We start from the raw sequence: 72,089 nt of genomic DNA, 5'->3' as shown, positions 1-72,089 counted from the left end.
ACTCTGCCCAATACGCCTCAATTGAATGGTTTGGTAGAGAGGATGAATAGAAATCTATTTGAGAGAGTTAGATGCTTGCTTTCAGAGGCTAAACCTCCAAATATATTTTGGGCGGAAGCACTTAACACTATTGCCTATGTTATTAATTCGTCTCCTATTGTTTCTTTGAATGCTGATGTCCCAGATAGAGTTTGGTTTGCCAAAGATGTTTCTTAAGATCACCTAAGAGTTTTTGGGTGTAATCTTGTGTGCATGTTCCTAAAGATGAGAGATCGAAACTGGACGTCAATACTAAGCAATGCATCTTTATCGGTTATGCTCAAGATGAGTTTGGGTATCGTTTTTATGATCCAGTCGACAATAAACTTATTAGAAGTCGTGATGAAATATTCTTTGAAGACCAAACTATTGAAGATATTGACAAAGCTGAGAAGATAGATTCTCATAGTAATGAGAGATGAGTTGATATTGATCCAGTTTCTATTGCTAAGGAACCTATTGCACATGAAAGAACCCAAGACAATAATGAAGATAGTGATCAAGACCAAAATGATCATCATGGTGTAAATATTATGAATGCTTCAGTTGATGAAGTTGTGGTTGATCAGCAACCAGTTCCTGCTCAGGTAACTACTTCGAATGCTCATGAAACCTCTCTTAGAAGATCAATAAGGTAGAAGCAAAAATTCATGCCCTATCCTCCTGATGAGTATGTATTTTTGACTGACATGGGAGAACCTGAGAATTATGATGAAGCCATGCAAGATACTCACAAAAATTAGTGGATCGAAGCCATGGAAGATGCGATGAAGTCACTCCATGAGAATGGCACATATGAGTTAGTGAAATTGCCGAAAGGTAAGAGAGATTTATCTAACAAATGGATATTCAGAATAAATTAAGATAATCATACCTTTGCACCTAGGTACAAGGCGAGGTTAGTTGTTAAAGGTTTTGGCCAGAAGAAGGGAGTTTACTTTGATAAAATTTTCTCTAATGTTGTGAAGTTATCTTCTATTCATATGGTTCTAGGCTTAGCCGCAAGTCTAGATTTAGAGGTTGAGCAGATAGAGGTCAAGACTGTTTTTCTTCATGGTGATTTAGATGAGGAAATTTATATGGAGCAGCCTGATGACTTCATAGTTAAGCTTGCAGATAAGCTTGTGTTTTGCAGAAAATTGGCAGGTATGAAGCATGTCCATAGTGCCTCTACTTGAAGACACATTTGGCCCTTTGGCTAGAGGGGGGTTTGTTGGGCACATGTCCATGTTGTCCAGCCAAAGGCCCAATGTCCTAATCCTATTCTCTTTTGGTTTCTATTCCTATTCGGAATTGGATTCGATTTGTGTTCCTATTTAGAGTTGGTTTTGGCTTTAAGAGAAAGCACCACTCAAGATCTATAAATAGGACAACCTTGGAGAATCATTCCATGCTCATTGATACAAGTATTTGAAAGACTTAATCACGTAAGAGTGGTTTTTGAGAGAGCTTTCATCAAGAGAGAAAAGAGAAGAAAAGTATTTGTTTTGCTGCACATTTTTATTCCGACCAGCCAACTTCAAATCATATTTTCCGATTCGTTAACCATTGGATCGGGCTGAACTTTTGACTGGTTGTTCGTAATATTTTGGTCTTAGATTTTAGTGGTGGAGATCGGATTTAGAGTCCCGTAGCATCTGATTTAGAGCCTCGAGTAGCAGCTTCATTTTTGTGGATTCTGCTCTTTCTTCAATTGATTTATTATTGCTATTGTTGCTCCGTGTTTGGCACTTATTGTGTAGCCAATTTGGAAAACTTTTGTAACCATCTTATTGTTATAGTAGAATTTTTTGGATCTTTGTGACCCCGTGATTTTACCTTTGATTTGAAGGATTTTCCACGTTAAAATTTTGTGTCCTTTATCTTTTTTATTTTCGGGTTTGTCTCTTCCTCGATATAACACTAGTTTCTCATTTTCTTCTGTAAATCCGGTCATGAATTTTATTCTTAAAAAGAAAGGACTGCATATAACTAATTCAACAAATATCCTTTACTAACTCTGGTTATTGTCTGCTTCTTCGCTCTTCTTCCACCGATGTTGTGTATTGCATGTGGAATCTAAGGTACTGTTTCTGGAAATTTTGATAGTATATGAAATTGTATGTGAGAAAGAAGACAATGAAAGAAGCATAATTAAGAATTAAAATATTAATTAATGGGAAGAAGAGGAAGTCAAGGTTTTTTTTGGCTTTCATAGGGAAAGTAAATGGATAATTGAAATAGGTAGATAGAGTCTTTTTACTCAATTAAATGGCTAAAATATGAGAAAAATCCAAAAAAATATGGGAAAAGATAAATGCATTTTCTAGCTTTTGAGATGTGCCACATTAGCACTATATGTCCCTCAATTATATATATATATATATATATATATATATATATATATATATATATATATATATATATATATATTTGTTGGTGTACTAGTATCTTTCTCGATCTATAGCTGCAACAATACAGTTTCTTCGTAACAATTATGTTTACCCTCAAATTCGGATAAGAATATAATTTGTAATGTGGTTTTAAGAATATGTGATTTCACCCAATATCAATTGATAAATAAGAAAATAAGAGGTAGAATTGAACTGTAAATAATCCAAACCAGTATGCAAATAGAGCTTCATCCTTGAATTAAGGTACCCTCGAGGTGATAACAGTATGGGAACAGCAAAAATTGAATAAATTGATGAACAAGAATACGGATCAGAAAACAAGGGCTATATTACTTTTGTTTCAGTGAATCATGATGCCTACAAGTGGTTGGAACTCCTCTTTATATAGTAGAGAAAACCTAATTATGGTATGTCTCTAATTACAGAAGGAAATCGTATAAACAACTAATTAACCACTTCTGATTTGGTCGGTTCCGAGATTCACTCCACGATCCTCGACCAACCACGGATATCTCGCCCTTTCTGTTACCTAGCTATCCCCGATGTTACTCGAAGTCTATATTCCCTAACTTTGATTGATACCGACCTCGATCTCGAACTCATTGCCTTAGCTCTTCAATGCATGGTTCTTGTTTCGATCAAATAGTGAAATCGGGTAGCCCCGATTTCTACCTTATACAGATAGTCCCCTTATTTTTTGGAGTATAACGACAAGAAATGAATTGAGTTTTTGATCTTTATACCGATTTTCCATGACATCATCATCGTGACGTAAGTACAGAGGAAATAAAAGCTTGGAAGTTGGCCTTTCCCGAGGAAAACTCCGAGAACTCTAGTGAGTCTGGCGGTGGAGAAGATTCTGTGCGGGTCAAAGTGCTTTAGCATAAAATTCCTTTTGAAGGTCCAGAGTTTGAGATGGTAATGACCGACAATAAGTACTATCCTCAAACATTTCTGATCAATGGACCCTGAATGACCATTTGAACTTGACTTTTAGTAGCTCTTAGTGAGTGCATGCTCGGACTCGAAATGAAAATAGCCCTTAGGCCTTATGGTCGAGTGAGAACATGATCGAACACGAGATAAGGTGGACCTTGGGCTCAAAAGATAGTCCCCGAGTGAGAATTTTCTCGAACTCAGGTAGCCCTTGGGCTTAGTAGTTGAGTGAGTACTTGCTCGAACACGAAGTGGAGTTAGCCCTTAGGCTTTATAGATAGTCCCCGAGTGAGAGTTTGCTCGAACTCGGGTTAAGATAGTCGTTGGACTGTTATGATCGAGTGAGGACTAGCTCGAGCTCTAAATAAAGTTAGCTGATATTCTTTATAGATAATACCCGAGTGAGAGTTTGCTCGAACTCGGGTTAAGACAGCCCTTCGGCTTTTATGATCGAGTGAGAACTTACTCGAACTGGAAGTGAAGTTAGCCCTTAGGCTTTCTAGTCGAGTAAGGATTTGGTCGAACTCTAAGTAAAGTTAGCCCTTAAGCTTTATAGTAGAATAAGGATTTGCTCGAACTCAAAGTAAAGTTAGACCTTAGGCTTTATAGATAGTTCCCAAGTGAGAGTCTGCTCGAACTCGGGTTAAGATAGCCCTTGGGCTTTTAAGATCGAGTGAGGACTTGCTCAAACTCAAAGTAAGTTAGCCTTTAGGCTTTATAGTCGAGTGTGGATTTTCTTGAACTCGAAGTAAAGTTAGCCCTTAAGCTTTATAGATAGTCCCCGAGTGAGAATTTGCTCGAATTTGGTTAAGATAGCCCTTGGGCTTTTATATTTGTTACAGATTTGAACGTCTCCGATCCGTGTTAATTTGGTCGTAACCTCTTTAGTTCCGAACTTGCCCTTTGGGCTAATTTTTTGTTTCACTTTGAGCTTGCCCGAAGTGTTAGTACCCGAGTGGGGTGGTCGTGGCCTGTAAAATCGAGGGTCGCCTTTAAGGTCTTATGGTCTCCAAACTTTAGTAGTTTGATTTCATCTGTTTTCGGATGGCAGTCCTCAAACGTGGGGTTAGTTGTTCGAACTTCCATCATGGTCGGCCCTTAAGCTTGTTTACACAATAGATCAAGAGGATAAAATAGGGAATTTTTTTAAAGGCAGGAGATATCGGAAAGGAAACATACTTCTCTCAATAGATGGTTATACATGCACACATGTTTGATGTTAGGGCCCGAGTAACATATACGTGCACGGTTCATCTGCCCATTTGAACCTTACAATATTTTCCTATCGAGACCCCGCTGTCATGAAGTGATTTCCTTGCAACAAAGTAGACATTTGAGGGTAATGCTCTCCAGTACTCTAGGCTTATTGTAGGGAACCTCATATACTGTTGAATTTCTCTAAGTTAGCACGAACAATGGTTGCCTTGTTAAAAACCTCACCGGAAAAATCCATTTTGGACAAAACCGGTCTAAGGGAAAAAGAGTGTAATGCGTGCTTTAAGATCCAAAGCTTTGTGTTGATCCTTATCGATAGCCTGCAAGTGTTAGTCAAAAAATAGAAAGGATTAGAATGGGGTCATGCCTTTATTCGGATTTTGGGTATTTAATTTGATCTTCCTCGGTATCCAGTCCCCATGAATTTTGACCTCGATTATTTCTCCTCTCATTTCAAGCGAAGCTTTGCCCAGACCCGCTGCCTCTATTGTCTCCGTTGTAAGGTTAATATCAATCTCTATTCGTCCTCGACTCTCGATCGATATCCCTTTTGATCATATCTATGGGCTTGCTAGGATAAACGGACCCCGAAGGAGTCCCCAGTTGATCATCCTTGATCCTAATCTTTGACTGATACCAATTATGTACGTCGGCCCAAGTGACGGCCGGGTACTCGATTAAACTTTGCTTCAAATGCTATGAAGCTATGGAACTTCGAGTGTTGAGACCTTGAGTGAAAGCTTGAACATCTCAATCATCAGTGACCAGAGGCAAATACATTCTCTCCGCTTGGAACCGAGATATGAATTCCCTGAGCATCTCGTTATTTTTCTGCCTTAACTTGAAAAGGTCTGACTTCCTGCAAGTTATGATAGCAAACGAATCAATAGAATAGCAAACGAATCAATAGAATTAGGGAGTAAGTTATGATACCATATTAAGGGTCTCTTCGACACAATCTCCCCGAATTTCTTCAGCAGTACAGACTCGATTTCGTCATCTTCCAAGTAATTTCCCTTTATGGCGCACGTGTAAGAAGTAACGTGCTCATTTGGGTCCGAGGTTCTGTTGTATTTAGGTTCCGTTGTATTTGGGTTGGAGGTTCCATTGTACGGAAGTTCTTTGGGATGAGCTTCGGAGTCACACTCGAAGGGAACAGTTTTTGTACGAACGTTTTGGAACCCATTCCTTTTAAGATTGGTGGTGCCCCCGGTATTTGATCGACTCGGCAGTGGTAAGTTTCCTCTTTCTTGTTGTTGGCCTCGATTTGCTTTTCTCCCGATTCTATTATCTTAGTAAGCTCCTCGATCATCCTCATTATAGCAGGATCGGTTGTCGAAGTATTATCACCCGATCTTTCAGGCAGTGGCTCGGTACGGCGAGTAACCTCTTGTTCGACCCTATTTGGTGCCCCGTGCTGATTTTGCAACTTGGCAATGGCATTTTGTTGGGCTTGTAGCATTTCAAATATTACTTAGAAACTGACTCCTTTGTCTCCTCTACCCTGTGTACCTCGACCACTAGTTCGACCCTCTCTGCGTATGCTTCCTTCGGGGTCTGCGCTTAAATCCGTATTCAAAGAAACATGAGAATTCACATCAACCGGGTTGATGGGCGATGCTCCTTCGAGGTTAGCCTATGGCACCTCCATTCCTGTGTGTAGATGCGTTTTGTGAGTTTGACATGATTCAACCTTAAAATAAAATTCTTGACAAGAAACAAGTATAAAATAGTGTGTTATACCAGAATTAGCACTGAACAATCACTATTATCCTTAGCCCTACGGTGGTCGCCAAACTGTTTGCCCTTAAATTCGGATAACAATTAAATTTGTAGTTGTGGTTTTAAGGATATGTGATTTCACCCAATACCAATTGATAAATAAGAAAATAAGAGGTAGAATTTAACTGTAAATAATCCAAACCAGTTTACAAACAGAGCTTCAGCCTTGAATTAAGGTACCCTCAAGGTGATAATAGTATGAGAACAGCAAAGATTGAATAAATTGATGAACAAGAATATAGGTCAGAAAAGAAGGGCTATATTGTTTTTGTTTCAGTGAATCATGATGCCTACAAGTGATTGGAACTCCTCTTTATATAGTAGAGGAAACATAATTATGGTATGTTTCTAATTACAAAAGGAAATCGAATAAACAACTAATTAATCGCTTCTGATTTGGTCTATTCCGAGATTCACGCCACGATCCTCGACCAACCACGGATATCTCACCCTTTCCATTACCTAGCCATCCCGATGTTACTCGAAGTCTATCTTCCCTAACTTCGATTAATACCGACCTCGATCTCGAAAGAGCCTTCGATCTCGAACTCAGTGCCTTAGCTCTTCAATGCAACGTTCTTGTTTCGATCAAATAGTGAAATCGGTTAGCCCCGATTTCTACCGTAATCAAATAGTGAAATCGGGTAGCCTCGATTTCTACCGTATACAAATTGCAACTTCTGTTTCATTTTTACAATTTACAATAATCTTTGGATCTAAAAACATAGCAAGATGATCATACTCGTCATATTCCTCTTGATCTTTTTCACTTTCGAACATTACGTCATGCGTTGGCTAACCAACCTTCCATATGAACAAGGACTTCGTGCATTTTTTTTTTTATTTTTTTTTTTTTTTGAGCGTTTAGCCCTAAATCATGTTACTTCTCCATAAGCCTTTCAAAGCATTTTTTTATACCATGAGTTCCATAAATCATCGTATTGTAGATAATAGATATTCTTTAACTATAGAATAGTAGTTTTGAAAATATCTTTTATTACATGAGTTTATGTTCCTAGACGTTTTAGCGATAATCATACCTTTTATATAATCAGCCACAATGGCTAACGTTTTAGATATCTTGCCCTTTGAGGGCCCTTTCTTTCTCATATCATTGTCATGATGTTCCTTTCAATACCCAAAACAATATGCGATACAGTACTAATATGTAGACAATACATAATCTGCATACACTCATGTGCTACCATTCATGAACCCAAATGTGTACACATACGATTATTCACATGATCACTTTCTGTATTACAACCTTTCAGAGTGATATTTCATTCTAAACATAAGAGTTCTCATATAAATTGTCACTTAACTGTTCGTTAATTAATTAATGTTTGAATGTGATTGAATATTACTATATCATTTGGTATTTTCTCTTGCTCCCAAACGCAAATTCTTATGTATAATATTACTCTCGACTAATCACAACCACACTTCATGAGTCTGGATGTGAGATATATTCAATAGCAAAATAGAACAGAGGAGGAGGACCAAACGTTACCTCCATAAAACATTTTGGATTGGGTATCCTCAAGAAAGCTTATAATCTGTTTACCTCGAAAATACGAGTAACAATTAAATTTAATTTGTGGTTTTAAAGATACGTAATTCAGTTCAATACCAATTAATAATCAAGAAGTATAAAGTATAAACGAAAGAAATAAGTGAATCAAACTAGTGTTACTTAAGCAGTGTCGACCTCGAGATGAACCAAGAACAATAAAGTAAGAAACAATAAAGATAAAGGACAAGTCTTGAACAATGAGCGAGAAAGTAGGATAGTATATTCTTTGCCAATCATTAGATGTTGCTCACAAATAATTGGGGTCTCCTTTATATAATAGGGAACCCTAAATAAGGTACATTTCTATTTATAGTAAGGAATCTTATAGGGACAGTTGTGTACCTGCCTAGTACGGATTTGTACAAATCTATTTCGGAATTTACGCCATGATCTTGGGGACGTGGCGGGAATCTTGTCCTTCTGTAACAAACTCATAACAGCACTGTCTCGGAGTTGGTCGTGCTTTTCCTCGCGTACTTCGAACCTCGGGCACTGCATTCTGTCTTCGAGCTCGAGTCTGGTCCATCAAGCTCAAATTCGACCTTCCTTGAACTCGGTCTTAAAGCGATCCCTCGAGCCTGGAAAATCGGGCATACCTGATTTCGACTGTATACAAATAGTCCCCGCGTTTATTAGAATAAGATGATAAGAAATGATTTGAACCTCGGTTCTCCGGAAGCTCTTATGATGATGTCATTCCCATGATGTAGGCGTTTGAAGTGACCGAAACATCCCATCGGTTTCGCTTTTCCAAAATATTAAATGCACGCTAGTAATGGTCAGCCACTAGCGCCGCCGAACCGTCGCCCCTCATCTATAAATATGGGGTTCCTTCTTTGAACTAAAAACTTTACCTCTTCATTGTATTTACTCTGCTCACTTTTTACCCTTCATCTCCTTCTCCTCTAATTACTTTTGACTCCGGTCACCGGAAAAGTTCAAGCTCCCTTGGAACACCACGCTCTGCTACCGCCTATGTTCCTTAGTTTAGACCTATGGCTAAAACTTCAAAAATAGTCCCTAAGACAGAGAAGGCATCGTCTTCTTCCACTTCCCGGCCGGCCAATCCTGTGGCGCCACCGGCTCTTCATGAAACCACCCCTGGTCCTTGCGTGATAAAGAAGGATTTTAATGTCGAAAATCGTCCCAATATACCAGGCCGATGCGAACATGTATCTCAATACATCAATTCGATATCGATGAAATACCTCAAAGACATGAAGAAGGACTGCGGCTGGGGAGACGAGGTCGTGGTGCAGATCCCAGGCCCCGAGGAGAGCATCACTGCCCACGTGGAGGGGTTTTTAAGTGTTTACACTTACCCCGTCACACTGGGTCCCCTCGATTCGGTAGTGATCAACTTTTGTAAAAGGTACGTGGCTACCCTCGGCCAAATCCATCCCTCCTTTTGGCGCATCGTGATCATGCTGCGCTATTTTTCTAGTAAAGCCGAGGGATTGGAATTTACTCTCAACCATCTCATTCAGTTGTATTGGCCCCAGTTGTTTCGAGGGCTCATCAAGCTGCAACGTCGAACAAAGAAGAACTTCTTTGCTAGTAACGATGAAGACAACGATCGAGGCTGGATGAGCTGGTTCATCAGAGTAAGGACTTCGGATGTCATCCCTAGGGATAAAATTCCGTTCTCGGAGAAATGGAACTTTAATCATAAGTGGAGTTCTTTTCCGAATACCTACTCATATTCTAATTCCATGTTCCTTAATGGTTTTACCCTTTATACAGTTGTTTCTTGGACGCCTCATGCTATCCCTAACCTCGAGGACTGGGTTCGACAGCTAGCTACGACCTCCTCGTATGATGAGCGCAAATGGAGCGATTTATCAAGGGACAAATGGGAGGCCAAACATCATGGTAAGTTCTCTTCCCAAGCTTTGGTACCTTTCTTTTATTGGTAATGTCATCCCATTCATGTTTATTTGTGTAGGCATCGGAGATGTCTCCGAAATGAGGCCAGCCCCACCTGGGGAAGGGACTGATTCCCCGAATTTGAAATCAAGGAAAGACAACAAAAGAAAGAGGGCTTTGAAACCCGAAGATACCCAGGATGAGGCGGCCCCTACTTAGAAGCCGAGGAGGAAGCGTATCCATGTGGACTTGGATTCAGCCATTCAACATCTGGAAGGTGAAGAGAACGAAGGTGAAGAATTGGCACTAGTGCCCCGAACTAGAAAACTAGTCAAGGCCGCCAAGTCCTCTGAACCTGATACCTTGCCTCTCGGTGAAGGAACTCTAAAGAAAGACTGGGGTAAAGCCCTCGAGTCCCCCGAGATTGAAATCGTTCCTCCTCCTTCAACAGATATGCCAGAGGGGATAAGAGCTGAGAGGGCCGAAACTAATCAGAGCGCCCCGAGTGAGGAGCTAAGGGCCATGACAATGGGCCACTCACCTTCTCTACCATCTTACTCTGAGAAGGCAATAAAGGATGCTCGGTCTCTGCGAACACCCGAACCGAGAAAGGTTCTCGAAGAAGACCCTTTTTGGGACTATTTTGCCGGGGTCGACAATGCTTTTGACCTTAACGATGCATCCACCCTCTTCGAAAAGGCTCAACGTCTCCTCTCCTGAGTAAATACTAACTTTTATTGTTGTAATTTTTTCTTTTCTTCCCTTCCTTCGGCTGACATATCTTCATTACATGTGTAGGCCATTATCAAGTTTAGAGCTGAGCTGAGCTAATGTGAGGACAAGCTCAGGAAGGTTTCGGGTGAAGAGAAGCCCCTGAGGCTCATTTGTAGCCAAAAGGATGAGGAGCTCAAGGTCCTTCGGACTGAATTGGCCAAAGCTCGAAAAAATGAGGCCGAGCTAGATGAGTAGGTAACTATAATTTTAACAGAGTATGGTCTTATTGGCCTTACTTTGGAGGCTAACACTTTGATGTCTCAGCTACAGCAAAATTTGGAGATGATTGGACAGCTCCGGGGAGAGGTTGATCAAGTTAAGACTGACTGCCACCGATGGAAAGAGATCATGGATTGGCTCGCTACCGACAAAAAATCTGCTATAGCCCAACTAGACTTTGCTGAGTCTTAGCTCCGAGGTATTAAAGTGAAGAATCTGGCCCAGACCATGAAAATTGAGGAGTTAGAGACAAAACTCGCTAAAGCCGGGGCTGAGGTCGCAGAGGCCAAGGCCGAAGTTAAGAAGACAAAGGCTACGGCTGATAAGACTATCGATGTATACTTGAGGGATACCGAGGGTGTTCAAGCAAAGTTGAGGGAGGGCTCCGACCGGGAAAAATGGAGTAATGATTTGGCCAAGTTCCAAGCCCGGAGGGAGACTCTCGAAGAGATCCACGCCCGAGGATTTGACCTTATTGAAGAAATAGCCCAAGTAAAGGTGCTGGAAACCGATGCCAGGTTTCTTGTTTCTTTTGATGACAAATATGCTGCGAGTGATTCCGATGGCGGGGAAGGTGAAGAAGTTGCTCTCGAGGAGGAGGAGGTTCCTGAAGATAGAGCTCCCGAGGATGCAGTTCCCAAGGATGTTGCTTCCGAAGATGTAGACCCGGAATAGATTAGGTTCTTCTTTTTTGTTTTTGTGTAAAGACCCCTCATTGTCGTTGTAAATATCTTTTGTAAACACCTCTTATGAATATAAAAGGATCTCTTTGCTTCATCTTTGATTATCGAATTTCGTCTCGTCTTTATTTGTGAAAGAAATTTGATGTTATAACTTTAATGATTAGTCTTAGTATTAGCCTAAACTCTAAACATAATAAACCCTTAGGTTTTTTATTGATCAATACAATACCTCTTAAGGTTTTTTGTTAATCCTCGAGCTGAGCTTAAATTGATGTGATGCGAGCTCGAGATGTCAGGACTCCTGAGTCCGAGTTAAGCGAGAGCAAGGTCTTGAACCCTATATATTTTGGCCCTTAGGCTCTCTTTATATCGACCCTTAGGCTCTTTTAGGTCTGGCCAATTCGGCCTCTGAAGCGGCTATAATTTTTCTCTTTTTTTTAGCTAAAAGACTTGGTGAAAATTTATCTATGCCTTAGTATGTGTTTTTTGTACTTGTTAGGTTTTTTGGAGGTTCGATGGATTGGAATCTTATTTGTAATTTGTTTATGTAAACATAATCGAATACCTCTTGAGGTTTTTTTTGAAGGCTGATATTATAGAAGCCTTTAAATTATTCGAGGTCTGATTTTATCGAAGCCCTTTTATCATTTGCTTTTGTCGAGGGTAGCCTGATTTAACCGATTTTTTCAAATTATTTGAAGGCCTTTGATTTATGGTGTAAGTCAGACGTCTCTGAGCTACATTATTTCGGCTGTGGCCTTTTTATATGACTGTAATCTTTAATATGGTTGTAACCTTCGAGTATGTCTCTTGGACTTGTTTCCCGATAACCTTTCGAACTTGTTCGAAATGTTAGTCCCCGGGTATGATGGCCTTGGCCTTGATATCGAGGGGATGCCTCTTTGAGGTCTTATGAGTTCGAGTTTTAGATGACTCAGATGTGTTGACTGTTGATGACAGTCCCCGAGTATTCACAGTGTATTTACGTTCTGGCCCTTATTCCGTTTCTTGTAGAATTATAAGTGTAGAGCTCGTATGATAATAAACTTCTTTAAGACACAAAGTGTTTTGATATAGAAAGAATGCTTCTTTGAATAATTGATACATGCGTACATGTTTTGCCGTCGGGGCTCGACTATTCTATATGGACACGGTTCATCTGACCGTTTGGCCCATTACAAAGTTCTCCTATCAAGGCCCTCTTTGGCATGAAGTATTTTCTTCGAAAATATAACCTCTGAGGGTGATGCCCCCCCAATATTCGAGGTTGATTGAAAAGAAGCCTCGGATATTGTTAAGTTCTCCATAGGTAGCACATAGTTGTTGCCTCGTTAAAAACCTTGCCGGTAAAATCCATTTAGGACAAAATCCGATCTAAGGGAAATAGAGTGCAACACATTCTTTAAAATCTAAGGCCTTCGTGTAAAAAGGTGCCTTCGATAGCTTCGACCGAACACCTGCAATGGGTTAGTTTCAAATTCAAAAGGACAAAAAGAGAAAGTCAAACCTCAGGAATAGAATCATTTGAGTAATGATACGTTCTAACTGTTTGGCAGTTGTACACCTTCCATTGTGCTAAGTTTATAAGATCCTTTACTGACAGCTCCGAGGACTCGGTACAGTCCTTTCCAATTCGGGCCCATATTCCCTTCATTCGTGTCTCGAGTATTGAGAGTGACTTTCTGTATAACTAAGTCCCCGATTCCGAAGTGTCGAAGGTTGGTCCTTCTATTATAGTATCTCTTGATTCTCTGCTTCTACGCGGCCATCCAAATAAGTGTTGCCTCTCGTTTTTCATCGAACAGCTCGAGGCTAGTATTCATAGGCTTGTGATTTGACTCTTCCGATGCATGTCAAAACCTGTCACTGGGTTCTCCGACCTCGACAGGGATAAGGGCCTTGGATCCATATACTAAAGAGAACGAAGTATCCCCTGTGCTAGATTTTGATGTTGTTCGATATGCCTAAAGGACCTCGGGTAGAACTTCGCTCCATTTTCCCTTTGCATTGTCCAACCTTTTCTTTAGGCTTTGAATGATGGTTTTGTTTGTTGACTCGGCCTGTCCATTTCCAGTTGGGTGGTATGGTGTTGATAAAATCCTCTTTATTTTGTGTGCGTCGAGGAACCCTGTTACTTTGCTGCCGATGAATTGCTTTCCATTGTCACAAACAATCTTGACAGGTATCCCGAACTGGCACATGATGTGGTCCCAGATGAAGTCAATAACTTCTTTTTCTCTGACCTTCTCGAAGGCCTGCACTTCCACCCATTTGGAAAAATAATCAGTCATAAACAAAATAAATTTGGCTTTACCTGGGGCCGTTGGTAGAGGCCAACTATGTCTATTCCCCATTTCATGAAAGGCCACAGGGATAGGACCGAGTGGAGTTGTTCTCCGGGCTGATGGATCATCGGTGCAAACCATAGGCACTTATCACATTTTTTGACAAATTCCTTAGTATCGTTTTCCATGATGTCCCAGTAATACCCTGCTCTAATAATTTTGCAAATCAAAGACTCGGCGCCGGAGTGATTTCCACAAGTACCTTTGTGGATTTCTCGAAGAACATAATCGGTGTCCCCCGGCCCTAATATACCACCAATAGCCCATCGAATGTTCTCCTGTACAATGTTCTGTCTTCATCTAATGCAAACCTAGCAGCTTTGGTTCGTAGGTCCCTTGATTCTTTATAGTATGATGGGTGTTTTCCATTTTTCAAATAATCGATATACTTATTCCTCCAGTCCCAAGTCAAACTTGTTGAATTTATCTCAGCATGACCCTCTTCAACCATAGACCTCGATAACTGGACGAAAGTCCCCGGAACCATATCGTCTTCTTCGACCAAGGATCCTAGATTAGCAAGTGCATCGGCCTCGCTATTTTGTTCTCGAGGCACATGATCCAGAGTCCACTCCTTGAAGCGGTGCAATGTTACCTATAGTTTATCCAAGTATCATTGCATCCTATCCTCTTGAAGTTCAAAACTTTTGTTTACTTGGTTTACCACCAACAATGAATCGCACTTGCCTTCAATGACTTCTGCTCCCAAGCTCTTGGCTAGATCGAGACCTGCAATCATGGCCTCATACTCGGCCTTATTATTAGTCAACCTAGAAGTTTTGATAGATTGTCTAATGGTACTACCCGTAGGTGGCTTTAATACAATGCCAAGCCCGGACCCTTTCACATTCGAGGCACCGTCCGTGAAAAGGGTCCACACCCCCGATGATGTATACGATCTTAATAGGAGTTATTTCTCCACTTTGGGTACGAGGGACGGTGTAAAATTGGCCAAGAAGTAAGCTAGTATTTTAAACTTGATGACTGTTCGGGGTTAATATTCGATATCGTACCCGCTAAGTTCGACGGCCATTTGGCCAATCGGCCCGATAGTTCGGGCGTATGCAAAACATTTCATAGGGGGTAAGTGGTTAATTCACATATGGGATGACATTGAAAATATGGCTTTAGCTTCCTAGATGTGGTTATTAATGCGAGTGCTAATTTTTCTAAATGAGGGTACCTAGTTTCAGCATCTACTAGAGTTCTGCTTATATAATAAACAGGGAATTGCGTACCTTGCTCTTCTCGAACTAGAACCCCACTTACTACTATCTCAGACACTGCCAAATATAAGTAAAGTTTTTCATCTACCTTCGGAGTGTGAAGCAAAGTCAGGCTCAATAAATGTCGTTTCAATTCTTCCAAGGCTTGCTGGCATTCCGGGGTCCATGCGAAATCCTTTATCTTTTTGAGCAAGGAAAAGAACCTATGACTTCGATTTGATGACCTTGAAATGAATCGACCCAAAGTAGCTATCCATCCTGTTAGCCTTTGCACAACATTCACACTATCCACGATCGTGATATCCTCGATGGCCTTGATCTTATCGGGGTTAATTTTGATACCTCGATCCGACACCATGAAGCTGACGAACTTTCCCGAGCTAAGTCCAAAGGCACATTTTTTCGGGTTAAGCTTCATGTTGTATTTTCTCAAAATTTTGAATATTTCTTGCAAATGAGTCAAATGGTCCTCTGTGCGTAGGGACTTAACCAACATATCATCAATGTAAACTTCCATTGTTTTACCTATTTGTTCTTCGAACATTTTGTTAACTAGGCATTGGTATGTAGCTCCTGCATTTTTTAGCTCGAAAGGCATTATGTTGTAACAATAAGTTTCGAATTTAGTAATAAACAAAGTCTTTTCCTGGTCCTTCGGGTTCATCTGAATTTGATTGTACCTAGAGTAGGCATCGATAAATGTTAGGATCTTGTGACCGGCCGTGGCATCGATTATGTGATCGATGTTAGGTAGTGGAAAAGAGTCTTTAGGGCATGCTTTGTTCAAATTCTTGTAATCTACGCACATTCTGAGTTTGTTTCTTTTTATAGGAACTACAACTACGTTGGCTAACCATTCGGGGTATTTTACCTCCCAAATAGATCCTATTTTAAGAAGTTTGGTTACCTCGTCCTTTATGAATGCATGTTTTACCTCGGGCTGAGGCCTCTTTCGTTGCTTTACTGGTTTGAACCTAGGGTCAAGCCTTAGCCGGTGTGTAGTTATTTTCGGTGAAATCTCTGTCATATCTAAATGGGACCAAGCAAAGCAATCCATATTATCAATAAGAAATTGAATGAGTTTTTTCTTGAGTTCGGGGTTTAATCTCGTTCCCAGGTATACCTTTCTCTCGGGCATGTATTCAATCAGTATGACCTGCTCCAGTTCTTCGATCATTGATTTAGCTGCATCGGACTCTTCGAGAACGATGAAAGTTCGAGGAGTAAGGAAATCCTCATTTTTGTCTTCGATTACCTGTTGATTCGATTCTGTCGAGAATGGAAGCGGTGATTGCTATTTGGCTGCTTGCTTACATTTGGTATTTGACTTTTCCGAGGTCGAGGGCTCTGGTATCGGCATCACTTCATCGACTGCGAACATCTCATTTGCAGCGTGTTGCTCTCCGTAAACTGTTTTCACTCCATCCTCTATCGGGAACTTCATCATCTGATGAAAAGTTGAAGGTACTGCCCTTATGTTGTGTATCCATGGTCTCCCGAGGAGTGTATTATACCTCATGTCACCTTCGATGACATGGAATTTTATGTCCTGTATGGTCCTGGATACGTTTACTGGTAGGATTATCTCCCCCTTTGTTGTTTCTCTTGCCATGTTGAAGCCATTTAGGACCCGGGATGCAGGTATATTCTGATCCTGTAGGCCGAGCTATTCTATGACCCTTGATATGATTATGTTTGCTGAGCTACCTGGATCTACTAGAACACATTTAACTTGAATTTTATTTAAAATAATAGAAATTACCAGGGCGTCATTGTGTGGCTAAGATATTCCTTTTGCTTCCTCGTCATAGAATGATAGGACGTCCTCGAGCACATAGTTTCGAGTCCGTTTTTCTCTAGTGATCGACACCTTGGTGCGTTTGAATATAGGTCTTTGTAGGATATCGACACCACCAACGATCATGTGGATTACATGTTGTGATTCTTCCTACTTGTTTTTTCTGCTTGCATCTCTCTCCTTGAAGTGATTCTTAGCTAGATCACTAAGAAATTCTCGAAGGTGACCCTCGTTGAACAACCGAGTACCTCCTCCCTTAGTTTCCTGCAATCTTCGGTTCTATTGTCATGTGTGCCATGATACTTACACATTACGTTTGGATTCTTTTGAGAAAGATCGGTTTGTATAGGCCTGGGCCACCTGGTGTCTTTGATTCTTCCAATAGCTGACACAATCCCCTATGCATCTATGCTAAAATTATACTCCGATAATCGAGGTGCCTCTGTGGGGTTGGTATGCTTATCAAACTTATTCTTACTCATGAGTCCCCGAGAGCTTTGTCCTCGAGTGTTTCTCCGATTGTTCCGAGGAGCGTTACGACCCAAACCATTGCTTCTCCGATCGATATATGGCTGATACCGTTCCTTGTTCGATCTTGATTCCCTGTCTATATCCCTCAGAGGCTTGGCTACCAATCTATTAGGATGAACTGAGCCCGATGGGGCTCCCAACTAGTCGTCATTGACCCTGTTCTTCGATAGATAATGATTATGCACATCTAACCATATCACAGCTGGATACTCGATCAAGTTCTACTTTAATTGTCAAGATACAATCGAACTTCATTCGTTCAAACCCTGCATAAAGGCCTGTACTGTCCAGTCATCGGAAACCAGTGGTAGTTCCATTTTTTCCATCTATAACCTGGACACGAACTCCCTTAACATCTCGCCATTCTTCTGCTTTATCTTGAAAACATCTGATTTCCTTGTTGCCATCTTTATGACCCCGGCATGCGCTTTCACGAAGGCGTCTGCTAATATAGCAAATGAATTGATAGAGTTAGGGGGCAAGTTGTGGTACCAAATCATGGCTCCTTTCGACAATATTTCCCCAAACCTTTTCAATAATACTGATTCGACCCCGTCATCATTCAAGTCATTTCTTTTGATCCCGCAAGTGTATGAAGTAATATGCTTGTTAGGGTCAGTTGTCCCGCTATATTTGGGTATATCGGGCATGCGAAACTTTTCGGAATGGGCATCAAAGCCGCGCTTTGAGGGAATGGTTTTTGTATGAACTTTTTGGCATTTAAACCCTTCAAGACCGGGGGTTCCCCCGGTATTTGATCAATACGGGAGTTATAATTCTCCACCTTTTCATCATTTTCTTCAATCTTATTTTCCATGGACTTGATCCTCTTGGTGAGCTCTTTGAGCTTCCTCATAATGGTGGGGTCAGTCCCCGAGTCATTTCCGTTTGACCTCTTTGGCACTGATTTAGCACGCCGAGTGTTTTCTGGTTCAGCTATACTCGGAGTCTTAGTCTGACTTTGAAATTGAGCGATGGCGATCTGTTGAGCTTGCAGAATCTCGAATATCACTTGGAGGCTGACTCCCCCATCTCCTATTCCTTGTGTTCCTTGGCCTCCAGATCGGGCTTCCCTACGTACACTCCCCCTGGGGTCTGTGCCTAAATCCGCGTTTTAGAGCAATATGTGAACTAACATCAACTGGGTCTATATTTGGCACTTCCCCAGGTTTTATATGTTGTTTTCTCCATGAAATTCATGACCCTCATCGTCATGAACAGGTGTTTTTTGCTAGTTTGACATGTTTAATCCTAAGAATCAAAATTTCTTGACAAGAAAAAGTGTAAAAATAGTATGTGTTATGAGAATTAGTAATGAAATAATCACTATTATCTTTAGCCCCACGGTGGGCGCCAAACTGTTTACCTCGAAAATACGAGCAACAATTAAATTTGATTTGTGATTTTAAAGATATGTGATTCAGTTCAATACCATTTAATAATCAAGAAGTATAAAGTATAAACGAAAGAAATAAGTGAATCAAACCAGTGTTACTTAAGTAGTGTCGACCTCGAGCTTAGTGACCTCGAGATGAACCAAGAACAATAAAGATAAAGGACAAGTCTGATGAACAATGAGCAAGAAAAGTAGGATAGTATATTCTTTGCCAATCATTAGATGTTGCTCACAAATGATTGGGGGTCTCATTTATATAATAGGGAAACCCTAAATAAGGTACATTTCTATTTACAGTAAGGAATCTTATTGGGACAGCTGTATACCTAGCTAGTACGGATTTGTACTGATTCGTACAAATCTATTTTGGAATTTACGCCATGATCTTGGGGACGTGGCGGGAATCTTGTCCTTCTGTAATAAACTCATAACGGCAATGTCTCGGAGTTGGTCGTGCTTGGCTCCGATGTTCCTTGCACACTTCGAACCTCGGGCACTGCATTCTGTCTTCGAGCTTGAGTCTGGTCCATCGAGCTCGAATTCGACCTTCCCTGAACTCGGTCTTAAAGCGACCCCTCGAGCCCGGGAAATGGGCATGCCTAATTTCGACCGTATACATAATCTAAAAAAATAAATTTCAAAATGACTTTTTCTTATTAAAGTCCATTGAAAATAAAGTGACATCTAATCATGGGGTTTTTGCATCTTTCAACGTAATAAGATCAGTGAATAGTTCTAGGTATCAATCGGTCGATTAGCCATTAATGTGGAGTACAGCAAACGAATAGCAACCAATATGATCAAACTGTTAAACTATCATTTACTTTAACAAATCTCATAATTTTTCTGCAAAATATACTTTTCAAAGCTAGATAAGTTGTATGGTTCATCAAGATCAAACGCGTGCGAACCAATATGGCATCGATATTCGACCATGGGCAGTGGTCCTTATTCCCAAAGATAAGATAATACTTCATCCGTTTCAATTTAGATGATATAGTTTGACTTGGCATAAAGTTTAAGAAAAAAAGAAAATTTTTGAAATATGTGGTCCTTAAAGCTTAAGCGGCGAAAACTTTGCAGAGCCATAACAATTATGTGACTATAAAAGCTTCTTATTAAAGATAAAGTGGGTAAAATGAAAAGTTTAAAGTTGAAATATTTCAAATATAAAAATATGTCATTCGTTTTGGAACGGACTAATAAAGAAAGTATGTTATTTAAATTGAAACAAACGGAGTATAACTTATGTCTTCAAACTCCAATATGATATCGACTGCAACAGTACTAGCCAGCTAGTATAAAAGTTTGTCTTTTGTCCCTACTTGCGCACAAATACATTTGTATTTATTTGTTTGGTTATTTGAATGTATGTGTATACCACATGTGTAAATTGTGAGAAAGCTATTTTAATTGGTGAATGGAGGAAGTCTCCAGTGTGCCTCACAGGTTAAATAGATGATGCCAAAAAGGCCGCGTGAAGAAAGAAAGTGACGGCCATTTTTCAGATCCCATTCACCTACTTTGCCTTGTGACTATCGGCTGTCTTATTTGAAAGGAATCCTATAAAATTTTAAACTTTATTCTGAGAGCTTGGTTGCTTTTCTTTATAATATCATCAGAACACCGTCGCATCATTCTGGGAATCACAAGCTTTATCTTATACTTGTAGTCTATTTTGCCAAATTTTTTAAAGGTCAAAAACACTTTATATATAGCAAGAATTGTATAGACGGCTCTCCGAAATCAAAGAACATTTGATTTAAAAAAATTACTTTTCAGAAAAAGTTAACTTCGACAGCTTGGCCACTAATCTTCTTTTCTTTTTTCTGAATTCTAACATGTCTCGTTGCTCGGCATAGCAAAGTATAGCTATCTCATTAACAACAACAACAACAACCCAGTAAAATCCCACTAATGGGGTCTGGGGAGGGTAGTGTGTACGCAGACCTTACTCCTACCCCGAAGGAGTAGAGAGGCTGTTTCCGAAAGACCCTCGGCTCAATAAGACAAAAGGACAAAAGAAAACAATATTAGTAACACCACAGAAACAATATGAAAGAAATATATATATATATATGAAAAATAAGAACAACATGAAATCAAGAGGAATGATACCAAGCAGGAATGATACCAAGCAAAAGCAAAATAGTTATCTCATTAAATATGATAGAAATCTTTACTTTATTAGGTTACACGTGGATATGATATGGCTTACAAATATTTTGGCTTATTAGAGCCAAGGGGGAGAATCGTAATAGATAAGAAAAATCATAAGGAACATCAACGGAATTCAGAGTAAACCTTGTAGGCTGAAAGATAGTAAATCAATCTACATATAATGGGATCCCTCACATGCATCTTTCTAGAGTATTAGATTAATAACGTACTAGTGAATTTGTATGATCGTATAGCCCATATCCAAACTCAGTAAATTTATCCCATCGTAATTTACTCCACTAGAAATAGAGGACATTAATTTCATGTATACATAGATAGACACACACATACACACATGGGCATATGCACACTTACCGAAGCGGTGTCACGCGGCACCGTTTCGTCAGAAAATTTACTAAATATATGTATTAATACTGTACGAAAATGAATAAGTAAGAAAAAATGACATTACTTGACATATATTGTTGTTGGTTTATTGGTTATGTTCTTGATTTTACTTCGAGAGGTCAAAGGTTCAAACCTCAACTAGCACATATTAACTTAATAGATTGATAATTAAATACGAATACTTTCTTCGGTTAACTCCATCACTATCGATGCCACGAAATAGAGATCTGTTGATAATAAAAATAATAATAATAATAATAATAATAATAATAATAATAATCTTCAATGACACGGTTCAAAATCCGAAAAATACTTCCGGTCCAGCATAATACTTTGCTGTAAATCCAGTATAATATACCAATGATTGTTGCTATTTTTTAATGACTTGGCAAATGATGGCTATTTTTGAATGACTAGTCCGAAAACTGGCTAGCCTGTGCTATTTTGACTGTATTTTGAGACTTTTGGGCTTTTAAAAATAAGATAAATTGAGAATGAGAGATAAAAGAGAAAAAAGAAAAAAAAAATAGGTATTATAGTCTAAGAGAGGTGTCACACCTCCTCCCCTAAAAATTATGGGCGAAAGTTTGAAACCAGAGAAGATAGCACATTAATGGATGCCAATAGACCAATAAATAAACAATTATAGGAGAATAAAAATAGTTGATTAATTTTATTAAAAAATTTTGAGTTTTTCTAAAATAGAATGAAAAATGAGGAAGAAAAAGATAAAATATATAATGGGATAAATAGGTATTCCCGTCTTAGAAGTCTATCTCTCTTGTGGAGAGAGCGATTGAGAAATATTCTATAAAAGCATATATAGCTTGACCAAGAAGAAAATACATCAATTTAAAAGTAAAAGAATCTCCAACTAGCAGGCTTAAAAATGATGTTTGCATTATTTATGGGGGCGTCATTTCCACAAATATACAACCGTAAAATAATCACCGCTCTAATCATTGTCCTAAAATAGTTGAAGTTGTGGTTATTATTTAAATTCTCAAAATTATTAAATTACTATCCTCTATGTTCTAATTTATGTGTTAATATTAATTACTATTTTTGGATAGTTACGAGATTGTTCCTTGATCACATTTTTAAAAATATTTTACAAATATTTTGAATTATAAATTATTGTGAGTTATAATATATTTTATATGGTTTTCAAATATTAAATTTTATTTTCAAAAAATTTAAAAATCTCTATCTAATTTCGCGATCAAAATTAAGAGCCCGTTTGGACATACAAAAATTTTCTTTTTTTCCAATTTTTTTTTTTTGAAAACAATGTATGGTTATCAAAATCTTCCCAATTTTTCCAATTTCACTTGAAAATGAGAATTTGCTAGTTTTTAATTTTACAAATTTACCCTATACTTTTAAAATTTATAAAATAACTCCATCAATTATTAACCTACATGTTTGATAATAGTGGTAATAGCAGTGGGAAGCGGACTATATTAGAAAATGTGATATTGATTTTGCATCTTATGTATATTGCAGTAAAGCAGAATATGATAACAGTTAAACAATAACATATTTGATTGTTTATTTCAAGTAGGATAATCAAATTGTGGTGGTTTTGATATTTTTTTACAAGTTGTGAGATATAAATCATGTTTCATGATTTTGAAAAAAAGACATCCAAATATTTTACAAAAATTATAACCAAACACAACTTCATCTTCAATTCAAATTTTAGTGAAATTTCAAATTTGAATTTTTTTTTTGGAGTACATGTCCAAACGCCTACTAAGAATTTTAACCTTCATACTCCAAGTCGTGCCACATAAAGTGGAATGGGGAGAGTATAACATATGTACAGTAAAAGAAAATCAGTAATTGGTTGTTTAGTAAAGTGTATAAGAATAGTGTTGAATAAAGTGTATTAGTAATACAGGGATTAGTAATTTATGGGTTAATAATGCAAGCATTAGTCATGCATAGATTATGTATAATCCATTGTTTGATGTAGAAACTTTCTCTCTCTAGAATGTGAACTCTCCTCTCAGGCAACTGATGGTGAGGAAAGCTAAATTTGGAGGAGGAAGGAGTACCGTACAGCTAAATACTACTGAAGGAGACCTAAAACAAGTACCACAGACATCAGAAGCAAGGAAATTCAAGAATGTGAATGCAATTCAAGGAATAACACCGCTATATCTGGAGAAATCAATGGATGCATCATCAACAATGGAAAAGAACACGCCGAGATCGAGGTCCTGGGCAGATCAAACGGAAGAAGAGGTAAGTGAATTGGTAATGCTTGAGGAATATACCCATGCAAAAACTCCAAAAGCAGGGGGTGTGGAGTAAAGTAGTAGGAGAAGGGGAATCTAGTGAAGGATATAATCTAACTGGGAAGAGAGAAGAACGAGTGAAAGGGAATGTGAAAATTACGATAGATGATATTAAGGATGAGATAATCTACTGGAAATCGGCAGTTATCTGTTATACATTAGGGTCAAATCCCCCACAAACAGTAATGGAAGGTTATTTTAAACGTATATGGGGATCACTAGGGATAGATAAAATTGCACAAGTTAATCGGGGAGTTTTCATAGTAAGATTTCACTCATTGGAAAGCAAGGAGAAGGTAGTGGAAAAAGGAGTTAGACTGTTTGATAAAGTGAAGCCACGGAGTCCGGACATCATGTTTAACAAACAGGTGGTTGATAAAAATTTTGTGTGCATTCGATTAATAAACCTAGATATTAAGTATTGGGGGCAGAATGCACAAACTAAAATAGCAGGGATGATAGGTAATCCTCTAAAGGTAGATAGAACTACTATGCAAAAACAGAGATTATAATTTGCAAGGATTTTAGTGGAGGTGGAAACAGACCATGACTACCTAGAAGTAGTCATGTTTGAGAATGAATGTGGGGCAATTATTGAACAGGAGGTGCGATATGAATGGAAACCAATATATTGCACTGCTTGTGGCAACTATGGGCATGACATCAATGAATGTATGAGACAGATAAGAGAAGACAAGGGGAAAGAAAAGAGTATCACAGGGAAGGAGAACAATAAACAAACAGAACAGAGAGGAGAACCAAAGAAACAAAAACAAATTGAAGCAAGTGATAAGAATCTAATAGAGCAGAATGCAGGAAAACATTAGGAAAGGCAGGAGAAGGAAGCAAGAGAAGGCAGAAGCAATGTGGAACAGGAAAAATGGCATGTGGTGCAAGGAAAAAAGCATGAAGGAATAGAGGAAATACTCAGAACAATAATGGAATGGGTACACAAATGAGCAATAGGAATAGTGAAGGCCAAGAAGGAGGGGAACAAGTAAAGGAAAAAATAAATGAAAAGCAAGGAAGCAGTAACAAAATAGGGCAAGGTGGGGGGCCTCAACTCCACCTCCCTAATGGATAGGATTGGATTCTGGAATACCAGGGGGCCAAACAGACCAACCAAACAGAAGGAAGTGAATTTATTCCTTCACAGATAATAAGTTGGAATGTTTGGACTCTCGGAAACAAAGATTAAGAGAGCTAAGGCTAATACAGCTGCTCTTAATCTTTGTACAGGTTGGTCTTATACAACTAACCACTCAAAACATAATGCAGAGAGAGTATGGATACTGTGGAAACCACAAATCTTCACAATACAGGTGGAAATGGTAACAGAACAATTGATACACAGCATGATCACACATAGAAGCACAGGGAAGAAAATGAATGTTACAATGATATATGGGTTCAATGACCAAGCATTGAGGAAATAATTGTGGAGAGATATAAGAAGTATAGCTGACCAAAATAGAGGGGCATGTGCAATAATGGGAGACATGAAGTCTATTCTTAACCAAGAGGATAGAGTGGGGAGTAAGGTGGTATATGCAGAAATTAAGAAATTTAAAGAATGTGTGGAATATTGTGAACTACAAGAGATGAAGTCATCAGGCTATTTCTATATATGGAGTAATAAGCAAGACAGTCAAGCCAGGGTACTTAGCAGAATTGATAGGGTATTCATCAAGAATGACTGGGTGCATAAACTGCCAGCTGCTAAAGTACACTATATGCCAGCAGAGGAGTATGATCACAGTCCTGCAATCATTCAATGGGAAGGGGATGGTGGTCCAAAAAAGAAGATGTTCAGATACTACAACAAATGGAGTATGGATAGTTCCTTTATGAGTAGGGTGGATGGAAGCTGGAGCCAACAAATTCAAGGATCAAAAATGTACCAGGTGATTGGGAAACTGAATAGACTAAAGAAAGTACTGAATAAGTTGAACAAAGATAGATTTAGCAAAGTGGGGAAAAAAGAAGAAAATAGTATGAAGAGGCTGATGGAGTGCCACGAGAAAATACAAAAAGAGCCTAAGAATGAAAGACTAAGTAAAGAAGAGAAGGAACTGACCAAGGAGTATATATACTGGAAAGAGGCAAAAGTAAAGTACCTACAACAAAGAAGTAAGGTGCAATGGCTCAAATATGGAGACACGAATACCAGGTATTTCCACTTTTTGATCAAGGCAAAAAGAATAGCAACTAGAGTGTTCACTATTCAAAATATCCATGAGGAAACAGTACAAATGACAGAGGAAGTTGCTAAAGCTTTTCAGGAGTTCTATATGAATTTACTGGGTACAGATTAGAAGAACAGGAATCATGTAGCAAGCAGAATAATACAGGAAGGGCCAAGAGTGTAAGAAGAGCAAAGATCACAACTGACCAAACGGTTTAGTCAGAAGGAGGTGAAAGAGGCATTATGGGGCATAGATGGAACAAAAACACCAGGACCAGATGGGTATGGAACTCAATTTTTTAAAGATAGTTGGTCCATTATTGGTAAGGATATCATTGAGGCTGTATTGGAGTTCTTTCAATCTGGAAAGATGTTAAGAGCTATGAATAGTACTATAATAACACTCATACCTAAATCCTCTCATGCAGCAACAGTGGGAGACTACAGACCTATAGCATGATGTAATGTGGTCTACAAGATCATATCTAAGATGCTATGTAATAGATTGAAGAAGGTGCTACCAGATATAATTTCACAGAACCAGAGTGCATTTGTGGTAGGAAGGACAATAGTACAAAATATTTTGATATGTCAAGACCTAGTCAGACTAATGCCGTATTTTGTCCCGGGCCCGGGCCTTAGTGGGCCTAACGGGCCGGGCCTCGCGATCCCGGGCTTCGTGGTCCCGGGCTCTGACGGTCCCGGGCCTGGCGGTCCCGGTCTTCGTGGGCCTAATGGGTGGAACCGGCCCATGACGGGCCTAAGCCCACATGGTCCTGTGCTTAACGTGCCGGGCTCGTGGGCTTCGCGAGCCTAGCGGGCTTTTGTTTTTTGTTTTTTTTTAAGACAATTTCTTGTAGTATCATGGCTATATTAAAAATATATATGTAGTATATATGTATATCTAATTATTAAAGTGCTTGACGAAAAAGAAAATAACAAAACAATAGTAAAACACTAAATTGTCATGCATAAATATCACTTCTTGAAGTATATTATATTGTATCTTATGTATATATATTCTCTTATATATTTTCTTTTAGTATATGTATTGTATCTTATGTATATATATTCGCATAATAATATATTTTCTTGTAGTATATATATTGTATCTTATGTATATATGTTCGCATAATATATTTTCTTGTAGTATATATATTGTATATTATGTATATATTGTAGCATAATATATTTTCTTTTAGTATATTATATTGTATCTTATGTATATATATTCTCTTATATATTTTCTTATAGTATATATATTGTATCTTATGTATATATATTCGCATAATATATTTTCTTGTAGTATATATATTGTATATTATGTATATATTGTAGCATAATATATTTTCTTGTAGTATATTATATTGTATCTTATGTATATATATTCTCTTATATATTTTCTTGTAGTATATATATTGTATATTATGTATATATTGTAGCTTATAAATAATTCTAAGTATAGACAAAGAAATATTGCGAAAAGAAGCTCATGGGTAGAAGCAATAAATTTTATTACCAAAAAATGACATATCTTTCTTAGTCATCCTTCCCCCAATGGAATGAGCACAACAAGGTACTAATACCACCATTAGAAGGAAAAAAACTAAGGAAGATGTGCCAAAATACAAGTTACATATTATTCTATGTATTATCTCTAACAAATCTCATAAATCCTTCAAGGTTCGGAGGAGGTTGCGTTGGTGGTGGTGGAAAAGAAGCTTGTTCATCACCACTTCCGGGCGAAGCCGAATCCTCCGCAAGTTCCGCTATCATTTCTTCATAAGCTTCATCTATCGCCGGTTGTGCTTCTGCAATTCCAAAGTTTCTTCTTTCCGAGCGGATCCAATCTCTAAACAATACTGATCTTTCCAAGCTATCCCTCATAGACGCTCTATGATCACCTATTTGCAGTCTTGCTTGACTGAAAGCGCTCTCTGATGCAACAGTTGAAGCTTGAATTGATAAAATATCCCGAGCCATCCTTGCAAGAACAGGAAAATGTTTTTCCCTTGCCTTCCACCATTCCAAAAGATCAAAAGAGCCGTCTGGATTCTCCTTTTCAAGTCCCTGAGACAAATAAACTTGAAGCTCATTTAGATGTGAAGTTTCATCATAATTTTCACCTTGAGACCCCCTGAACTCCGTCCAAGATTTAAGAGCTTTTAAGCCCGCAACTCTTTTAGAGGATTGTGAGCTAGACGAAGTAGGGGTTGGAATAGTTGGCCTAGCATGCTCTAAGGCAAGTTGATAAACATTATAAACTGTTTGAGCGTTAATCTTAATTGAAGCTTTTGCATCTGCAAGTGTCGCAATTTCCTCATTTGAAAGATCTAAAGCCTTATAAATATTTGAATACCAAAAATGAGGACCTCCCAATTTCATTGTAGGATTTAGCATTGCAGCAAGACCATAAATAGGAGGGATAGGAAAAAAATATTTTTTAAACTTTTGTTTCATTTCATTTATAGCAAGTTCATAAATATCCCCACCCTCACTAAATTCAACAAACAAATCAGATAGTGCTGCAATATAAACTAAACAGTTTGAAATAGTAGGATAATATTGCCCAGAAAATGCATTTGTTGCAATTTGAAAATGTTCTAAAAAATCTAAAAGAATTTTAACATTAGTCCAATCTTGAGTGGTAAGCATTTCATCATCATCTTCACCACCTACCCGAGAATTAAACGTTGCATTAATTGGGTTTCTATATTCATATGCTACTACTAAACTTTCGTACATACAATTCCATCTAGTCGGGCAAGGTTTAGGAACCTTTCTTTCTCTAAGGCCATATTCATCACATTTTTTAAAATACTCTCTAAGTCTACTTCTACGGTTTGAATAAAAAAGCCAATTAAGAGCCATTCTAACCTTTTCAATTTCTATGTTTAATATTCGCATACCATCACCGACAATTAAATGATAAATATGACAAATACATCTAACATGGAAAATATTAGTAAATGCAGGATTTAGTGTTGTTGTAAGCATGCCTATAGCACTGGTGTTACTAGAAGCATTATCCATTGAAATTGCCATTATTTTATCGCTAAAGCAAAAATATCTACAAATATCTGCAACAGTGTTAGCTATAAACTTACATGTGTGACGCGAATTAATTATTCTATATGCAATTATGCGTTTTTGCATTATCCATTCCTCATCTATCCAATGACTTGTAACAGTTAGGTAATCACAATCATTACCACTTCTACCAATATCAGTAGTAATAGAAATCCGATTAGGTATATGAGTAAATAAATAACGCAAATATTGTTCATATTCATGTTTGAATTTATAAATATCACTCTTAACTGTTGCGCGAGGCCAACCTTTATAAGTAGGATTAAACACTCTTCTAATATAATGAACCCAATTAGGATTAGAAGCAAAAGTATAAGGTAAGCACATAACAATAATCATCTTTGCTAATTCTTCACGATCTCTATTTGGATCGTAATATAAAATACCTCCAGTGACAGTGTTAATTCCTGGTTGAACTAGATTTGAACCTGTACTAGGGTTAATCGCAGAATCTACACTTGTCCCCTCTAGATGCGCTTTTATTTGAAAAAATCTAGCCTTATCTCTAGGATGTGTTTTTATGTGCCTAGTCAAACTACCTGTGCCGCTACGGTCTCCTACATATTTATGCGACATTAATTTCCCACAAGTTTTACACTTAGCCTTATTTTTCTTCTCTTACTTGAGTAAAAAAATTCCAAACTAATGATGTTTCTAAGCGTTTAGCAGGTTCTCTATTAAAAGTAGGAGTTTCTACAGGTGGGTCGACCGGTGCATCACTTGGGTTATTAAGAGGACTAGTAGGTGTATCATCTAAATCCGGTGCTTGAGTTTCATCATCATCCTCATTTTCCTCATTATTTTCTAAGATGGTTTCATTAGGATAAAGAGCATTCATAATTTCATCATCTAATCTATCACCTGGTGCAACATTATGATAAAATTCACTATCGGTAAATTGAAAACAAGGGTGATCACTATCAAGAATTACGGAAGGAGGAGGACGTCTAGGTTGGCGACTACTTTCAACTTGCTTATCTTTTCTAGGTCGGGGAGCCGGGGAAGGGTAGTTGGTTGGCCACTACTTTCACCGGTTTTATCTTTTCCTTTACCAAACATTTTTTTCAAAGTAAATGCCATATTAATTATAATTATGCAAACTAAACCACACAAAAATATATTCTAAAAACGTAAGAGTTGAAACGAGTTTACCGGATTGTCGAACAACTTCTTGAAAATTGAAAATCGTTGAACACTTGAAAACTTCAATTCAACAACTTCACAATTTTTCACGAAATTTCAACAATAAATTAAGTAATTGTAGTAGAGAGATTGAGAGAGATTGAGAGATATTGAGAGATATTGATGAATTGGTGAATAAAAATGAAAGAATGAGGGGGTATTTATAGTTGAGAAATGGGAAAAAGTGTAATTATATAAAGTTTGGGGTTAAAATAAAGTTTGGGGGCCAAATGGCCATTTTTTTAACTTAAAAAACAGTCATATTTTCAGCCCAAACGGCTAGATTTTAAATATGGCCGTTGGAGTTTTTTTTTTTTTTTTTTTTTTGAAAAATAGCCGTTGGGCCCGCCAGGCCCGGCCCAGGCCCGCCTGCCGGTCCCGGGCTAAACGGTCCCGGGCTCGTGGGCTCAACCATGGAGACCAGCCCGTGACGGGCTCAGGAGGCCCACCAAGACCGGCCCACCCAGGACCGGCCCACCAGGCCCACCAGGCCCGTTAGGACTGCGGGCCCGGTCCGGTCCGGTTCAGGCCCGGCCCACCGAGCAGCATTAATTGTATCCATTTAACAGGAAGACTACTACAAAAAGCTGCTTGATCAAGGTTGACTTAAAGAAAGCTTATGACTCTATAGAATGGAAGTTTGTAAGGGAGATGTTACAAACCCTGAACTTCCCTGGAAAGTTTATAAGATGGATCATGGAATGCATATCTACAACTAGTTATAGCGTCAACTTGAATGGAGGAAGTTATGGAAGTATAAAAGGAAAGAGAGGGCTTAGGCAAGGGGATCCAATATCACCCCTTTTGTTTGTGATTTGTTTGGAGTATTTCACAAGAGTGATGGGGCATGTAGCTCAACAGAAGGAGTTTAGATTTCATACTAAATGCAAAGGACTAAAGTTGACACACTTATGTTTTGCAGATGACATGATTCTATTTAGCAAAGGGGAGTATACTTCTGTAATGCTTATGTTAAGGGGACTCATGACCTTTTCAAATGCTTCAGGGATGACAGTTAATGCAGAGAAGTCAAACATCTTCTGTGCAAATATGAACATGAAGGAAATTGAAGATATAAGTGAGATGACTGGGTACAAGAGAGGTAAGCTACCATTCAATTACCTAGGAGTACCTATATCCCCAAAGAAGCTGAATGCAGTTGACTGTGAAAAGCTAATAGACAAGATCCTAATACAAATTAAGGGATGGGGGTATAGAAACCTATCTTATGCAGGGAGAACTCAAATGGTGAATATTGTACTACTGCACCTGCACACCTACTGGGAATCTATCTTCATAATACAAAAATGATTAATAAAAGCAATGGTAGCAATATGTAGAAACTATCTATGGGATGGGAAAGTGATTACTAACAAACCATCTTTGGTAGCATGGGATATTCTGTGCAGACCAAAAGAAGAAGGGGGCCTAGGAGTACATGAATGTGTGGCATGGAATGAAGCAACAATTGCTAAGTATGTATAGAACATTGAACAAAAGAGTGACATCTTGTGGGTCAGATGGGTGAATCATATCTATATAAAAGGGAAGGATTGGTGGCAATATAAAGCACCACAGGACTGTACATGGTACTGGAAGAAGATATGTGATATTAAAAGTAGATTTGAAACTGGATTTGAACAAAAAGGCTGGAAAGGAATGAGTAAACAATACAGAGTGAAAGATGGATATAAATGGAGAAGAGGAGAAGCACCTAAATGGCCATATGCTAGATGGATCTGAAACAGACTGAATGTGCCAAAACGTTGCTTCATAAGGTGGCTGATTATGAGACACAAATTGCTTACAAGAGATCGACTACACATGATAGGTGTAAGCCAGGAGAAGACATGTCTTCTATGTGGTATGCATGATGAAACAATCCAGCACTTATACTTTGAGTGCCAATTCTCAAGAAGAACTGTGGAGGAATTATGCATATGGCTGGGTTTAAAGATCAACCATTTAGATCAACACAACATATGGAGGAAGATAAGAAGAGGCATCAAAGGAAGAATATGCAGAGGATTTGGTGCTGCCATCATAGTAGCAGTCATGTATGGAATATGGAAAGCAAGAAATGAAGCTTTATGGAACCAAAAAGTGCCAATACCAGGAAAGATGTGACAGAGTATCAAAGAGGATAGCAAGCACATAATTCAATTGATTGGTGACAATAGGAAAAATAGGAAAGAAAAGGAATGGATAAACCTCTTGTATAGATAGTATACTATAGAGCAAACCTACCTAGTAGGGATGCATAGAAGTAAGCTAAAGTAGAATAGCTTATAGTTATAGTTGGTGACAAATTGTAAATATTCTTGTCAGGTGGAGATCAATAAAGTTTTCTTTCACCAAAAAAAAAATATTGTTTGATGTAGTGTATTAAAAATTAAAATGCATTGCATAATTTTTAAGAAAATTAGTCGTTTACTAAAATAAACTCCATATTCTTTAGCTTTAAGGGACTTTAAAGATAATTTTGTCTTTAATCATGCTAATGCATGCATTAATAGCCTTGGTATTTCTAACACCATGGTTTACTATGCATTATTTACCCATAGAATAATACCAAATAGGTTATATAATTAATAATTGCATTAGTACCACATATATGTTAAAAAATGTACCAAAGAAGAAAAACATACCAATAACTAATGCATACATTATTTTCTCTAATAATCGTGCCACCCTAAGACGTTATGTAAGAAGCCACTTGGATGCATTTAGCCATTTGTGCATTAACGCGTAGGAGAATGTGAACCGAATAAACTATTTTTGACATGCCCACTAGGTGTCCGTTGACGATGCATGTGGCCAGCGTCAGAACCCCCTTCTCCTGCATCTATATATATTTCTTGAATGGCTTTGATCAGCTTCATCACTAGCTAGTAGGGAAAACCCAGAATAGACTGTACAAACTATCTTCAATTAGTAGAACTCTCTCAGAAACATCCTTCTGTTCTGTGAAAATGATATTACCATTAATATTTCTCTGTTGTGTTTTTCATTTAGTTTCAGCTCAACTTCGAGTTGGCTTTTACAATTCTACGTGTCCACAAGCTGAAACTATTGTTCGACAAGCTGTGCAAAAGCAGTTCAATAGCGACCGTTCCATCACTGCAGCTCTGCTTCGCATGCATTTTCATGACTGCTTTGTGAGAGTAAGTGTAGTACTTCAAGTTTTACTTTTTCTTCTCTAACTGCTACTCCCTCCGTTTAGAAATAGAATGAATCTTTAATTTTACTATTTAAAAAATCAAATAAGGTTTTTTTGATCCTGTTTTTTTGCTAATATTTTAGATCAATTCGTATACTGGAAATAAATTAATTTAACTTCGTACTCCGAAAAGCTTCAAACAAATTAAAACGGGGAATGGCTTTCTTGATCAAATAGACTCGCACAACCTTCTTTTAGCGTTCTCCTCCAACACCCACGACCATATTTATCATTTCGTGGTGGGCTCTTATATTGTCGGGTAAATTGCATCAATGATCATTCAAGTTAAGCTTGTAATACAAAAGTCTTTTTCGCAGAAGCTCATTCCTATATATAAGAAATACGTAATAATCATATTTCACGTCGATAATCATGTGATCTCCCGCAACTCACACAAGAAAAGATACTAAATTATACTTAAAAACATGCACTTTTTCTCATTTATCAATTTACTTTGTATTATTTTTATACAATGTCTATGTATCTATATACATATAGTGTGTAGAAAAAAAATGTATTTACTTACAAAATGAAAAATATATAATTGAGAAACAGTGACGAATAGCACCCCGTACAAAACAGTACCTCTACCTGGTTCTATGCAAGCATTATTCCAGAGTTAATGCGCAGAGAGCAATATCTCGTATATTCATTTTATCGTTAGAGGCACTTTCACCTGGAAATGGAAAATATATTTTGCCAACATCGTTTCCCATTGCTCGTAATTTTAATTGTTAGAATATATTTTCTATTTTGTATTCAAGATACTTATAAATTCAAAAAATTGCTTCTAATTGTGCTCGTTTACGTAACGTAAAACTGAACTTCAGGGTTGTGATGCATCCATACTTATAAAGTCAACAAAGTCTAAGCAATCGGAAAGAAACGCTGGACCAAATCAAACAGTACGAGGTTTCGAGCTTATAGATAATATTAAAAAAAGCATAGAAATATCATGTCCATCAACTGTTTCATGCGCTGACATAATAACACTAGCAACCCGGGATGCAGTAGCGCTAGTTGGAGGTCCTACCTATGCCATTCCAACTGGAAGGAGAGATGGCCTGGTTTCAAATGCAGCAGATGTAAACTTGCCAGGTCCATCATTTACAGTTCCACAAGCCCTCCAATCGTTCACAAACAAAGGGCTGTCCTTAAATGATATGGTGACCCTATTAGGAGCTCACACTGTCGGAGTTGCACACTGTAATTTTTTCCAAAATAGGCTTTCTCCGGTACCTGATAACACCATGGATCCTACTTTGGCTGCCCAACTCTTGAAAACTTGTTCGAAAAGCACCGCAACAGCGTTTTTGGATCAGAATACATCTTTCACGATAGACAACCAGTTCTTTAGACAGATTATGTTAAAAAAAGGCATTCTGAAGATTGATCAAGAGCTTACCTTGGATAAGTCTAGTGCTTCAATTGTTTCAGGTTTTGCTTCCAACGAGAATACCTTCAGACAGAGTTTCGCAAATGCAATGATAAAAATGGCAAGTATTGATATTCTCGTTGGACGCGCTGGAGAAATTAGAAATAATTGTGGGGTCTTTAACCCGCCAAATCAGAAGGGTCGCAAGGTTCTTTAGGAAGCATAGGTTATGATATAGTATGTTTGAAAAGAATTTTATTTTCCCGAAAGTAGTAGGTGCATGTTTTGCATTATTTTAAGGTAATTGTAAAATATCTAGGCATTATCGTTTCGTATTATCTAGGCACAATTATATATTGAGAAAAAGACACTAAGAACTCTTTTAAGAACTTTATGATCAAAATGTTTTCTTTTTTGAAAAGGTAAAATACATACCTTACCCGTCGACCTTGTCTCCACATCCCTCTTATACACCTCTTAAATACGGGAATAATATTACACATCAAAACTTTTAAAGGTGTATCAATTACACATCACTTCGATATTTGACCACATCTGCTTAAAAATTGCTCTTACACGCGCCAATCGACATTTGGCACGTGTCAAATCAGAACAAAAAAAATGAAAAAAACCTATGCCCTCCCCACCCCCCAAAACCCCCTCTTCTCATCTTCCCAAAGAAAAAAAAATACAGAAAAGAAACCCCCCCTCCTCATCTTCCCAACTCCATCATCTTCTTCACCACCACCATACTACCACCAACCCTTCCACCGCAAGAACTTTCTTCCCTAACTATAAATTCAATTCTTTACTTATTTTTAACAAGTTTTAACAACATCCATTACAAATCATTATACAAAATTCAAATTCAACTTCAAACCCAAAGCTTCAAACTTGTTAATGGTGCTTTTTTAAATTTTATCAAAATTAATTACCTAAGTAAATTTTTACTCAACAATAATCATGAATTCAAACTAATTTTCTAGGTCATGGAATACCAAAATCAACAAAACCCGATTAAATTTTCAAGCTTTTTCAAAAAGTCAATAATGATGATTTTTACAATACCCAATAACTCCTATGTTTTTTTTTTCTTAATCATGAGAGTTGGAGAGACAAAACATGAGGGGTGGATAAAACTAGGATAGAGGTTGGGGAAGAAGACGAAACGGGAGGGGGGGGGGGTGAGGAAACGCTGGGGTTTGGGGTTGGGGAAGAAGACATGATTATATTTTGTTTTCTTTAATTTGAAAAGGAAATAGTTAAAAAAAGGGAAAATTTTTTAAAAAAAACATAATTTCAGGTGAATGTTTTAGTTTTCGCGCGCCTCTTTTATGTGTAATACACGTGTGTGACACATAGCACAAGAGGTGTGTAATTGACACACTTTTAAAAGTTTTAGTGCGTAATGCTATTCCTGTATTTAATAAGTGTGTAAGAGAAATTTGAGTACAAGGTCGATGGGTAAAGTATTTATTTTACCTTTCTGAAAATACCAGAATATGTCCCTTTTGAAGATTTTATTACATGGATACCCTTTCCCTTCCCAGGGCCAAGTTGCACCAAAGTTATCACTTTTTCTTGTTTATTCACCTTATTTTTCTTTTTCTTTTTCTATAATTTTTTCCTTTTTTTGTTATTTTTTTAGTTTTCTTTTTTTCTTTTTTTTAAAATATTGCACTATTTTTTAAGTTTTTTATAGTTATTTTTTTTCTTTTTTGTTATTTCTATTAACAATCTCTTACTATTTTTTATTTTATATTTTTGGTCTTAATTTTTATGATTTTTTTGCGATATTTCTTTATTTTTTAATTTTGTACTATTAGTAAAATCTCTTAGTCCAAAATATTTGTCACTTTTTTTACTTTTTTTAGTGTTGGTTTTTTACTTTATTCTTTTCGTAATAAAATTATGCACTCTTTTTTTTTGTTTTTTTTTTTATTTTCTTTATTTATAAATATTTTGTTCTTTCTAGTGATAATCCCTCCCTCTTTCTTACTTTTTTTTTCTTATTTTCTGTTTATTGTTTTTTGGTGTATTCTTTCCAGTAATTACTTCGTGTAAAATATGTGTCATTTTATTATTATTATTATTATTATTATTATTATTATTATTATTATTATTATTATTATTATTATTATTATTATTATTATTATTATCTTATTCTTTGATTTTTTTTTTAGTGAAAATTTCCGCTAAATTTTTTATCATTTTTTTCACTTTTGTATTTGTTTTTGTTCTTTCCATATAAATAATCGAGTCCTATAATTATGTATTAGTATAATATCTACATAATTACTAATCGATTATAATTAGTTAGAGTTATCATGGTATTCTTTTTTAGTTCTTTTTAAAATTTATTTATTTTATATTTGTAGATGACTTTTTAAAATTTTCTAAGAAAATTCAAATTTTTTGATAATAAATATTTTATCACTCTTTTGAACCTTTTTTGTTCTTTATAGCTAAATTGACAAATTCTAAAATTTGGTATACTACATTAATCATGCTATACCAATATGTAGTATATTAAGAATATGTGAATACCATAATTCAAAGTAATCATAATATATCATTGTGTAGCATACCAAGAATATTAGGAATATCAATTAATATACATACTCAAACAAGTATCACGATCTAAAACCAGCAACCAGTCTTGATGACGCCTAACTCACTTGCAAGGCAAGCCAAACATAACAAAAGCAAAACATAAATACTTAATTAACAAAAATAGTACAAAGTCTAAGGCCAATAACATAAATAACAGCGTCGGTACATAACAAATCCTTCAATCTGATAATATAATGTCATGAACTCTAATCAGAGGTATAAGTCTGGACTACAAAAATAATAATATTGTCTGAATGAAAATAACAATACTAAAATGAAAAGAGACGCCAAAACTGCAGTCGAGATGCATCTCTACCTCGTCTCTCAAAAGATAAACCCAGCAATAAATCTCAACTACTGATGGCTCGGCCCAATACCTGGATCTGTACAATTAAGTGCAGAGTATAGTATGAGTACAACTAGCCACATTTACTCAACAAGTATCATAACTAACTTCGGCGAGGTAATAAAAGCAAGAATTATTAATGATACTCACTAATCACCTGAACAGTTCATAAATCTCATAAGTACAGAGCAGTAGTAGAATCAAGTCATAAATCACAAATAAGGCTACCTTGGTACATAAGATAACACAACATGCTCTGCTCAATTTTTAATCCAGCATATAGAGAAGATATGGGAAGAAAACAGGTAAACAACCAAGAAAATTGCAAGTAAGAAGAAATGCAATAACCAAATCAAATATTGTCCAGTCTTTCCTTATACCGCATGTATAACATCAAGAGAGAAATATGAGAGGTTGACCCTAGGGGATGAATCATTATCCACACGTTACAGAGATAACTCACGTGCTATAAATATCAATCGCACGACATATTCACATGCTACAAGTCCAAACCATATCACACATGAAGCAGATATATAGGAAAATATGTGCATGAACAATGGATTCCAAATTTCATACTCATGGACTATAAGTGACATGCTAATGTATATGCATGACCGAAGTGTGTTACCATATCTTGAATCAGGCAGTTACATCACGAAAGTAGCAATTATCAGGTTCAATTAGGAGATTAACTTCTATGTAACCTCAAACAGGATTTAAATAACTATCAAAAGAGGTACAAATATAAGAAACATCACATCATGAAGCTTAATAATCAATACAAGGCATATCATAGCCTAAGCACTACCTCGAGTATGAATAATATTCTGGTGCATACACACGGGTTCAACTCCACATATGTGCGCCACCCATAGCACGAAACTATCACAAATAACTTAGACAGCTAGTGCTTCAACTAAATTTAGGTAAGATACTTACCTCAAACAATCTAAACCGGTACTCGAGAAAGCCTTTCATGCGTGAATCAACCTCCGGACGGCTTGAATCTATCCAAAATGACTTAATAACATCAATATAAGTCATAGAAAATAATCCCAAATAATAAAGCTTCGATCTTTAACTAAAATTAAAAATATCAACCCAAAAGTCAACCTCGAACACGCACCCCGAAACCCGATAAAATCGTAAATTTCGGACATCCATTTCCGTACGAGTCCAAATATATGTGTTTGTCATGATCCCAGTTCGCCCTCCGTGAACTGTCATGACGGCACCTAGTCTCTACGACTAGGTAAGCCTAACAAATGCGGAACATGAATGAAACTTGCGGAAGAAATAATCAAAAACCAAAATAACTAAATGGAAACAATAGTTATAATGTCGCTCGGCGTATACCACAGAACATTCTCAAAATCAAGTACACTATCCCAAAACCCGAAAACTCACGGAAACACATGCCTTTGGAATATCTAACAGTTTAACTCCAGAATATCTAACAAGAAAGAAAATACATAAGGGCAATGTTTAACAGCTAGAATAGAAAGGGACTCCTCGGTCTGCGGACGCAGCAAATGTACCTCGAAGTCTCTAGAGCAGTCGCCTCCCTCAAGGATGGTAGGCCTGAGTAGCGGTACCTGGGTCTGCACATGAAAAATATGCGAAGAAGGGGCATGAGTACACCACAACAGTACTCAGTAAGTGCGAAGCCTAACCTCGGTTGGGTAGTGACGAGGAAGGTCAGGGCCATACTGAGGTTAAATAAAATATAAAGATCAACAGTATAGAATAGAACAATATAAATAAGTACAACAGTAAAATAACACAGGATGTACAGGACAACAACAACTACAGAAGCAAGGTAAACACGGAAAGGAAATACAACTCAACACCAATAATAACAATCGGGGATCTCCCAAGATAACGTCCTGTAGTCCCATGTTTACATATCCAATGGATCTCCCGGAATTTCGTCCCGTAGTCCAACTCATAGTGCATGGGATCTACCAGAATCTCGTTCCGTAGTCCCAAATGTAAATATCCAGTACAGAGGGAATCTACCGGGTGCATTCCCATAGTTCCATATAACTGTGCAGGGGGATCTACCGGAATCCCACATCCGTAGTTCCAAAATAAACAGACAAAGGGGAGCTACCGGAATCCCACGTCCGTAGTCCTAAAATAAAAAGACAAGGGAGGAGCTACCCGAATCCCATACCCGTAGTCCCAAAAATAAATACACAGCAACAACAGGAAAATATATAAAAATGGCAAAATTTCATATTAAGGCAACAAGTGATTCTAACCTAGCATGCTGCACAGAATTCAGGTAAGGCAGATTGAGCAAATAAGGCAATTAAGTCACTTAGACATGCTTTCCTAAACTAACAACATGCTTAATAGTGCAAGTAATAAAACAAGAAAGGAAACATACTAGTGATTACTTATTGAAAAACCGAATTTCCAACAATTAGCACAAGTACGCACTCGTCACCTCACGTACAAGGTATTTCAATTACCAAATATACTAATCCTAAGGGGAAGGTCCCTCACACAAGGTTAGACAAGCCACTTACCTCGAACCGGCTCAAAATCAACCCAAGACCACACTCTTGCCACGAGTACTTGACTCCAAAGGCCCAAATCTATTCAATTCAATTGCATAATGTAAATAACACTTCAAGTAGCTGATTCTACAAAGAAATTCTAAGCTAATATGCGAAATTATGTAAAATAACCAAAACGCCCCTCAGGCCCACATATCGGAATCGGGTAAAATTTATATTTCCAGAAACCTCGCACTCTCACGAGTTCAGTCATATCAAAAGTACCAAAATCGGACCTCAATTTGTCCCTCAAATTATCAGTCAAAGGTCTCCAATTAGACAAGCCCTAACCCCCCAATAACCACTAACTTTCCTTAATTTTTCATGCTTAAATTGATAAAAATCATTCCAATAATGAGTTTAAGGACCAAAAACCTTACCCCAATGAACTCCTCTGAAAATCCCTCTTGAAAAGTGCTCCCCAATCTTCTTTCCGTTTTGAAAAAGATGAAAATGGCTAAATTTCGCGAAGGCAAGAATTTATAGGCTCTGCCCAGTGATTTCCGCATTTGCGGCCCTGGGACCGCTTCTGCAGTCTCGCCTCTGTGAGGACTTCATCGCATCTGCGACTTTCATTTAAAGGCCAATTTCCGCATCTGCGGTTACCCTTCCGCAGGTGCGGTACCACTTCTACGGTGAATTACCCGCATCTGCAGAACCTGTTGATCCTCCCCAAATCCGCATTTGCGCTTGCTCCGCTGCTTCTGCAGCTCCGCACCTGCGGGACCCAAACCACAGGTGCGGTTATGATAGTAAACCAGCTGCTGCAGCAAACTTCAAACTCCAAATCCTTCTGCCAACCATCCGAATTCATCCCGAGGCTCTCGGAACCTCAACCAAAGGCACCAACAAGTCACAAACCACTATTCAAACTTGTACCAATCCCTAAAACACCTAAAACAATATCGAAACCTCGAATTAACCATGGATTTAAGCCTAAGAACTCCAAAATTCGCATAATACGCTTTCGATCAAAAAGTCTATCAAACCTCGTCCGAATGACTTGAAATTTTGCACACACGTCACATTCAACAGTATGGAACTATTCCAACTTCTCAAAATTCCATTCTGGCCCTCGGATCAAAATCTCACTATCGGACCGGAAACTTCAAAAATTCAACTTTCGGCATTTCAAGCCTAAATTAGCTACGGACCTCCAAAACACAATCCGAACATGCCCCTAAGCCTGAAATCACCCAACGGAGCTAAAAGAACCATCGGATTTCCATTCCGAGGTCGTCTTCACACTATTCCGACTACAATCAACTTTCCAACACTTAAGCTCTCATTTAGGGACTAAGTGTTCCAAAACTCTCCGAAACTCAAAATCGAACATCCCGACAAATCAAAATAGCAGAAATAAACTTGGGGAAAGTAGTTAATAGGGGATCGGGGCGTTAATTCTTAAGATGACCGGTCGGGTCATCACATCCTCCTACACTTAAACATTCGTTTGTCCTCGAACGAGTATAAAGACATACCTGAAGTAGTGAAAAGATGAGGGTAACGGCTGCACATATCCTGCTCGATCTCCCAGGTCGCCTCCTCGATCGGCTGGCCCCGCCACTGAACCTTTACTGATGCAATGTTCTTGACCTCAACTTTCTAACCTGCCTGTCCAATATTGCCACTGGCTCCTCAACATAGGATAGATCCTTGTCCAACTGGACTGAAATGAAATCCAACACGTGCGACCACTACTAGAAAATGAGCTTATGGAAACAGCCGGAAAACCGTTGCAATAGACAGGTGAACCGTTGCCATAGAGTTATTGGAACGGTTTGGCAACAGTTACATACGCTGCGGTGCCAATAGATCTAGAGTAACGTTTCTTGCAACGGTTATCTAAATCGTTGTTGGAGGGCAATCTATCGCAACGGTTTTTCCTCTACCTGAAGCAACGAATATTTCTTTCCAGTTGCAATGATTAGAAATTGTTACCATAGCGTTTACAGCAACGGTTGGAAGCCGTTACCATACAATTTATTGCAACGGTTATGTAAGCTATTGCAACGTTTATTTATTGATATCCTAACGGTTTCATTACGCTAATGTAACGGTTTTATTTCTTTTGCAACAATTTTAACTACCTATTGTATCAATTTTTCGTACATTTTGGAACGATTTGTAAGATCTATTGGAACAGTTTGCAAGACCTATTGGAACGGTTCTAACTACCTATTGTATCAGTTTGTCGCACATTTTGGAACAATTTGTAAGACCTATTGGAACGGTTCTATTAGACTATTATACCCTGGCTGTAAATGAATATTTTATATATATAATAATTTGTAATAATCTAGAATTTATATAAATAAAAAGATAAAATACTTCATAATTTATATTATCTCCATAAAACCAAAATGTTTTAACCCAAATCACATAAGTTATACATTTCAACATCAAGAGTTAGAGTAAGTTTCAAATGTTTATAACAAAAGATTCCTAGAACATGGACAACAATTTAAAATTCTTAAGTAAGGTCTAGATCTTCACAATCTCCATCTTCCCTTTCTTCAATTGATCCACCTACACAAGAGGATAAATAAAGTCATTATCCTTCAAGGTTTGGTTTATCATTATAAGAATGGGTATGGTCCATAAACAATGCATAAAGCACAAAGTTGAACAACTAAAGCAAAGAAATCAAGCAAAGAAAGATATATTGGGAACTTTGCACAACAAATTAATCATTCTACTATTGTTTCACATATATGATAGGACTATTTTCTTACAGAACCAATCAAGTGGACTTCTTTATCAAAGTTAAGTAACAAATTACACAAAATAACAGTAAGAATCTCAAAGACAAGGGAAAAAAAGAAGACAAAATGCATAAAAGTCCCAGTCTAAAAGGCAAAATACATAGTACACACAAAACTAAGATCAACACGATATTGCACAAACCACTGATAGTAATCACTTTCCAATTCAAGAACCTCAAAACTCATTGAACTAAACCCCTATACCTCAATAAGATGCAAATGTCCACTTGACTGCCGAAAATACCTTATATTCCTTTTTAACACGCCATTTGGAATCACAGTGCTAGGCATAGTTTTAAAGCACAAAGAATTCAAATTGAACCTTAAAAAGGATCCATTTTCACTAACCCAATGCATACAACCATTCAAGAAAACACCCTGAGCTAAAAAATATTCCAGCTTTATATCCAATATCTCCTTAGAATCTCTCCAAATTATAGTTTCTGATGAGTATACAGAAAATTCATAAACCCCATTTGATTTAATGACACATACAAGTCTATAACTATCAGACAACATTGGGTCAAAAGCCAAATTCATTATAATAACTTGACGAAGCTCTGTACCAGTTGGAAGTTGTGTTACATTGGTGGGTACATATGAGTTCCATTTCTTAGGGCAATAGTAGATCTACATATGATAGGACATTAGTCAAAACTAACCAAATAACAAGTAAATTGGACTACCATATAGTTGTAGACAAATTGAGATTTATAAACAAGCAATAAAAATAAGAAAACAAACCAACCTGTCTGGTGTATACGCACGCAGTAAATAAAAACCGAAAGCAAAGAGAAGAAGTGAGAAAGGAGCAGAAGTAATCTGAATACATAAGCCTTGATAATGTAAGTTGTAATAACTTACTACCTGGAAATACATAAGCCTTGACAATGTAAGCCTTGCAGCTGTAATAACCTCATACTCAGGATTCTTGAATAACTACTCTCCCTTGACATTGAAACCCAAACACAAGACCAAGCAACCCATCATGTCCTATTTCAAGAGGCCAACATACTGGACCAATCAATGACAAGAACAGACATACTGGATCAAACATACTGGACCAAACAACCCACCATGTTGAACTAACTAAATTATCATTTTCTCCATGTCTCATCACAACCCAAAAATAAGGTTGCAGAGCCAAGATAGATGTACTAACCTTGATTATTACTCCCAGTATATAGACGATTGATTAGTTACACAGCAACTTGTTGGGCAGATGAAGCATCTCCAGGTGAACGAGCATTGAAAGCTAGCATGCTGGGATTAACCCGTAAATCTGGATTCAGATGCTTAAGTTGTGAAATGATGTTAACTGCAACTTGTAGTTCGATGGCATCTTTTTGTGCATTGAACATTTCCTGCAATCTTTGCTCTATTCTTTCTTCCATTTCCTCCAATTTTTGCTCCATCACCTCATCAGTAGAACTTAAAGAGGTTCCGAAATCTCCCACTTTTCTTTTTAAGAAAGTCTTGGTAACCCCACATCCATACAATCTTAGGCGACCTGGATGCTCAGGTCCCTTGACATAGCTAGCAAAAGAATAAATCCTCTTTTTTGTATATGGAGAAAAGGTAGGCATGAGATCACTATTGGGACATAATATCACAAAGTGTAGGTAGGAAGCATGCTTCACCACTCATATCTCCTAGGCTTAGAAATATTAACAGACATGCATTATGCAGAGGGAGTTTAAGCACATGTTCTGTTGGTTTCACTATAGGTCTAATGCTCACAGTTCTCTTAGGCAAGTTTATATTGAAAGAGTAGGTCTCTAATACTTCTATGACACCAATAGAGCTAAGAGCAGGCACACATCTCACTAAGACATGATCACCTTAATAGTTAAACTAACAACTCACAGTACATTAACACACAAATATGCAAATAGGTCCACTTAGTACATGAGTTAGTATATGGTCCATTATAACACATTGGCTTAGCTTAATAGATAAAATTGTTTGAACAAGGACAGATCATTAGGGTAAGTTCTTTACAGGATCACTTACACTAACCATTTCCTTTATCACATAAGATTAGGAACTACTAGAAGTGAACAAAGTGATGTAAAGATAAACTTCTTCAAGCTACTGTCATGAAATGCCCTATGGGTATATAAATTATTAAAATTATATAAACAAGAGTAATTATAAAATATTGATAAAAAATATTATTACTCACTCTAAATAGAATATATTTAAAAGAATATAAAAAGTTTCTTCTTTAATCATCTGATTCCATCCAGTATCATCAAACTCATTCTCCTCTTCCGATGTTTCTATACTTGTATCATATGAATGTTGTGCATTAGATGGAATATCAATGACATCAACGGGTGCATCGTTTCTTGAGCATCCAAACTCAACATTAACTAATCCACTTAAGGAACTAACGTCATCATTAGGCTCCCTCCAAAATGCGTCTTCAATATTGGGGCAATTCTCTTCCTCTAAATCATATAAATCAACAGAGACTTTATTCCTTGCATAATAAACATCTTTCTAAACAGGATCCTCTACATAAAAAACTTGATAAACCTGTGATGCTAATATAAAAGGGTCATTTGTACTACATAATTTCTTAAAGTACACACGAGTTAACCCGTATTCATCTATTTCATTACGAAACCAGTCGCATCTAAATAGTACACCACTAAAACAACCCCAATAATCAATCTCAATGATATCCTAAATAGCACCATTGTATAACCTCACCATCGATGGGATTTTGGTCCCTAGAGCTAGCAAAGCTATCGGTTGTTGCCGATAAAGTCACTCCATTGTTTTGAGTCTTGCATCGGGAATCCCGTTCTATGGTATGAAATCGGTATCCATTAATGAAATATGCAGTATATTTTTTGGCGATCGCATTAGGCCCTTTAGCTAGCCATCTTACATAATTGGGCACTTCAATATTTTTAACTTTCTCAGCAAACCAATTGTTGAATTCCCGACTATGATTTCTTGCCCTTTCCCATGCATTTGATCTACTGCGATTACCAATTAAATTCTTATGTTCCCTGTACCTTAAATATTGTACTAATCTTAAGTCTCAATCTGAGGCAGATATAGGGAACAAGTTAAGACTGTTAGTTGGATAATTAGATTCTCTTTTTATGTTTGAAGTATCATATAGATTATCTTCTCTGAGTTTCAGTAATTTGGTTTAATGTAATATGTATAACCAAAAACCTTTATTATCTTCCGATACTTGTTCACCTTGGGCATTGAAAATGAATCTGTGGAGAAATCATCACATTCGAGAAACAGAATTTTTCTCACCGTGAGTCATACATAATCACTCGTGATGGTTGCTGTCACACCTCCTTTTTCCGCACCCGCGAGGGTGAAAGGGAGTTTTTCCAATTAAAGGACAATCGAGACGGGATTGGTTTATTTATTTCAGAGTCGCCACTTGGGAGATTTAGGGTGTCCCAAGTCACCAATTTTAATCCCGAATCGAGGAAAAGAATGACTCCATATTACAGTCTGCGTACCAGAAATCCAGATAAGGAATTCTGTTAACCCGGGAGAAGGTGTTAGGCATTCCCGAGTTCCGTGGTTCTAGCACGATCGCTCAACTGTTATATTCGGCTTGATTGTCTGATTTTATACAAATATGAACTTATGTGCAAATTTTATCTTTTAACCGCTTTATTATTATTGTTTTTAAAAGAAATATGAACATCGCTTAAAACACGTCTTTGGACTGCGTTACATGAAATGCACCCACAATCCGGAACACGTTTTATTTGATGTTTTGGGATTTGGATTCGGGTCACATGAAATGCACACCCAGGCTTAAGAAAGTAAAATATTAAACACGCGCCTAAAGAGACTATCGCGTTATTATTTTGGGGAAGACCGTGAAATTCGCCAAACGGTCCTTCCGAATTCTAATTAAACCATACATTTTGTGAGGGCCCCGCAATCTATACGTTTTATTTGGCGAGGCTCGTCTCATTTTTATTTTTACAGGATAAACCTACAATGACTATATTTTCTATTAAGTTCGTCTCTAAACTAAAAGAAAATCTCTTAATTATTTACATGCTGAAAAACGTAACTTATTAGTTATTAGTTTACGGCTAATGCGAATGGAAAATTGTGATCGAGTTTGTACAAAGAAAAACTGCTTTCATTTTATATTCTGTTATTCAATAATACTAGAACATGAGATTGACCATAATATCAAAACAGATTAATTATTCTCCGTAATTTAAACTAACATTATTAGATGAAGAAAGTATACATATGCAACCTCATTATTCATTAATCATTCAACTACATCTTTATACGAAGAAAGAAAAATTATATTCAACCACAAATCTAAACAGGAGGAATTCAACAGGAACAAAGCCTGATTAATATTTCATTTTTTTGCTTCAAGCCGAGATTGTACAAATGTGTACCTGGAAACAGCAGTACAAGAACAAAAGAAGGAGAAGTCAGCAGCAGTAATAACACAGCAACAGCAGATTCAACAACATCGCAAACCAGTACAGTAGGAATAGCAGAAAACCCAGGAGACTATAAACGACTCCAAGTATAGTGAAGAAGTAAAAGGCAGGAAGGTTCTGACTATTTCAGATCTTAAGCGAGGCAATGAAGCAGTAACTATTTTTTTCAACTTCAAAACTCTCCAAAATGAATTCTGCCCCTGTATATTCAGTGTATACAGAATGTATATCGGGTGTATACTTCTCACTCCGCCCCCTCTTTTTTCTTCTCTCTATCTAGTTTTTCCTCTCTTTTTTCCCACCCTTCTTCTTAAATTTTCTCTTCTATTTATAGCAAAATTTTCGAAATTTTCAGATTTGTTTTTTTATTATTTTATTATTTTTTTAATTAAAAGAAATCCCACTTACAAATTGCTTTTATTTTTTTAGAAAAAGAAATCCCACCTTTATTTACTTTTATTTTTAAAATTCCAACTTTAATTACTTTATCTTATTTAAAATCCCACTTTTTATTTTTTTAAAAGAGAATCTCACTTTATTTAACTTTTCTTTAAAAAATAAACCACTATCTTTTCTTTTTCTTTTAAAAATGCTACTTTCAATTACTTTAAATTTTTTAAATTTTCAGATATCTTTATATTTATTTTTTAATTCCAACCTTCTTTTACTTTTAAATTTTTTAAAACTTTTTACTTTTTTTTTAAAATTTTCTACATTCTTTTACTTTTTTTTTATTTTTTTTATTTTTTTAAAATCATTTCCGAAATTACTATATATATATATATATTTTTTAAAAAAAATAAAAATAATAAATAAAATAAAATATTTTCGGATTTTTTTATATATAAAAAAACAAAAAATAAAACTATTAATAGTGATAATTCACTTTTTTTTTTTTTTTTGGTTTTGTTTTGTGTTGGACAAAAATGAAGAAGGGGTGTTGGGTTAATGGACTGGGTCGACCCAGTTCGAAATGGACTGGGTCGTAGGGAAGATTGGGCCATTTTTTGGGCCTATAGCTTGAAATTGAAGAAGAGGCCCAATTCCGACTTTCTTTATATTTTTGCTCTCTTTTCTTCTTTTATTTTTCTAAAACTAAATTATAAAAATACTTAAACTATTATTAAGAACTAAATTAAGTTATAAAGGCGCAAATTAACTCCCAATAACAATTAACGCACAATTAAGTATTAATTAAGCATAAAATTGTATATTTGGACATTAAATGCTAAAAATGCAAACGATGCCTATTTTTGTAATTTTTAATTTTTGTAAAACAATTTTAATTACTAACAATTGTAGAATTAAATCCTACATGCAAAATGCGACATATTTTTGTATTTTTTATTAATTTAGCGAATAAACACGCACAGACAAATACAAATAATTCTTCAAAATATCACAAAATTGTACACCAAAAAAAAATCATTTTATTTTTGAATTTTTTGGGAGTAATTCTCATATAGGGCAAAAATCACGTGCTTACAGCTGCCCCTCTTTGCCCGGAGACACGAAGGGTTTTCGTGCAAAGATAAAGCGAGCGATTTTTGCCCATCCGAGTACTCCGTTGAAGCATTTTTTTGAAAAAGATTTGACCGAACCTTTGCTTCAAAGGTTTCCTACATATCCTGGGCTAAACAGGAATCAGGTCAATGTAGTTCGAGAAATTTTGGTAGCTGGGACTACCGTTGGACTGCAATGTTATTGTTGTTGCATGCTATTACTACTGCTTACCGATCTCCTTGTTACAACGTGCTTAAAAAAAACAAGAAGCTAGGCTAGAGTACAATTTGTTTTTGTTGCCTTGCTTCCTTGTCTGCTTGCATTTCTTTCGGTGCTTTACTTCTTTTGACACATGTACTTGAGTTTGTACTGTGACCTCTTGTTGCAACCTTCTGTTTCCCGGTGCCGGGGAATTTTATTGTTTCCTGCTGGGGATTCCTATTGTAACCCTCTGTTTTATTGTCCTCTGACTTGATTTTGAAATGTATGCCTCTGTTATCTGGGCGGGCTCCCAATTTTAATACTTGAAAATTAAAGACTTGAAATGTATGCCTCTGTTATCTGGGCGGGCTCCCAAGTTCAATGCTTGAAAATTAAAGACTGAAATGTATGCCTCTGTTCTATGGGCGGGCTCCCAACTTCAACAACAACTTTAAAAATGAATGTCATTCCTCTCTTCAACCAATACATCGCCATTCTGTTCTTCAGGGTGGGCTCCTGATTTCACAACTTTAAAAAATAAAATCCTATTCGAGGGCGGATGAACCCGAAATATCCTATTCGAGGGCGGATGAACCCAAAATATCCTATTCGAGGGCGGATGAACCCAAATATCCTATTCGAGGGCGGATGAACCCAAAATATCCTATTCGAGGGCGGATGAACCCAAAATATCCTATTCGAGGGCGGATGAACCCAAATATCCTATTCGAGGGCGGATGAACCCAAAATATCCTATTCGAGGGCGGATGAACCCAAAATATCCTATTCGAGGGCGGATGAACCCAAAATATCCTATTCGAGGGCGGATGAACCCAAAATATCCTATTCGAGGGCGGATGAACCCAAAATATCCTATTCGAGGGCGGATGAACCCAAAATATCCTATTCGAGGGCGGATGAACCCAAAATATCCTATTCGAGGGCGGATGAACCCAAAATATCCTATTCGAGGGCGGATGAACCCAGAATATCCTATTCGAGGGCGGATGAACCCAAAATATCCTATTCGAGGGCGGATGAACCCAAAATATCCTATTCGAGGGCGGATGAACCCAAAATATCCTATTCGAGGGCGGATGAACCCAAAATATCCTATTCGAGGGCGGATGAACCCAAATATCCTATTCGAGGGCGGATGAACCCAATATATCCTATTCGAGGGCGGATGAACCCAAAATATCCTATTCGAGGGCGGATGAACCCAGAATATCCTATTCGAGGGCGGATGAACCCAAATATCCTATTCGAGGGCGGATGAACCCAAATATCCTATTCGAGGGCGGATGAACCCAAATATCCTATTCGAGGGCGGATGAACCCAAATATCCTATTCGAGGGCGGATGAACCCAAAATATCCTATTCGAGGGCGGATGAACCCAAAATATCCTATTCGAGGGCGGATGAACCCAAAATATCCTATTCGAGGGCGGATGAACCCAGAATATCCTATTCGAGGGCGGATGAACCCAAAATATCCTATTCGAGGGCGGATGAACCCAAAATATCCTATTCGAGGGCGGATGAACCCAAAATATCCTATTCGAGGGCGGATGAACCCAAAATATCCTATTCGAGGGCGGATGAACCCAAATATCCTATTCGAGGGCGGATGAACCCAATATATCCTATTCGAGGGCGGATGAACCCAAAATATCCTATTCGAGGGCGGATGAACCCAGAATATCCTATTCGAGGGCGGATGAACCCAGAATATCCTATTCGAGGGCGGATGAACCCAAATATCCTATTCGAGGGCGGATGAACCCAAATATCCTATTCGAGGGCGGATGAACCCAAATATCCTATTCGAGGGCGGATGAACCCAAAATATCCTATTCGAGGGCGGATGAACCCAAAATATCCTATTCGAGGGCGGATGAACCCAAAATATCCTATTCGAGGGCGGATGAACCCAAATATCCTATTCGAGGGCGGATGAACCCAAATATCCTATTCGAGGGCGGATGAACCCAAATATCCTATTCGAGGGCGGATGAACCCAAATATCCTATTCGAGGGCGGATGAACCCAAAATATCCTATTCGAGGGCGGATGAACCCAAAATATCCTATTCGAGGGCGGATGAACCCAAAATATCCTATTCGAGGGCGGATGAACCCAAATATCCTATTCGAGGGCGGATGAACCCAAAATATCCTATTCGAGGGCGGATGAACCCAAAATATCCTATTCGAGGGCGGATGAACCCAAAATATCCTATTCGAGGGCGGATGAACCCAAATATCCTATTCGAGGGCGGATGAACCCAAAATATCCTATTCGAGGGCGGATGATCCCAAAATATCCTATTCGAGGGTGGATGAACCCAAATATCCTATTCGAGGGCGGATGATCCCATTTTCAACATCTTGGAATTGTCTTACCTCCGACTGTTTTTCTCCAAATCTTGTTGTCTTGCTATCTCTTAAAACTTGAATTGATTTCCTTGTTCTTCTGAGAAAATTTTCGACCATGGCAGAAAATCTTCTGCCCCAGTTTTGATGCTTTTCCTTGTTCTCCAGGTGGACGCCTGACTTCTGATATTTCAACTGTTCTTCCTTGTTCTCCACGTGGACGCCTGACTGTTAATTCAATTCTTCATCCTTGTTCTCCAGATGATTGCTATTTCTTTTCTTCATCCTTGTTCTCCAGGTGGACGCCTGATTGTTGTTTCTTTCATTGCTCTTCCTTGTTCTCCAGGTGGACGCCTGATTTCTGATATTTCATTGCTCTTCCTTGTTCTCCAGGTGGATGCCTGATTACTAATACTTCAACTACTCATCCTTGTTCTCCAGGTGGATGCCTGATTGCTGTTTCTTTCATTGCTCTTCCTTGTTCTCCAGGTGGACGTCTGATTTCTGATATTTCATTGCTCTTCCTTGTTCTCCAGGTGGATGCCTGATTACTAATACTTCAACTACTCATCCTTGTTCTCCAGGTGGATGCCTGATTGCTGGGGATAATACCACTGGGGGAGTCTCCTTTCTTTCCTTCCTTCAAATTCAATTTTTTTTTCTTTTTTCTTTTTTTATTTTTTCTTTCTTAACACTGCTGGGGATAAAAGTGTTATCTTCTTGGGATAACGTTGTTGAGGATAACGCTGCTGGGGAATTTTATCCCTTCAAATCGATGCTTCATTCTTCTGGAAGCTGCTGGGGAGGATAATGGCTCTTTGCTTTTCTGAGCACAAATGTCATCTCTTTGTTTTGTCTGCTGGGGATCAACTTCCTCCATTGGAAGCTTATTATGTTGGGGGAAACCCTGGTTCAAAGACCACTTCCTTGGTGCTATCTTTATTCTTCCCCAAATGGGTACCTGATTTCCAGAAAATTTTCTAACTGAAAAGAAAATTTTCTGCCCCAGTTTGCATTTTCCCTTATGGTCTTCACTGCCATTCCATTTACCTGTTTTAAACCAAACAAAATTTGTTAGTTTAAAAACCTGGTGGTTGGTTATGATACTCCTACTGGGATGGTTTTTTCCCTTTCTCCCTTCCCCACTCTATGTTGTCCGACCCTCTTGGAACTTTGGTCGAAAATCTGTTGGGGATGCTCCTACATCTCGATGATCTGTCGGGGGCCCTCTTGGAATTAGGTCCACAATTTTCTCAACTGTTGTTTTCCTGTTTTTCTCCAACTTCCCCTGGAAATTTGGTCCTATTGGGATCTAGGCCCCTTTCATCATTTGGTCTTGCGACCAACTTCTTTTCTCTTTATCGCCTTATCTTTGGCGTGTCCTATTCGCATTTTGCTTTGCATCATTTTGGCAACTGGTAGGAAGCTCTGAAAATCCTTTTCAAAAACAAACTACTGGGAAGGTAAGTCTTTTAAACCAAGAAATGAAAAAGTGATGATTTCAAAAAATAGAAAAAAGAAGAAGTCTTTCTGAACAAATGCTAGGGAAAAGGAAAGAAAAGAACTTATCTGAAGGATATAACCGATTCCAACGTTCATGTCGCGCATTCTGGATTAATCAACCCAGTCTATTTGTATCAATCAACCTTCCAGACGGCCTCATGTTGCTGGGGATAAACAGGCACTCAACTCTTTGCGGATCCTTCCGGCCAATCTTGTTTTGTCGCCTCATAGTGCCCTTCGAGGGGTTTTCACTAATAAGACTCTCTCATTTCTCTCAACTTCTGTCGCCTTATGGTGCCTGTGAAGGTTTTCACCGATAAGACTCTCTCATTTTATTTTATTTTTCAGCTGGGAATTGGAGTGTTGCCGATATGACTCTCTCTGTTGGGGATTCTTTCGGCTATCAATTCAGTTCCAGCTTATGATCTTCTTCTTTGCTGGGGATCAGAGTGTTATTCCTGACTTCCATTTGCATTGACTTAGCACTTCTCAGATACTGATCGGGAGGTCTTTTTTGGACATCAATAGGGATTTTTGTGTATGGCTGAAAGGAGAAGGGGGTATCAAAAGTTCAAAAATAATTTTTAGGGGTAAAATAGTACAACTCTTGGAATCAAACTTTCTTGCCAAAATTACAAGCGCCAACTTCTGCCCCAGTTTTTCTTGCTTGGGGATTTTTATTTTGTCACAATATGTTACCTTATGCACACTATGTTACACTATGACCGAGCCGTGAGGCGCCTACGTATCCTTCTTTGAGGAATCAGGTCAAACGTAGTTCCCATTCCTTTGTTTTTTTTTTTGACTTTTCTTTTGTTCTTATTATCATTACTTTTTTCGTTTTCATTACTGATTCCAAAAGAGGGGTATGAAAGAGTAAATAAGGCTCAAAAGGGGAAGCAAATGTCAAAGTGTTTGGATAGAAGAAAGAATTGCCTCCGTCATTTCATTCTCTGATAAATGCTAAGTACAAACAAACAACAATTACAATTACCAGAAATCATAATATCTCTTAACTGCGTCAGAATTGATAGCCATGTCGACGCATTTCCCTTCGATATTTGTGGATCATAAAGCGTCATCGGGCTTGCTCTGTTTAGATTGCGATGATCAACACATACCTCGGATTTTCCTTTTTTTTTTTTTTTTGCACCACATTAGCCCACCAATCAGGATATCGAGCGGCCCAAATAACCTTAGTATTCAGCTGTTTGGTCACTTCTTCCTTAATCTTCCCACTCACATTGGTTTTGATCTTCCTGAATTTTGCTGGACGGTGGATAATGTCGGGTCAGTGGGCAATTTTTTGAACCACTAGATTGGTGCTTAAGCCTGGCATGTCGTCGTATGACCATGCAAAATGTTTTGAATTCAGTAAGTGCTTTGATTAGTTCTTCCCTGATGTTTGGTTCCATGTGGATGCTTATCTTAGCTTCCCTGATGTCATCCGCATCCCCTAGATTGACGGCTTCCGTGTCATTTGAGTTGGGCTCTTTCTTTTTTTTTTCAACTTTTTCATTTTTTTTCTCAAATTGGCTCAACTTTCTGTTAATTTTTCTGAAAGCTTCATCCTTATCGTATTCCGACTTATCATCACAATCTTGTACTATAAGTTCGAAATCAGATTGATTGATTGATTTTTTTAGACTAGGTTGAAGATCCGTCGTGCATGCCATGTCATTAGAACCAGTAGAAAGAGAACTGTTCAGAAGAGAAAAATAAGAAGAAAAATTAAAACAAAATAAGGAATGAGGAAAAAAAACTTTCACTTTATTAAAATACGGGATAGCAAGGTTTCACACTTTGGCGAGCACAAGAAAGATCTGGATTACAACCCTGGAATAATCCAGACAACAAAAAAAGAAAATCAGAGCCCACTACCAAGACTCCCTTCGTATAGGAAGAGGAGTAGCCATTCAATTGTTGATTTTTGCTTTCAACCCCACAAACTGTACATCTGCCTCATTGGACCCTTTTCCCAACACCATAACTGGCTTGTCATCCACCTTTTCCAACTATACCACCGTTTTCCCACTGGTTAACATTTCTTTTGAACCGACACGGATCATCATCACTGTTTGTGAGGGTTTCTTTAGCTTCCCTCCTTCGTGCATTAGCTCAATCATGTGGGTTTCAAGGTGTGCCGGCAACGGGTTCTGATTGATGTTGGGTGCCTCTGGTGTCTGAACCTCAATCTTGTTGGTGTCAATAAGATTCTGTACTGCATGTTTCAACTTCCAACATTTCTCGGTATCATGTCCGGGAGCCCCCGAACAATACTCACAGCTTACCGAGTGGTCCATATTTTTGGGAAAGGGATTTGGCAATCTGGGCTCGACAGGACTCAACAAGCCTAACTGCCTTAATTTGTGGAACACGGCAGTATAGGTTTCCCCCAACTCAGTGAATGTTCTTTGTATTTTTTCATTTCTGAAAGCCTGATTTCCCCGGAAACCTGCCCCTGGAGGGTTCTTGTAGGCTCTTGGTGGTGAATAGGTGTTTTGCAGTGGTGTATGTGTGTTCTGGGGAGCCGGCGCGCGCCATTGTGAGCGAACCGGAGGCTGAGTGTATGTTTGGGCTTGGTTAATGGAAGAATGGGGCTCTGAAGGGTGATAGTATTGTTGGGATGAATTGTGGTGGTAAGTTGATTGGCGAGGTCGTTGTTGATTATAGTAAGGCGGTGAACCTCTGGGTCCCGACCAAATTCCTGAATCAACTACCGCTGCTTCCTCTCTCTTCTTTCTTCCGATTTCTCCTACCCCGCCTTGAATAGCTTGAGTAGCTGCCTTAATTGCTGAATAACTCATAATTTTATTTGTCTTGAGGCCTTCTTCCACCATACCTCCCATCTTCACTACCTCATTGAATGATTTCCCAACCGCTGAAACCAAATGGGCATAGTAAGTTGGTTCCAAGGCTTGGAGGAAGTAATCTACCATTTCGCTCTCCTTCATAGGAGGATCCACTCTTGCTGCCTGTTCTCTCCACCGAAAACCATACTCTCTGAAACTTTCATTGTGTTTCTTCTCAAATTTGGTCAAAGATAATCGATCTGGGATAATTTCCAGATTGTATTGGAAATGGTATGCGAATGCCTGTGCCAGGTCATCCCAGGTGTACCATCTTCCATGGTCTTGGCGTGTATACCACTCCAAAGCTGGTCCGCTTAGACTTTGACTGAAGTAAGCCATCAACAATTCATCCTTTCCCCCAGCTCCTCGCATCTTGCTACAGAAACCCCTTAAGTGGGCTACTGGGTCGCCGTGCCCGCTGTATATGTCAAATTTGGGCATCTTGAAGCCGAATGGCAATTGTACATTAGGGAATAAGCATAAATCTTTGTATGCTACACTGACTTGCCCACCTAATCCCCGCATGTCTCGGAACGATTGTTCTAGACTTTTGACCTTCCTGAACATCTCTTCTTGTTCAGCATTTTTGGCTGGCTTGTCAATTTCAGTTGGGAGATCAAACCGAGGAACAGGTGAATTGATTTCGGAGGCTTTGAAGGTGGGCTCCGGGGGGTAATATTGGTTGTCTTGGGCCTGAAATGTAGGCTCACTAGGAGATTTGTGAAATGTAGCAGGGGGAGGTGCTACGAAAACAGGAGTCATAGGTGGAGGAAGGTACGGAACTGGTTTTGGAGGTGGAGACTGTGGTGTCTGAGAGGTGGTGCCTCGGTAGTGCTGATAAATGGGGAAACTTGGGGATAATTCAGTGGCGATATTATCCTGAGTTTGGATCTTTGATGGAGCGGGGTTATTTGGGTAAGATGGGGGTAACTGTCCTGTAGACCAAGCTTGGTACATCTCAACCATTTGCTGCTTGAGTTTAAACATCTCTTCTTTCATTTTCCCGACATCCATCTCCTCTAGCTCAATACCTGTGTCAACATCTGGGATAGACATACTTTCGGGTATTGGTCCTTTTGATCTCGTGTGATAATGATAATATGCTAGTATACTCTTTAGAGAAACTAACTGCTTGAATTCTGAAAATGAACAAACTTGTTAGTTTTTGAGAATTTAACACATATATAATTACACGTTGAGATGCAATGCTCCTAGACAAATATCCCCTTTCTATTATGCATTTGCTCGACTGCTTGTGTCGTCCCAGCTTTCTTGAAAACTTTATTCACTTTTATTTTATTTTATTTTCTTATATATATTTTATTGTGGTGGTCGAATCTTATAGAGATCGCCTACGTATCATGCCCTCGCATGAATCAGACCTTGCGTAGTTCGGACCAATAAAAGATAAGCAATACTAATCATTTTTTTTTCAATTTTCATATTGGGTTTCAAAGGTTTAAAAATGACCTACAAACTAGAAAATCAAACGACCCACATATTATAATCAAAAGTTTTACAAACTCCAAAACAAACGGCCAGCTTCCTTTCTCCGTTTGACAAATGCAACCAAACGGTTATTTTTGCAAATGTGGCCCCGTCCAAATTTTGAGGCCGGAGAGGATTATTTTATGACACTTTACACACTTGTCCGTTCTTTTACGAAAATAGCCTTTCGACAACTGAAAGATACTCTGAGGCTATTTCGGCAAGAACGGTTTAAGACGCGGCCGAAGCTGACTCGGCTTATTATGACAAAATTCAAACGGTATTCACCTGACCGCCGACTATTTATTTTTTATTTTTTTTTAAATTACAATAAAAACCTGGTGTTGCAAACACGGCCCTTCAGCGCCTCGGGGACGAAGATTTTTAAGGCTGTGTGGGTCAACTAGACCAAAATCCTAAACATGACCCAAAAGGTGGTTGTTTATGCAAAGTCGGCCTTCTGGCGTCCCATTCGGGAACATTCAGCTATGTCTTGATAAAACAACGTCACCCGACTTCTTTATGACTCTTAAAATTCGACATATTTTTTTTTTTGGCTATTTTGTTTTAGCAAAAAGTGGAGGCTGGACACTGCCCGACTTATTTATGAAAAAAAAATTAAAATTTTGACATGTTTTTTATTTATTTATTGGTTTTTGGCTATTTTAGCAAAAATGGGGGTTGGACCCGATGAGGGTTGCCTACGTATCTCACATCCGGTGAGAATCAAACCCGCGTAGTTCGGGCCGGTCATGAATAAAGTAAATAAACTGACTTTAAATTATGATTTTTTTTTTGTAAAAGAACTACTTTAAAAGAAGAAAGGAAGTATTTTTGGATTTTTTTTTGGATTTTTGATTGATTTTCTTTTTGAAAGAAAGATTTCTAAGAATTCCTTTTCTTTTGATTTGAACTTTGAGAATTTCAAAAGTAAAAGGAAGATATTTTTTTTCTTATTCTAAGAAGAAAGAAAATATTTTTTTTTTTTGGAATTTTACCTTTAATAAAAGAAACGCTTTCTAAAAAAATATTTTTTGAATTTTGAATTTTCTTTTCAATTTTTAAAGAAGAAGGAAAATATTTTCGAATTTATTTTATTTTATTATATATATATATATATATATTTTTTAATAATTAAAAAGACTTTCTAAAGAAGTCAATAACGGAAAAAAAAATTGGATTTTTTTTTTGTTTTGAAAATTGAGAGTCTAAAAAAAACTTTTCTAGACTTTTGGCACGACAAATATTTTTAAAACAAATAAAGATATATATACATTTTTTGGAAATAAAGAACAACTTTTTTGGATTTTTATATATATACATATTTGCAACAAATAATAAAACCACTTTCGACGCGACTCTTTTTATTTTATTAGTTATTTTTATTTTGGTATCTAAACAAATAAATAAATAAAAACTCATTTTAAAACAAGACTTTTTTTCATTTTCATTTTTTTTATGGCAAGACAAACTATTTTTTTTTCTAATTTGTTTTTTAAAAACAAGACAGAACAACGACTCTTTTTTTTTCTTTCTATTTTTCCTTTGCTTTTAATAAAACAAACTAATAAAATATTTTTTTTCATTTTCTCAAAATTTCGGCAGAGTTTTGACAGTTATTTGGGCATTGTTTTTTTTTCCAAAAATAAACAATCAATTCCCTAACCGCTATTTTTTTCAATTTCAAAATATTATTCCTGATATTCAAAAGTCAGTCAACACAAAAGTCCGAATCAAATAAATGCGCAAATAGCAGCAAGTAAGATGCATCAGGATGGTCATTTTTATTTTTTGGTACACCTGTCCTAGACAGACCCAACCCCTGTGTTGAGCCTCCAAAGTCAAATGCACGTGATGCAAACAAACGTTCCTACTAGGGATCCGGCATGAAGCTAAGTTATTCTAAGTGAAAAAAAACCTGAGGCATATTGTTCTAGCCCTGGCTTACCCAAGTGGACAGCTTGAGTCGAAATGGGGGCAACGTACCGGGAGCACGAAAGTCTGCCCGGCCTAGTTACTTGTCCCAACTTCGTCTTATTTGGTATGACTTCTAACAGAAAGGTGGGTCACGCGCACGTGTACACCATAAATTTAGAAGACTCAGAAAGAAGAAGAGTTTCGTAGCAGTTTTATACACAATTCAGATAATATTAAAGCGGTAAAAGCATCATTTAGCATATTAAGCATAAACATGTAAAAATCAGATAATAAATAAAGCCAACTATAACAGTTATTTTAAGCTCTAATTTCTAACCCTGAACCAGTGGTTCTGGGCCAAATCCCCAGCAGAGTCGCCAGAGCTGTCACACCTCCTTTTTCCGCACCCGCGAGGGTGCAAGGGAGTTTTTCCAATTAAAGGACAATCGAGACGGGATTGGTTTATTTATTTCAGAGTCGCCACTTGGGAGATTTAGGGTGTCCCAAGTCACCAATTTTAATCCCGAATCGAGGAAAAGAATGACTCCATATTACAGTCTGCGTACCAGAAATCCGGATAAGGAATTCTGTTAACCCGGGAGAAGGTGTTAGGCATTCCCGAGTTCCGTGGTTCTAGCACGGTCGCTCAACTGTTATATTCGGCTTGATTGTCTGATTTTATACAAATATGAACTTATGTGCAAATTTTATCTTTTAACCGCTTTATTATTATTGTTTTTAAAAGAAATATGAACATCGCTTAAAACACGTCTTTGGACTGCGTTACATGAAATGCACCCACAATCCGGAACACGTTTTATTTGATGTTTTGGGATTTGGATTCGGGTCACATGAAATGCACACCCAGGCTTAAGAAAGTAAAATATTAAACACGCGCCTAAAGAGACTATCGCGTTATTATTTTGGGGAAGACCGTGAAATTCGCTAAACGGTCCTTCCGAATTCTAATTAAACCATACATTTTGTGAGGGCCCCGCAATCTATACGTTTTATTTGGCGAGGCTCGTCTCATTTTTATTTTTACAGGATAAACCTACAATGACTATATTTTCTATTAAGTTCGTCTCTAAACTAAAAGAAAATCTCTTAATTATTTACATGCTGAAAAACGTAACTTATTAGTTATTAGTTTACGGCTAATGCGAATGGAAAATTGCGATCGAGTTTGTACAAAGAAAAACTGCTTTCATTTTATATTCTGTTATTCAATAATACTAGAACATGAGATTGACCATAATATCAAAACAGATTAATTATTCTCCGTAATTTAAACTAACATTATTAGATGAAGAATGTATACATATGCAACCTCATTATTCATTAATCATTCAACTACATCTTTATACGAAGAAAGAAAAATTATATTCAACCACAAATCTAAACAGGAGGAATTCAACAGGAACAAAGCCTGATTAATATTTCATTTTTTTTGCTTCAAGCCGAGATTTTACAAATGTGTACCTGGAAACAGCAGTACAAGAACAAAAGAAGGAGAAGTCAGCATCAGTAATAACACAGCAATAGCAGATTCAGCAACATCGCAAACCAGTACAGTAGGAATAGCAGAAAACCCAGGAGACTATAAACGACTCCAAGTATAGTGAAGAAGTAAAAGGCAGGAAGGTTCTGACTATTTCAGATCTTAAGCGAGGCAATGAAGCAGTAACTATTTTTTTTCAACTTCAAAACTCTCCAAAATGAATTCTGCCCCTGTATATTCAGTGTATACAGAATGTATATCGGGTGTATACTTCTCACTCCGCCCCCTCTTTTTTCTTCTCTCTATCTAGTTTTTCCTCTCTTTTTTCCCACCCTTCTTCTTAAATTTTCTCTTCTATTTATAGCAAAATTTTCGAAATTTTCAGATTTGTTTTTTTATTATTTTATTATTTTTTTAATTAAAAGAAATCCCACTTACAAATTGCTTTTATTTTTTTAGAAAAAGAAATCCCACCTTTATTTACTTTTATTTTTAAAATTCCAACTTTAATTACTTTATCTTATTTAAAATCCCACTTTTTATTTTTTTAAAAGAGAATCTCACTTTATTTAACTTTTCTTTAAAAAATAAACCACTATCTTTTCTTTTTCTTTTAAAAATGCTACTTTCAATTACTTTAAATTTTTTAAATTTTCAGATATCTTTATATTTATTTTTTAATTCCAACCTTCTTTTACTTTTAAATTTTTTAAAACTTTTTACTTTTTTTTTAAAATTTTCTACATTCTTTTACTTTTTTTTTATTTTTTTTTATTTTTTTAAAATCATTTCCGAAATTACTATATATATATATATTTTTTTTAAAAAAATAAAAATAATAAATAAAATAAAATATTTTCGGATTTGTTTTATATATAAAAAAAACAAAAAATAAAACTATTAATAGTGATAATTCACTTTTTATTTTTTTATTTTTTTGGTTTTGTTTTGTGTTGGACAAAAATGAAGAAGGGGTGTTGGGTTAATGGAGCGGACCGACCCAGTTCGAAATGGACTGGGTCGTAGGGAAGATTGGGCCATTTTTGGGCCTATAGCTTGAAATTGAAGAAGAGGCCCAATTCCGACTTTCTTTATATTTTCGCTCTCTTTTCTTCTTTTATTTTTCTAAAACTAAATTATAAAAATACTTAAACTATTATTAAGAACTAAATTAAGTTATAAAGGCGCAAATTAACTCCCAATAACAATTAACGCACAATTAAGTATTAATTAAGCATAAAATTGTATATTTGGACATTAAATGCTAAAAATGCAAACGATGCCTATTTTTGTAATTTTTAATTTTTGTAAAACAATTTTAATTACTAACAATTGTAGAATTAAATCCTACATGCAAAATGCGACATATTTTTGTATTTTTTATTAATTTAGCGAACAAACACGCACAGACAAATACAAATAATTCTTCAAAATATCACAAAATTGTACACCAAAGAAAAATCATTTTATTTTTGAATTTTTTGGGAGTAATTCTCATATAGGGCAAAAATCACATGCTTACAGTTGCATCTTAACAAATTTAACTCTTTTATTTCTATGTTGAGTTGCTAAAATTCTAAGCTCTTAAAGACAATAAAAGCAACATACTGGATTAGTCTTTTGCTCTATTTCAAATGTTTTATGTTCCTAGGTTCTTATGTTGCTCTATTAGAAACTCACCAGATTCAATGTTTTTTGGTACTCACATCACTTATTTGTAATAGTCTATGTCCTATTATGTTGTTTATTCATGAATTATTTATTCATGGATACTTCCTCTATCTCTCCAAGAAATGGTAGAAAATATCCTTTAAACCAGCACTAAGGCATCTATTATGTTTTACTAATTACTTTTTAATTCTAAACTAACTAGAGATATCTAAATTTTATATATTCATCTATTCTGTTTCACTATTAGTTCAAGAATGTTAAATTCTTGCATTAATATTAGGTGTAGTTGATAGAGTTTTTTCATTAGCTATCCAAAGTGAAAGACACTACTATGAATCCTTATTCATGAGTTACAGTTGAAGTTTTTTTTCTGTAATTTCTCCTATTTAATGAAATCCATGAAGTGATATTATGTCCAACTATAAGTTGTCCCTATATCATTTACACTATAACTATTTCTTTCCTATAAGTTGTCCCTTTCCATGAAGTGATATTATGAAATCCATTTTACAAAATGAAGACGAAACCAATCAATAAAAATAGTTGTCTATTGGTTACTCATTCCTCCACAACTCCATGTGATATACCTAATGCCTGCTATTTCATTACATCTATCTTGAAAAGCAATAATTAAATTACAAGAACATGATCAAACAAAATCTCAATAATCAAGTATGACAAACAAAACTAGAGAAACATGTTCTGGTGGTAAGAATACCAAGATTGTCACAATACAAATCAGATTCTATAACAGAAAACCTTATTTAAAAGGACTTTATCTGCTCTACAAGCAAGAATTTCGAGCAGCAAACAAGTGGTCCTAGGTCATAGTTCACCAATATGAAAGCAGCGCAGCTGTAGCACTAGACATATCCCTATCATCCACTGGGTTAAAACGTTAATAATACAAGTGAAAAAAAACTACCTGACATAGCAAAAAGAGGAGGACAAACTGTCATGTTACAAAAGCTGGATTCAGTCTTCACAAGCAAATGTCACATGTTATAACATCATGTCTCAACTTTTGAGGCAACCCCTTTGTTTGCATACTGGCAGAGAAAGGCAAACAAATACTAACTGAAAGTGTTTTTTGTTTCAAAAAAGGTTGAAAAGCTTTTGCACTAAAAAGTTTTTCAAATTTTCCTAAAAGTGAATCACTTCTTTCTAATAGAGTTGGCCTTTTCCTACTTTGGTGACTCGAATCCACAATCTTATGGTTGGAGGTGGAGGATCTTTATAATTCATTTGTCCCTCCCTGTTGAGAATGCAAATCTAAACAGTCATTGTTAGGCAAGTAAACAAGAAAAGGAAGAAAGCACAGAGATAAGAACAGTGGTCTGACAAATCTTTGGCTTTAATATAGCCCAAGAATTGATACATTGAAACTACATTAGTTCGAGGTGAGTGCTTAAGTATAATATGAGTAATATAAGTTCCCATATAGCAGTAGATACTCTAGGATATTTTAAGAATGAGACGGTTGAACTATCAGTTTGATAAAAACATAAAGAGAAGCCAACACCGACATCAAATGCTTAAGCACTTTAGATCAGAACTGCTTTTATGCGCTGGAAAATAGCTGACTTTTTCAGAGTCATTGGCCATAAATTTAGACAGAGCCAATAAGTTTAAAACCTACAGAAGGAAAATAAACACAGTTCGCCTCAAAATTGACTGTTACTTTGTACAAGTTCAACACCGGAAAGATTCATTGAAGCATTAAGCAGAAGCCAAAAACAGCATCAAGGAAAACATGGGATGCTAAAAAATTTCAACAAGCAGAAAAGAATACCAATGTAATAGAGAAAAAGAGAAAGAAATAAAATTACATCAAACCAAACTAATCAAATATTAAGAAACAATATTGAAATCAAAAAGCACAAGAAATAAACCAATATTGAAAGCGTAATTCTAACAACACCTAGGTGAAGAAAAAGAATGAGATTAACATACCTCTCAGAATAATCAGAAGACATGCAACAACAATCTCCCTTTTTTAAGAACCTCTACAATCAAGAATCGCGTTTGTTTCACGAAACCTAGCTTCGTTTGGACAGCTTCTTCGACTCGACCATAAAATTGATTTTCAAATTTGGGTATTTTGGTCTATCTTTGAGATGAATCTATAGGGAAACGGAGGATTTTAAGATGAATCTATTTCTGAATTTGGATTTTAGGAGTTAAAGAGAGGATTTTGAGGAATGAATTTTGAGAGGAAAAAATGGTGGAAATGGGTCTCGTTCTGAAAATCGAGTGCAGGTGAGTTTGCTGGGAAAAGGGGAAATAAAGATTAGTTTTAAGTTTTATATTATTAAAATTAATCAAAAATAAAAAATAAAAAATGGGGTTCATTTGGTGGGTTTACCAAATTATTGGGGGGAAAGTGAAGAGGGAATGAAAACCGTTCCCATAAAAATAAATTTTTTTAGAACCGCTCCAATAAATGGGTCTATTGGAACGGTGTACGGACCGTTGCGGTAAAATACTCTATGGCAACGGTTCCAATACGACTGGAACGGTTGTACAATTAAAGTGTGCTGATATCACTCCAATCCTATTGTAACGGTTGTACCCGTTACTATATCCATTCTATTACAACGATTTGTGAACCGTTGCTAAACAACCGTTGCCGTAGGCCCATTTTCTAGTAGTGGACGGATCACCGTGATACCTACGGAGCATCGAAACATGGAATACCTAATGAACTCTGGCCAAGCTGGGAGGTAAGGCAAGCTCATAAGCAACCTCCCCAACACGCCTCAATATCTCAAAACGGCCAATAAATCTCGGACTCAACTTTCCTTTCTTCCCGAATCTCATGACGCCCTTCATAGGCGATACTTGAAGCAGAACCCGCTCTCCAACCATATAGGAAATATCACAAACCTTCCGGTACGCATTGCTCTTCTGTTTGGACTGGGCTGTACGGAGTCTATCCTGAATCACCTTGACCTTCTCCAAAGCATCCTGAACCAAGTCTGTGCCCAATAGTCTAGCCTCACCCGGCTCAAACCAACCCACCAGGGATCTACATCGCCTACAATATAAAGCCTCATACGGTGCCATCTGAATGCTGGACTGATAGTTGTTATTGTAAGCAAACTCCGCCAATGGTAAGAACTGATCCCAAGATCTTCCGAACTCAATCACACACGCATCGGGCATATCCTCAAGAATTTGAATAGTGCGCTCGGACTGTCCGTCCGTCTGAGGGTGAAATGATGTACTCAACTCTACCCAAGTACACAACTCATGCTGAACGGCCTTCCAGAACCGTGATGTGAACTGAGTACCTCTAGCTGAAATTATGAAAACCGGAATACCATGTAGACAAACAATCTCCTGGATATAGATCTCCGCCAACTGCTCCGAGGAATAAGTAGTACACACAGAAATAAAGTGAGTGGGCTTGGTCAGCCGATCCACAATCACCCAAATAACATCGAACTTTCTCAAAGTCCGTGGGAGCCCAACTACAAAGTCTATGGTGATCTTCTCCCACTTCCACTCCTGAATCTCTATCTACTGAAGCAACCCACCCGATCTCTGGTGCTTATATTTCACCTACTGACAGTTAAGGCACCGAGCTACAAATTCAACTATATCCTTCTTCATCTGCCTCCACCAGTAGTGCTGCCTCAAATCCTGATACATCTTCGCGGCACCCAGATGAATGAAATACCGCGAGCTATGGGCCTCATCCAGAATCAACTCTCGAAGCCCATCAACATTGGATACACAAATCCGACCCTGCATCCTCAATACCCCATTATCACCAACAGTCACATCTCTGGCATCACCATGTTGAACCTTGTCCTTGAGGACAAGCAAATGAGGGTCATCATACTAACGCTCCCTGATACGATCGAATAAGGAAGATCGAGAACCCATACAAGCTAGAACCGGACTGGGCTACGAAAGATCCAATCTCACAAGCTGGCTGGATAAAGCCTGAATATCCATCGCCATATGCCTCTCTGATGCTGGTAAATAAGCCAAACTCTCCAAACTCTCTGCCCGACGACTCAAAGCATCAGCCATTAGCCTTGCCCGGGTGATACAAAATAGTGATGTCATAGTCCTTTAGCAACTCTAACAACCTCCTATGGCGCAAATTTAGATCCTTTTGCTTGAACAGGTGCTGCAAGCTCCGATGGTCAGTATAAATCTTATAAGGCACACCAAATAAGTAATGGCACCAAATCTTCAGGGTATGAATAATGGCAGCTAACTCAAGGTCGTGAACTGGGTAGTTCTTCTCATGTATCTTCAACTGTCTGGATGCGTAGGCAATCACCCTACCATCCTGCATCAACACCGCTCCGAGGCCAACCCTCGAGGCATAACAATAGACCGTATAAGACCCCGAACCTGTAGGCAGTATCAAAATTAGGGTTGTGGTCAAAGTTGTCTTGAGCTTCTGAAAGCTCGCCTCACACTCCTCCGTCCACTAGAGCGAAGCACCCTTCTGGGTCAACCTGGTCATAGGGGCTGCAATCGAGGAAAACCCCTCCACAAAACGACGGTATTAGCCTACCAAACCAAGGAAACTACGGATATCGGTAGCTGAGGATGGTCTGGGCCAACTCTGCATGACCTTTATCTTCTTCCTGTTTATAAGTTTATCCGAGAAGAATATTGAGATTTTTAACATATTTTCATGCATTTTATTAATTTATGCATGTACATTGACCCATGACCAGACGACGTTATATACGTGTATTTATATGTATATATTTATGTATATGGATATGGGAAAAGGTTACAGCGTTATATACGCACAACCACCTTATCAGTTGGTATATGTTGATGATGTTGCCCACAGTGCCCGAGATGATATGATGGGATGCCCTCAGAGGCTTGATGGTATTATGTACACCTATACTAATGCATGACACAACATTTATATACACGTGCATGACTTTTATAAATGCTTCAGTATTTACAAAGTTATTCAAATTTACAGATGGAACTCTTTATTCTATGTTTCATCTATATCTTTTATGTACTGATTTCATGCCTTACATTCTCAGTACATTTTTTGCACTAACGCCCTATTTCACGGGGCCTGCGTTCATGCCCGCAGGTGCAGGTAGGCAAGCTGACGGTCCACCTTCTTAGGATTCTTGATCAGCAAGAGTTAGCGTGCTCCACTTGATCCGGAGTGGCTTTTGATTTTGGTACGATATGCTTGTATATATACATGGGTATGACATGGCTCAGTCCTATCTTTGTACAGTTGTATTTCTATTAGAGGTTTGTAGACAGTTATGTCCAGTTGGATAGTATATGGCCTTGTCAGCTTTCAATTTTGGGTATATAGTTGTCTATCGTGGCTTTGTCGGCTCACCCACTGTAATCCGCACGTATGTGTATATATGTGTTTTGGACACGGTTTCCTCGCGCATGTTATTCTCGTAATTCAGCAGTTATTATTCATGTTTACATTTTAGTCACATGCTTAAGGGTGTTCGACAGGTAGGACTCGGGCACTCATCGCGGCCCATCAGTTTGGGCTGTGACACAACTTTTACTATTAGGCGCCGAAACCCTCCCGGATCGTCCAAAACGCGATCCGAACATATGCCCAAGTCCAAAATCATCATACAAACCTATTGGAACCATCAAATTCTGATTCTGAGGTCGTTTACTCAAAATATTGACCAAAGTCAAACTTATAGCCAATCTTAAGAAACCAAGTGTTCCCATTTCAACCCGAACCCTTCCAAATCCCGAACTAACCTTCCCCGAAAGTCACAAAACAATAAAAGCACATACAAGAAGTCTTATTTAGGGGAACGGGGTTCTAGAAAGAAAAATAACTAGTCGGGTCGTTACATTCTCCACCTTTTAAACAAACGGTCGTCCTCAAACGGGTTTAGAATCATACCTGGAGTGCTGAATAAGTATGGATATCTGCTCCACCTCCTCGGACTCCCAGGTTGCCTCCTCGATTGTTTGGCCCCTCCACTGAACCTTTACCGTGGAAATCCTCTTGGATCTCAACTGGTGATCCTGTCTAGCAACAATGGCAATAAGCTCTCATCTAATTAAATTGTGCTAAAGTCTAGCACATGTGACAAGTCGGCATGATACCTCTGGAGCATAGACACGTAGAAAACTGGATGAACTACCGATAGGCTAGGAGGTAAGGCAAGCTCATAAGTAACCTCCCCAACTCGTCTCAACACCTCAAATGGGCCTATAAACCTTGGGCTCAACTTTCCCTTCTTCCTAAATCTCATAATCCCCTTCATCGGTGATACATTCAAGAGAACCTTCTTGCCCACCATAAATGATAAATCACGCACCTTCTGATCCACGTAAATCTTCTGTCTGGACTGTGCTGTGCGAAGTTGCTCCTGAATCAACTTTACCTTTTCTAAGGCATCCTTTACCAAATCAGTACCATATAACTTAGCTTCGCCAGGGTCAAACCAACCGATGGGAGAACGACATCCCAACCATACATAGCCTCAAATGGAGCCATTTCGATGATGGACCGATAACTGTTGTTGTAAGCAAATTCGGCCAAAGGTAAGAATCAATCCTACTACCCTCCAAAGTCATTCACACATGCTCTGAGCATGTCCTCCAAGATCTGAACTGTCTGCTCTGACTGCCCGTCAGTTTGTGGATGCAATGCGGTGCTAAGCTCTACACGAGTCCCCAACTCATTCTGTACGGCTCTCCAGAAATGCAAAGTGAACTAAGAGCCTCTATCTGATATGATAGAAATAGGCACACCATGCAGCCGGACTATCTCCTGAATATAAATCTGGGCCAACCTCTCTGAAGTATATGTAGTCACAACTGGAATAAAGTGTGACGACTTGGTCAACCTGTCAACTATGACCCAAACTGCATCAAACTTTCGCAAGGTCCGCGGAAACCCAACTATGAAGTCCATAGTAATGTGCTCCCATTTCCACTCCGGTATAATCATCTACTGGAGTAGGCCACCTGGCCTTTAGTGCTCATACTTAACCTGCTAGCAATTTAGGCACCTAGCTACATACTCAACTATGCCTTTCTTCATCCACCGCCACCAATAATGCTGCCTTAGGTCACGATACATCTTCGTAGCACTTGGATGAATGGAATACCGAGAACTGTGTGCCTCCTCTAGAATCCTCCCTCCTAATCCAACGACATTAGGAAGACATAGACGACCCTGGAGTCACAAAACACCATCCTCGCTGATAGAAACCTCCTTGGCACCACCTTGTAGTACCGTCTCTTTGAGGACCATCAAATTCGGATCATCAAGCTGTCGTGCCTTGATATGCTCCAATAGTGAAGATTGGGCAACGACACATACAAAAACTCGGTTGGGCTGTAAGATATCCAAACTCACAAGTCTGTTAGCCAAGGACTGAATGTCCAAAACTAGTGGCCTCTTCTATGCTGAAACGAATGCCAAGCTACCCATAGTCTTCGCCTTTCTGCTCAAGGCATCCGCGACTACATTCGCCTTGCCCGGATGATAAAGAATGGTGATTTCATAATCCTTAAGTAACTCAAGCCATCTGCGATGCCTCAAATTGAGATCCCTTTGCTTGAACAAATGCCGCAAGGTGCGATGATCGATGTAAACCTCATATGACACCCCATAAAGATACTGCCTCCAGATCTTAAGAGCATGAACAATCGCAGCTAACTCTATATCGTGCACAGGGTAGTTCTTCTCATGGATCTTCAGCTGACATGAAGCATATAAAATAACTCACCTCTCCTATATCAATATATATTCCAAACCGATGCGTGAATCATCGCAATACAACGTATACATCCCCGAACCGGAAGGTAACACTAGAACCGGTGTTGTAGTCAAAGTTGTCTTGAGCTTTTGAAAGCTTACCTCAAAATCATCGGACCAACAAAACGGAGCACTCTTCTGGTTCAATCTAGTCAAAGGTGATGTAGTGGATGAGAAGCCCTCCACAAACCGGCAATAATAACCTGCTAACCCCAAAAAACTTCTAATCTCAGTCGCCGAAGTGGGACGAGGCCAACTCTGAACTACCTCAATCTTCTTGGGATCCACCTTAATAACCTCGCCTGATACAATATGCCCCAAGAATGCTATAAACTCTAGCCAAAACTCACACTTGGAGAACTTGGCATATAGCTTCTGTTCTCGCAAGGTCTGAAGCACCGCTCTCAAATGTTGCTCGTGCTCTCCATGCCACGTGAGTAGATCAAGATGTCATCAATGAAGACAATGACAAACGAATCAATATACGACCTGAACACCTTGTTCATCAAATGCATAAATGCCGCTGGGGTGTTAGTCAAGCTGAAGGACATCACTAGAAACTCATAGTGGCCATATCTGGTATGGAAAGTAGTCTTTGTAATATCAGAGTCCCGAATCTTCAACTGATGGTACCCTGTTCTCAAGTCGATCTTAGAGTACACCCTAACACCTTGCAACTAAACAAATAAATCATCAATACGTGGCAACAGTTACTTGTTCTTAATGGTGACCTTGTTCAACTGGCGGTAATCAATGCACATCCGCATAGTCCTAGCTTTCTTCTTCACAAACAACACTGGTGCACCCAAAGGGGATACATATGGCCTGATAAACCCCTTTTCTAGCAACTCCTCAGGCTGCTCCTTCAACTCTTTCAAAGCCATGCGGTACAGTAGGATAGTTATAGGCTGGGTACCTGGAGCCAAGTCAATACAAAAATCAATGTCATGATTTGGTCGCATGCCTGGAAGGTCAAAAGGAAACACATGGGCGAACTCCCAGACCAATGGCACTGAATCAATTGTTGGAGACTCTGTGGTAGTATCCCGAACATAAGCTAGATAATCCAAACAACCTTTCTCGACCATATGCCGAGCCTTTAGAAAAGAGATGACCCGACTAGTTGTACTGACAGATGAACCCTTCCACTCAAATCTCGACAACTCTAGCATCACTAAAGTAACACTCTTGGCATGAAAATCAAGGATGGTGTGATATGGGGATAATCAGTCCATGCCCAGGATGACCTAAAAGTTGGTCATATCGAGTAACAGAAGATCCGCTCTAGTCTCGTAACCACAGAATGTGACCATACATGACCGATAGATCTGATCAAAAATAACAGAATCGCCCACAGGAATGGACACATAAACTGGAGTACCCAAGGACTCATGAGGAATATCCAGGAAATGAGCAAATAGAGATGGAACATATGAATATGTAGACCCTAGATCAAATAAAATCGAAGCATCCCTACCACAGATAGAAACAATACATGTGATCAAGGCATCTGAGGTCACTGCATCTGGTCTGGCCAGAAAGGCGTAGAACCTAGCTGGAGCGCCAGCTAGCTAGCCTATACCTGACTGAACAGTAGCTGGCTGACCTCCCCTGCCTGGCCTCCACCTCTAGGACGACCCCTACCCGCCTTCCCTTCGCCTCTAGGCGGTCGGACGGCTAGTGCTGTAATCATGGGCCGATGACCCTGCTGTACTTCCTTGCCCCGAAGTCTAGAATAAAATCTCTTCACGTGACCCGGATCCCCACACTCGTAACAACCTCTCGGTACCATAGTGTTACATCTCACCTTTTCGTACGTTAAAATTTTATTTTCAGTTAATCGACATAGACTCGGGGATGAG

General features: G+C 37.9%; 2 protein-coding genes and 1 long non-coding RNA gene across 3 annotated transcripts; 2 read left to right on the top strand and 1 right to left on the bottom strand.

Annotated features, from left to right (window-relative positions):
- Nucleotides 1-25,140: 25,140 nt before the first annotated feature.
- On the top strand, nt 25,141-25,965 carry LOC107797650 (uncharacterized). Its single transcript, XM_016620553.1, has one exon. It carries the CDS (start codon nt 25,141-25,143, stop codon nt 25,963-25,965), a length of 825 nt encoding a protein of 274 aa, XP_016476039.1.
- Nucleotides 25,966-32,976: 7,011 nt separating this feature from the next.
- LOC107797651 (peroxidase 44) lies at nt 32,977-35,091 on the top strand. Its single transcript, XM_016620554.2, has 2 exons — nt 32,977-33,271; nt 34,158-35,091. The coding sequence occupies exons 1-2, from the start codon at nt 33,080-33,082 to the stop codon at nt 34,917-34,919; spliced, it is 954 nt and encodes a 317-aa protein (XP_016476040.1). The 5' UTR covers nt 32,977-33,079; the 3' UTR covers nt 34,920-35,091.
- A 28,026-nt stretch (nt 35,092-63,117) lies between these two features.
- Nucleotides 63,118-64,814, bottom strand: LOC107782986 (uncharacterized). Its single transcript, XR_001647373.2, has 2 exons — nt 64,422-64,814; nt 63,118-63,723 (listed from the first exon to the last, which is right to left on the bottom strand). It is a non-coding gene; the product is annotated as an uncharacterized LOC107782986 (long non-coding RNA).
- Nucleotides 64,815-72,089: the final 7,275 nt, after the last annotated feature.

This window comes from Nicotiana tabacum, chromosome 22 (assembly GCF_000715075.1).
Source record: "Nicotiana tabacum cultivar K326 chromosome 22, ASM71507v2, whole genome shotgun sequence".
In the NCBI taxonomy this organism is placed as follows: Eukaryota; Viridiplantae; Streptophyta; class Magnoliopsida; order Solanales; family Solanaceae; genus Nicotiana; species Nicotiana tabacum.
Note: the sequence above shows the minus strand (reverse complement) of the source record. Positions and strands in the feature narration are given on the sequence as shown.

What these genes read in the sequence shown, in the direction of transcription:
- LOC107797651 (XM_016620554.2), top strand. Translation starts at nt 33,080, where the DNA reads ATGATATTACCATTAATATTTCTCTGTTGTGTTTTTCATTTAGTTTCA. An exon ending in TTCATGACTGCTTTGTGAGA is followed by an intron (nt 33,272 to 34,157) that starts GTAAGTGTAGTA and finishes ACTGAACTTCAG; the next exon opens with GGTTGTGATGCATCCATACT.
- LOC107797650 (XM_016620553.1), top strand. Translation starts at nt 25,141, where the DNA reads ATGGGAGACATGAAGTCTATTCTTAACCAAGAGGATAGAGTGGGGAGT.